The 72089-nt window shown below is 39.4% G+C and overlaps 1 protein-coding gene across 2 annotated transcripts; it reads right to left on the minus strand.

Annotated features, from left to right (window-relative positions):
- Positions 1 to 13404: 13404 nt before the first annotated feature.
- lmo4b (LIM domain only 4b) lies at positions 13405 to 52076 on the minus strand. Of its 2 annotated transcripts, none has more exons than XM_064936161.1 (5): positions 51530 to 52076; positions 47226 to 47466; positions 28165 to 28261; positions 26933 to 27088; positions 13405 to 14596 (listed from the first exon to the last, which is right to left on the minus strand). In XM_064936161.1, the coding sequence occupies exons 2-5, from the start codon at positions 47459 to 47461 to the stop codon at positions 14588 to 14590; spliced, it is 498 nt and encodes a 165-aa protein (XP_064792233.1). In that variant the 5' UTR covers positions 47462 to 47466; positions 51530 to 52076; the 3' UTR covers positions 13405 to 14587. The 2 variants fall into 2 exon arrangements, with proteins under 2 accessions (XP_064792233.1, XP_064792234.1); XM_064936162.1 differs by having other exon boundaries at positions 52037 to 52064.
- Positions 52077 to 72089: the final 20013 nt, after the last annotated feature.

The following is a 72089-nucleotide window of genomic DNA, read 5'->3' on the forward strand; positions in this document are numbered from 1 at the left end:
ATATATTAACTGTGTTGTATCTATATATATTAACTGTTTTTTATCTATATATATATATATACATATATTAACTGTGTTTTTTCTATATATATTAACTGTGTTTTATCTGTATATATTAACTGTGTTTTATCTATATATATTAACTGTGTTTTATCTATATATATTAACTGTGTTTTATCTATATATATTAACTGTGTTCTATCTATATCCCCACACTATGAGGTTTAACTGTGTTTTATCTATATATATTAACTGTGTTTTATCTATATATATTAACTGTGTTGTATCTATATATATTAACTGTGTTCAATCTATATCCCCACACTAATAGGTTTAACTGTGTTTTATCTATATATATTAACTGTGTTTTATCTATATATATTAACTGTGTTTTATCTTTATATTCACACTGAGGTTAAACTGTGTTTTATCTATATATATTAACTGTGTTTTTTCTATATATATTAACTGTGTTTTATCTACATATATTAACTGTGTTTTATCTATATATATATTAACTGTGTTTTATCTATATATATTAACTGTGTTTTATCTATATATATTAACTGTGTTTTATCTCTATATATTAACTGTGTTTTATCTATATATATTAACTGTGTCCTATCTATATATATTAACTGTGTTTTATCTATATATATTAACTGTGTTCTATCTATATATATTAACTGTGTTTTATCTATATATATTAACTGTGTTTTATCTATATATTAACTGTGTTTTATCTATATATATTAACTGTGTTTTATCTGTATCTCCACACAATGAGTTTAAACTGTGTTTTATATATATCCCCACACTATGATGTTTAATTGTGTTTAATCTATATATATTATCTGTGTTTTATCTATATATATTAAATGTGTTTTATCTATATCTCCACACTATGAGGTTTAACTGTGTTTTATCTATATCTCCACACTAAGAGGTTTAACTGTGTTTTATCTATATATATTAAGGGTGTTTTATCTTTATCTCCACACTATGAGGTTTAACTGTGTTTTATCTATATATATATATATTAACTGTGTTGTATCTATATATATTAACTGTGTTTTATCTATATATATATATACATATATTAACTGTGTTTTTTCTATATATATTAACTGTGTTTTATCTATTTCTCCACACTATGAGATTTAACTGTGTTTTATCTGTATATATTAACTGTGTTTTATCTATATATATTAACTCTGTTTTATATATATATATTAACTGTGTTTTATCTATATATATTAACTGTGTTTTATCTATATATATTAACTGTGTTCTATCTATATCCCCACACTATGAGGTTTAACTGTGTTTTATCTATATATATATATTAACTGTGTTTTATCTATATATATTAACTGTGTTTTATCTATATATATATATATATATATATATCTACATATATTAACTGTGTTTTATCTATATATATTAACTGTTTAATCTATATATATAAATTAACTGTGTTTTATCTATATATATTAACTGTGTTTTATCTATATATATACATATATTAACTGTGTTTGATCTATATATATTAACTGTGTTTTATCTACAGCTACACACTATGAAGTTTAACTGTGTTTTATCTATATATATATATTAACTGTGTTTTAACTATATATATTAACTGTGTTTAATCTATATATATTAACTGTGTTTTATCTGTATCTCCACACTATGAGGTTAAACTGTGTTTTATCTATATATATTAACTGTATTTTATCTATATATATTAACTGTGTTCTATCTATATCTCCACACCATGAGGTTTAACTGTGTTTTATCTATATATATTAACTGTGTTTAATCTATTTATATTAACTGTGTTTTATCTATATATATTAAATGTGTTTTATCTATATCTCCACACGATGAGGTTTAACTGTGTTTTATCTATATATATTAACTGTTTAATCTATATATATATATATTAACTGTGTTTTATCTATATATATCAACTGTGTTTTATCTATATATATATATATATACATATATTAACTGTGTTTTTTCTATATGTATTAACTGTGTTTTATCTACATATATTAACTGTGTTTTATCTATATATATTAACTGTTTAATCTATAAATATAAATTAACTGTGTTTTATCTATATATATTAACTGTGTTTTATCTATATATATACATATATTAACTGTGTTTTATCTATATATATTAACTGTGTTTTATCTACAGCTCCACACTATGAGGTTTAACTGTGTTTTATCTATATATATATTAACTGTGTTTTAACTATATATATTAACTGTGTTTTATCTATATATATTAACTGTGTTTTATCTGTATCTCCACACTATGAGGTTAAACTGTGTTTTATCTATATATATTAACTGTGTTTTATCTATATATATTAACTGTGTTTTATCTATATCCCCACACTATGAGGTTTAACTGTGTTTTATCCATATCTCCACACTAAGAGGTTTAACTGCGTTTTATCTATATATATTAACGGTGTTGTATCTATATCTCCACACTATGAGGTTTAACTGTGTTTTATCTATATATATTAACTGTGTTTTATCTATATATATATATATATATATTAACTGTGTTTAATCTATTTATATTAACTGTGTTTTATCTATATCTCCACACGATGAGGTTTAACTGTGTTTTATCTATATATATTAACTGTGTTTTATCTATATATATATATATCTACGTATATTAACTGTGTTTTATCTATATATATTAACTGTTTAATCTATATATATAAATTAACTGTGTTTTATCTATATATATTAACTGTGTTTTATCTACAGCTACACACTATGAGGTTTAACTGTGTTTTATCTATATATATATTAACTGTGTTTTAACTATATATATTAACTGTGTTTTATCTATATATATTAACTGTGTTTTATCTGTATCTCCACACTATGAGGTTAAACTGTGTTTTATCTATATATATTAACTGTGTTTTATCTATATATATTAACTGTGTTTTATCTATATATATATATTTACTGTGTTTTTTTCTATATATATTAACTGTGTTTTATCTACATCTCCACACTATGAGGTTCAACTGTGTTTTATGTATATATATTAAATGTGTTTTATTTTTTTCCATTTTTTTTTACCTTTTATTTTACCTTTTATTTTACAAGGCAAGTCAGTTAAGAACAAATTCTTATTTTCAATGACGGCCTAGGAACAGTGGGTTAACTGCCTGTTCAGGTGTACCATGTACCATGGTACCATGTCAGCTCTGGGATTCGAACTTGCAAACTTACGGTTACTAGTCCAACGCTCTAGCCGATAGGCTACCCTGCCGCCCCACTATGAGCTTTAACTGTGTTTTATCTATAGCTCCACAATATGAGGTTTAACTGTGTTTTATCTATATATATATTAACTGTGTTTTAACTATATATATTAACTGTGTTTTATCTATATATATTAACTGTGTTTTATCTATATATATTAACTGTGTTTTATCTATATATATTAACTGTGTTTTATCTATATATATTAACTGTGTTTTATCTATATCCCCACACTATGATGTTTAACTGTGTTTTATCTATATATATTAGCGGTGTTGTATCTATATCTCCACACTATGAGGTTTAACTGTGTTTTATCTATATATATTAACTGTGTTTTATCTAAATATATATTAACTGTGTTTTTTTCTATTTATATATTAACTGTGTTTTATCTACATATATTAACTGTGTTTTATCTATATCTCCACACTATGAGGTTTAACTGTGTTTTATCTATATCTCCACACTAAGAGGATTAACTGTGTTTTATCTATTTATATTAACAGTGTTTTGTCTATTTCTCCAATCTATGAGGTTTAACTGTGTTTTATCTATATATATTAACCTTTTAATCTATATATATATATTAACTGTGTTTTATCTACATATATTAACTTTGTTTTATCTATATATATATTAACTGTTTAATCTATATATATATATTAACTGTGTTTTATCTATATATATTAACTGTGTTTTATCTATATATATATATACATATATTAACTGTGTTTAATCTATATATATTAACTGTGTTTTAACTATATATATTTACTGTGTTTTATCTATATATATTAACTGTGTTTTATCTATATATATTAACTGTGTTTTATCTGTTTCTCCACACTATGAGGTTAAACTGTGTTTTATCTATATATATTAACTGTGTTTTATCTATATATATTAACTGTGTTTTTTTCTATATCTCCACACTAAGAGGATTAACTGTGTTTTTTCTATATATATTAACTGTGTTTTATCTACATATATTACCTGTGCTTTATATATATATCCACACTGAAGTTTAACTGTGTTTAATCTATATATATTAACTGTGTTTTATCTTTATATATTAACTGTGTTTTATCTATATATATTAAATGTGTTTTATCTATATCTCCACACTATGAGGTTTAACTGTGTTTTATCTATATATATTAACGGTGTTTTATCTATGTATATTAACTGTGTTTTTTCTATATATATTAACTGTGTTTTATCTATATCCCCACACTATGAGGTTTAACTGAGTTTTATCTATATATATTAGATGTGTTTTAGCTATATCTCCACACTATGAGGTTTAACTGTGTTTTATCTATATATCCACACTGATATTTAAATGTGTTTTATCTATATATATATTAACTGTGTTTTATCTATATATATTAACTGTGTTTTATCTATATCCCCACACTATGAGGTTTAACTGTGTTTTATCTATATATATTAACTGTGTTTTATCTATATATATATTAACTGTGTTTTAGCTATTTCTCCACACTATGAGGTTTAACTGTGTTTAATCTATATATCCACACTGATGTTTAAATGTGTTTTATCTATATATATTATCTGTGTTTTATAAATGTATTTGGCTATAAATGTATTAAGCTATATGTAAACTTCCTACTTCAACAGTAAGAGCAATGTCAACTTACCAACATTACGACCAGGAATACAACTTTTTTGAGAACAAGGCTACCATTTGAGAACAAGGCTACCATAAAATTTACCAACATATTGATTGCTCTACGCACATGGGCAATACCCTCGACCACTGCTACTCTAACTTCCGCGATGCATACAAAACCCTTCCCCGCCCTCCCGTAGGCAAATCCGACCACGATGCCATTTTGCTCCTACCGTCTTATAGACAAAAACTCAAACAGGAGGTACCAGTGACGAGAGCCCTTCAATGCTGGTCCGACCAATCGGAAGCCACACTTCAAGATTGATTTGATCACGTGGACTGGAATATGTTCCGGTCAGCCTCAGAGAACAAAATCGACCTATAAGCTGACTCGGTGAGTGCGTTTATAGAGAAGTGCATTGGAGATGTTGTACCCACTGTGAATATTAAAACCTACCTTAACCAGAAACCATGGATGTATGGCGGCATTTGTGCAAAACTGAAAGCACAATCCATCGCATTTAACCATGAAAAGAGGTCTGGGAATATGACTGAATATAAACAGTGTAATTATTCCCTCCACAAGGCAATCAAACCAGCAAAATGCCGGTATAGGGACAAGGTGGAGTCGCAATTCAACAGCTCAGACACAAGACGTATGTGGCAGGGTCTGCAGGAAATCACGGACTACAAAAATAAATCCTGCCACGTCACGGACACAGACGTCATGCTTCCAGACAAACTAAACACCTTCTTTGCCCGCTTCGAGGACAATACAGTGCCACCATCGCAGCCCGCTAACAAGGACTGCCCCCCCTTCTCCTTGGCTGACATGACTAAAACATTTAAACGTGTTATCCCTCGGAAGACTGCTGACCCTAGCCGTGTCCTCAGATAATGTGCAGAGCAGCTGGCTGGTGTGTTTACGGATATATTCAATCACTCCCTATCCCAGTCTGTTGTCCCTACACGCTTCAAGATGGCTACCATTGTTCCTGTACCCAAGAAGGCAAAGAAAACTGAACTAAATTACTACCGCCCAGTAGCACTCACTTCTGTCATCATGAAGTGCTTTGAGAGACAAGGATCATATCACCTCCACCTTACCAGCCACCCTAGACCCACTTCAGTTTTCATACCTCCCCAACAGGTCCACAGACGACACAATCGCCATAACATTGCACGCTGACCTATCTCATCTGGACAAGAGGAATACCTATGTCAGAATGCTGTTCATTCCCTACAGCTCAGCATTCAACATCATAGCACCCTTCCAAGCTCATCATCAAGCTGGAGGCCCTGGGTCTCAACCCCGCTCTATGCAATTGGGTCCTGGACCTTCGGACGGGCCGCCCCCAGGTGGTGAAGGTAGGAAACAACATCTCCACTTTGCTGACCTTCAACTTTGGGGGCACACAATGGTGCGTGCTCAGCCCCCTCCTCTACTCCCGGTTCACCCACAACTGCATGGCCATGCATGCCTCTAAGTCAATCATCAAGTTTGCAGACAACACAACAGTAGTGTGCTTGATTACCAACAAGAACAAGACAGCCTACAGCGAGGAGGTGAGGGCACTTGGAGTGTGGTGTCAGGAAAACAACCTCTCATTCAACATCAACAAAACAAAGGAGATGATCGTGGACTTCAGGAAACAGCAGAGGGAGCACCCCCCTATTCACATCGAAGAGAGAGGAGTGGAGTAGGTGGAAAGTTTTAAGTTCCTTGGCATACACATCACAGACAAACTGAAATGGTCCACCCACACAGACAGTGAGGTGAAAAAGGCACAACAGCACCTCATCAACCTCAAGGAGGCTGATCTGGTCTGGTGTGGTGTGGTGTGGTCTGGTGTGATCTGGTGTGGTCTGGTCTGGTGTGGTCTGGTCTGGTCTGGTCTGGTCTGGTGTGGTCTGGTCTGGTGTGGTCTGGACTGGTCTGGTGTGGTCAGGTGTGGTGTGGTCTGGTCTGGTCTGGTCTGGTGTGGTCTGGTCTGGTGTGGTCTGGTCTGGTCTGGTCTGGTCTGGTCTGGTGTGGTCTGGTCTGGTCTGGTGTGGTCTGGTCTGGTGTGGTGTGGTGTGGTGTGGTCTGGTCTGGTGTGGTGTGGTCTGGTCTGGTCTGGTGTGTTCTGGTGTGTTGGTGTGGTCTGGTCTGGTCTGGTCTGGTGTGGTGTGGTCTGGTCTGGTCTGGTGTGGTCTGGTCTGGTCTGGTGTGTTCTGGTGTGTTGGTGTGGTCTGGTCTGGTCTGGTGTGTTGGTGTGGTCTGGTCTGGTCTGGTGTGTTCTGGTGTGGTCTGGTGTGGTCTGGTCTGGTCTGGTGTGGTCTGGTGTCTGGTCTGGTGTGGCGTGGTTTGGTCTGGTGTGGTCTGGTCTGGTGTGTTGTGGTGTGGTCTGGTCTGGTCTGGTCTGGTGTGTCTGGTCTCGTCTGGTGTGGTCTGGTCTGGTCTGGTGTGGTCTGGTCTGTTCTGGTGTGGTGTGGTCTGGTGTGATCTGGTCTGGTGTGGTGTGGTGTGGTGTGGTCTGCAGACAGACTTATGTGTTAAACGCGGTTTAAGGAGGTGGACGAAAAGTCCATCTTTAACCAGTTTAATTATTGATTGTTGTGTAAATAATAGATGGATATATTACGGGCAGCGGTTTCTAAAGTAAGTGGAGGAAGCAATACTTTCCAAAGGCCTTTTATTTGTTTACTTCAGTAGGCTCAGTTAACGTACCATAGACCATTCTAGCCAGCTGGTTTTCAGCGTATTAATGGCAGCACACGGTTTATTTGCCCTTGGCTTGTGGTAATGGTACTCTGTACTATCCGTAATGGTACTCTGTACTAGCCGTAATGGTACTCTGTACTAGCCGTAATGGTACTCTGTACTAGACGTAATGGTACTCTGTACTAGCCGTAATGGTAAATGCATGTCACGTTGGGGATTAGCGGAGCCTGGGGAGCCGACTGGGAAAAGATCATCATTTCTGGGGGGGGAAAACGGCTTTGTGAGGACTGGTCTCTCCATCTGATGCTCTTTGTTGAATTGACTTGTAGATCTATCAGTTTCCTTACCATGTTATTTTACACAGTTTTAAAAAGTACAGTATCTTTTGGACTTATATCATTAACACTCTAAATAACTATAATAACAGAGGCACGTTCTGAAATGTCGAGCTGTGACTTGACATGAGGTGAAAACAATAACAAACTAACTTACACCATCACCCTGGTTCGACCTTTTCAACACACCATCGTTTATCCCTTTATCCCTCACTAAACAGAGAACATCCCTGGTCCTCCCTACTGCCTCTGATCTGGAGGACTCACTATACAGAGAACATCCCTGGTCCTCCCTACTGCCTCTGATCTGGAGGACTCACTAAACAGAGAACATCCCTGGTCATCCCTACTGCCTCTGATTAGGAGGACTCACTAAACAGAGAACATCCCTGGTCATCCCTACTGTCTGATCTGGAGGACTCACTAAACAGAGAACATCGCTGGTCATCCCTACTGCCTCTGATCTGGAGGACTCACTAAACAGAGAACATCGCTGGTCATCCCTACTGCCTCTGATCTGGAGGACTCACTAAACAGAGAACATCCCTGGTCATCCCTACTGCCTCTGATCTGGTGGACTCACTAAACAGAGAACATCCCTGGTCATCCCTACAGCCTCTGATCTGGTGGACTCACTAAACAGAGAACATCCCTGGTCATCCCTACAGCCTCTGATCTGGTGGACTCACTAAACAGAGAACATCCCTGGTCATCCCTACTGCCTCTGATCTGGAGGACTCACTAAACAGAGAACATCCCTGGTCCTCCCTACTGCCTCTGATCTGGAGGACTCACAAAACAGAGAACACCACTGGTCCTCTCTACTGCCTCTGATCTGGAGGACTCACTAAACAGAGAACATCCCTGCTCCTCCCTACTGCCTCTGATCTGGAGAACTCACTAAACAGAGAACATCCCTGGTCCTCCCTACTGCCTCTGATCTGGAGGTCTCACTAAACAGAGAACATCCCTGGACCTCCCTACTGCCTCTGATCTGGTGGACTCACTAAACAGAGAACATCCCTGGTCATCCCTACTGCCTCTGATCTGGTGGACTCACTAAACAGAGAACATCCCTGGTCATCCCTACAGCCTCTGATCTGGTGGACTCACTAAACAGAGAACATCCCTGGTCATCCTTACTGCCTCTGATCTGGAGGACTCACTAAACAGAGAACATCCCTGGTCCTCCCTACTGCCTCTGATCTGGCAGACTCACTAAGCACAAATGCTTTGTTTGTAAAATATGTCTGAGTTTTGGAGTGTGCCCCTGGCTATCCGTTAAAAGAAATATATATTAATATGGTGCGGTCTAGTTTACTTCATATAAGGAACTTCAAATGGTTTATATTTTAGCTTTTACTTTTGATACATAAGTACATTTGATCAATTCCATTTACTTTTGACACTTAAGAATATTTTAAACCAAATACTTTTGGACTTTTACTCAAGAAGTATTTTACAGGGCGACTTTCACTTTTACTTGAGTCATTTTCTATGAAGGTATCTTACCTTTTACTCAAGTATGACAATGTAATACTTTTTCCACCACTGTCCAGATATGTAAAACACAAAATACATTTTTTGCATCAATTTACAAAGCTTTATCTCGCTCAAATGACTTAGACTCACTTATTTTACCTTGTTGGCGCCAATAAAGCTTTGTATCAATCAAAAGACCTCTGCTAAATTAAGAATTCACAATATAACAGATAGAGACATTGTCTTTGTCTATAAACCACTCACTTACAGTCCTGCAGTGTACCAGTGTGCCTCCATTATCAGTGTCCCCATTGGCAGCAGAGAGAAGAGCTCAAGTTTGAGCAAATTTCCCAGCGGTAAGACATGCCATTCAAGTGTATTCTATTGTTGTGTGTGAGATGCATTAGGCTTCTCCCTGGTACATCAGAGCTCTGTCCCGGCGTATGGATTACGTGCACATGAATGACTCTGAAAAAAAACTCACATTGGAGAGAGGGTTGGAATTTAACACATGGTCCAGAGTGCCATCGTTACATGTGTTTAGATGAATGACCTGTTGTGAACAGTGATTCATTAGGTCAGAATATTACAGTACAGTAGACCTCCATAACACAGGGACAGCCTTTACATTCCAACGCAGACAGACTTACTGTGTGTCTCGTACCATCATTTGATTGTGATCATGACTAGAGAAAATTATTTATTTGAAATGCATTAAACTATCATTTAAAACAACAATAAAAAAACGTTGAGAAGATAAATACAGCAGGTTAAATGATTGATAACCCTTGAATCACCCTTGTGTACATACAACAGGTTGATTTGGAGTAAATTGAGGAATAACCCGACAGTTTTAATTGGGAAGCCATGACCAGTTCGTGACCTTTCCGTCTAGGTTCACAGTGTATAACTGCTCCGTCTGCTCAGCCAGTATATGAGAGGCTCCATTCACACTTAAAGGGTTGTGTTCATTTCTGCCTACCGTCCAACAAAATGTCCAACAACTACCGTCCTCGGGTCAAAGACTGGCGTTCCTTTAAAAAAAAATGTTTTATTACAATTGAATGTCCAGGCTTTCTGTTTTAACACATTTGTCCGAGAGAGCTTGAAACAAGGGATGATTTAGATTCCCAATGCTTTTCAGTGAGAACATTGCTACACCTGTCCAGACAGCATATTTTATTCAGTCTTAACGATGACGAGAAGGCAAAGAAAGATTGTCGTAGCGTTTGGCTGTAAGAGGGTAGATCGTTCTGTGTGCTATAGGTGAGTTCCTTGTCTCTCTCATTTTTGTGTCTTTCAGGACTTCATTTACATTTTTGCAACATGGAGAGAGAGGAACAGAGAGATACCCCCCCAAATAAAACGATATATAAAAAAAGAGTTGAATCTCCAAACGTAGTAAATTTATTTACAGTGGGGCAAATAAGTATACTTATTTTCCACCATAATTTGCAAATAAATTCATTAAAAATACTACAATGTGATTTTCTGGATTTTTTTTTCTTATTTTGTCTGTCATAGTTGAAGTGTAGTACCTATGATGAAAATTACAGGCCTCTCTCATCTTTTTAAGTGGGAGAACTTGCACAATTGGTGGCTGACTAAATACCTTTTTGCCCCAGTGTACACGGAGTATATGAAACATTGAGATCCTTCAATGACAGACTGACCATGTGAATCCAGGTGAAAAGCTATGATCCCTTATTGATGTCACTTGTTAAATCAAATAATCAGTGTAGATGAAGTGGAGGAGATGGGTTAAAGATGAAGGGGAGGAGCCAGGTTAAAGATGAAGGGGAGGAGCCAGGTTAAAGATGAAGGGGAGGGGCCAGGTTAAAGATGAAGGGAGGAGCCAGGTTAAAGATGAAGTGTAGGAGACGGGTTAAAGATGAAGGGGAGGAGCCAGGTTAAAGATGAAGGGGAGGAGCCAGGTTAAAGATGTAGGGGAGGAGCCAGGTTAAAGATGAAGTGTAGGAGACGGGTTAAAGATGAAGGGCAGGAGACAGGTTAAAGATGAAGGGGAGGAGCCAGGTTAAAGATGAAGGGGAGGAGCCAGGTTAAAGATGAAGGGGAGGAGCCAGGTTAAAGATGAAGGAGAGGAGATAGGTTAAAGATAAAGGGGAGGAGTCGGGTTAAAGAAGGATTTTTAAGCTTTGAGACAATTGAGACATGTGTATGTGTATGTGTGCCATTCAGAGGGTGAATAGGCAATACAAAATAATTAAGTGCCTTTGAACGGGGTACGGAATCAAGTAGGTGCCAGGCGCACCGGTTTGTGTCAAGAACAGCAACGCTGCTGGGTTTTTCACATTCAACAGTTTCCGTGTGTATCAAGAATGGTCCACCACCCAATGGACATGCAGCCAATTTGACACAACATTGAGGAAAAAATCAACATGGACCTGCATCCCTGTGGATCACTTTCGACACCTTGTAGATTCCATGCCCCGAAGACGTGTGCTGAAAAGATACACATTTTACCAAAGCCCTATGGGCCCTGGTCAAAAGTAGTGCACTATATATGAACAGGGTGTAATTTGGGAATCACTTAGCCATTGTGGATAAGCATGGCAGCATAGTAGCCATTACCAGTGTCCTCACAACTATTAGGTCTACAACCTCTTCAAAGACATATGTTCTACAAATAGCCCATTCAATTTGTGCCTGCTATGGAGACACCTTTCTCTCTCTCTCTCTCTCTCTCTCTCTCTCTCTCTCTTTCTCCACCCTCTCTCTCTCTACCCTCTCTGTCTGTCTTCTCTCTCAATTCAATTCATGGGGCTTTACTCTCTCTCTCCACCCGCTCTCTCTCTCTACCCCTCTCTCTCTCTCTACCCGCTCTGTCTGTCTTCTCTCACTCTCTACCTTCTCTCTCTCGGCGGTAATTGAATCTTCAAAGATATATGTTCCACTACTTCTACCAGAGAATTAGGGTTGATGATCTAACAGAGTATTATAGTTGATGACCTAACAGAGTATTAGAGTTGATGACCTAACAGAGTATTAGGGTTGATGACCTAACAGACTATTAGAGTTGATGACCTAACAGAGAATTAGAGTTGATGACCTAACAAAGTATTAGAGTTGATGACCTAACAGAATATTAGAGTTGATGACCTAACAGAGAATTAGAGTTGATGACCTAACAAAGTATTAGAGTTGATGACCTAACAGAGAATTAGAAGAGTTGATGACCTAACAGAGTATTAGAGTTGATGACCTCACAGAGAATTAGAGTTGATGACCTAACAGAGAATTAGAGTTGATGACTTCACAGAGAATTAGAGTTGATGACCTAACAGAGTATTAGAGTTGATGACCTAACAGAGAATTAGAGTTGATGACCTAACAGAGAATTAGAAGAGTTGATGACCTAACAGAGAATTAGAGTTGATGACCTAACAGAGTATTCGGGTTGATAAATGGAAAATGTTCATTTGATCAGGAAAGAGAGAAAAAACATGTTTATCCATTTTCAGTTGAGTTAGATGCTCCTCCTCATCAGAACTGATAACGGCTGTGCAGAAATCATCTTTTTCTATATTCGTAATGTGAGTAGTTTCATAATGAAGGCCTATCATTAAAAAGAGAGGAGTGTCTGAACAATGAATGAGAGTAAATGCAGTTATTATCTCGTTCCGTTTGGGCTAAAACAGGTCTGTTGGAAATAAATTAGCTACGGAAATGTAATGAAAAACAAACCAGGATGACCATACGGTAAATTACAGTCAAATAAGAACTGAAATCCCTCAAGACCTATAGTAAATGTAGTATAAGACACAGAACTAATAAAGTATATGATATGTAGCCTACCCAAATTCAAGGCAACTTCTGTCATTTTCATCACTGGCAGACTGCCAAGTGTAAAATTGAATAAATGATGGAATATGTAGGGTAAAATAATGTGTAGAACTGCCAGCAGTAAATTGAGGAAGCTTTTCTGTATCATAATTATTTTTATTAATCAAATACACCATACTGGAGCAAATGTCTCTGAAAATATCACAAATAGATTTTTCTTTCATTCATGAATTTATAGGGTTGGTGAAAATCTCTACATTAGTGACTCTGAACATCTTTCTTTTGTTAAGCCATGGGTTCAGGTTTAGGTTCAGGTTTAGGTTCAGGTTGCGAGGAGAGGAGTCGGGGTCAAGGACAGGAAAGACCAACACCAACATTGGCTGTGTGCAGTAGATCATCTGCTAGGTGTCGATGAGCGGTGGTGATTCAACATGTAGAATCGTCGGTAAATGAACAGAAAGTGACGGCCGTGGTTTGTGGTCAGAGGCGATAGGACAGACACCTGCTGCACACGGCCCACATTCGCTATGGTCTGTATGGTCCATTAGGCTGTGCAGGAGCAGAATGTACTGTGAGCCACGTCAGGACAAAAACATTTACATGCATACATACATGGTAGTTTTACAAATACACCAAGAGAATGCTCATCATAATGGTATTACGTTTCCACAAAAAAGCCACGGATACTTTTTAACCTAGTCTTGTTTTATATACCACCAAAATAGAAACACAGTCTCTTCACAACACTTCAAAATAATGAACAAGCGAATATCAGGTTGGAAGGCAAGTAGGAGGTAAAAAGAAGAGGGATACATTAAAAGGAGACAGTCGTTTCTTTCCCCGATACTAAAAACAAAAACAAATGTACAACTGTGTGCAGATTTGAAAAACAACCGCAACTTGATTAGCTTCATTTTGTATTTTTCTCTCTTTCTTTGTCTCGTTCTGTCCATCCTCAAATCGGTTCCTCTTCCTCTCTTTCTCAGTGTCCCTCCAGTTCTGATCAAGTCTCCTTTTAGTCCAGTGTCAGAATCATGGAGTCCTCAGAATCACATCTCAGGCGTATCATAAGCGTGGGGGGGTATGTCCTCCCGTAAAAGGGAGTTAGGGTGGGGACGAGGGCGGGTGTTGTACAGAGAGAAGCGGGGGTCTTGGTAGATTGAGGAGGCTGCCTGGGGGCTCAGGTAAGAGTCTGGGTGCCTGGAGAGCAGGGGGGAGGGGCTGGGGGCAGGGGGGATGGTACAGGGATCCAGAAAGTAGTGGGTGACAATAAGGGTTAAAATGAAGGCACGCATCCTGCTTCTTGCACACCTTGCTCCTAACACACCTGAGAGACAAAGGGAAGAAAAGTTAGAAGTTGCAGAATGTTGAGAAATTTAGAAAAAAAGGTCATAATAAGTTTAACTGGAAATTCAAGCGACAAAAAAGATACATGAAAACAACAATAATTAACAATCTTCACTTCCCCGGGTCTTACTGATATTTTGTATTTAGTATTTATTAGGATCCCCAATTAGCTGTCGCCAAGGCTACGCTTCCTGGGGTCCAAACAGGAAACAAAACACAGCAAATAAAATAGATAATAAAGATAAATAGACATAGCACTACATTTACATTACAATTTAGTAATTCAGCAGACGTTGCCAGCGACCAACAGCTCGTGCATTCATCTAAAGATAACCACATGTCACAGTCGTATCACAACCAAGTATCACATATCACTACATAATACAATACAAAATATAATACAAAATGCATACAACTGTCTGTGTGTCTCTTCACATTCCCCGTCATACCGTAAGGTATTTTTTAAATCTGTTTTTTTAAATCTGGTTTTATGGGTAGCTTGAGTTACCAGGGGTGGCAGAGAGTTCCATGTAGTCATGGCTCTATTATAACTGTGTGTTTCCCAGCCTCTGTTCTGGACCTGGGGACCGTGAAGAGACCTCTGGTTGCATGTCTTGTGTTCCATCCTACTTTCCTTGTGTTGTACCGATGAGTGTCCGAACTGTGTGTCAACTACTTGAACAGACAGTTCGGTATCATCAACACATCAATACATCGCACAAAGACCAATGGTGATGCGGGTTAATCTCTTTGAGCCAGGAGAGATTGACATGCATGTCATTGACATTCGTCCTCCGTATACAACTAAGTGCAATACGTGCTGCTCTGTTATGGACCAACTGCAATTTGCCTACGTCCTTCTTTGCGTCACCTGACCACCCAACTGGACGGTAAGTCCATGTGCGACAAAACTAGGGTCTGTCTGGTTTAACGGGGATATCGTGAAACACCTTAGGATGGAAAGACCACTTCCCACTTGAGTATCCATTTAGTCTATATGTTTTGACCATGATAGGGGTCCTGTGTGGCTCAGTCGGTAGAGCATGGCGCTTGCAACGCCAAGCGTCGTGGGTTCGATTCCCGCTGAGGCCACCCATATGTAAAAGTAGTGGCCCCAGCCGACTTGTAAGTCGCTTTGGACAAAAGCGTCTGCTAAATGGGATATATATGATAGCTTGATATCAAAGAGGACACCAAGCAGTTTAGTCTCAAGTCTCTCAATAGACACTTTATTCAATAATAGATCCATATGATCCATAAGATCCATTTAGGGTTGAGAGAGTGATTTGTCCCAAGAAATATGCTTTTAGTTTTCAGATATTTATCACCAGCCTATAGCTAGTTACCCATTCTAAAATGACTAGAGCGCTATGTCAAGGGTGTCAGCTACTTATTTTACTGTTGTAGCTGACGTGTATACTGCTGAGTTATCAGCATACATGGACACACAGGCTTGATTCAAGGTCAGTGGAAGGTCATTAGTAAACACAGAAAACATTAATGGTCCAAGCCGGCTACCCTGCGGTACACCACACTTAACCAAATTTGCATTTGAGAGGCTTCCATTAAAGAAAACCCTCTGTGTTCTAATAGCTATGTAACTGTCCATCCATGATAAGGCAGAGGATGCTATATTTTCAAGCAATATGTTATGAACAACGATATCAATGATATCAATTGTTTACATGTCATTCCTGTTTGCTAATCATGTCTACAAAAAACGTTATTAAAGTGGTTGGCAATATCAAAGGGTTTTGTTATGAACAAGCCATCAGCCTCAATGAAGGATGGAACTGAGTTAGCTTTTCTACCTAGAATTTCATTTAATGTATTCAAGAGGATTTTTTACTATCATTCTTTTTATAATTTATCTTTGTTCCGTGGTATAGTTTCTTCTTCTTTTTTGTTTAACTTAGTTACGTGATTTCTCAATTCACTGTATGTTTTCCAATCTCATAAGGTGACATTCTTATTTGCCATTCCCCTTGTCATTCCCTTAGCCTCCGCCTTCTCAGTCATACAGAATCAATGTTTCAAAATGGCCTCTATATTTCTTGTGTCTGTCTTATGAAGATTCTACTCACTTTTGTCAGTTCCTTTTAAAGCCTGCACTTAATTTATTGATCAGTGAGGCTTTGTGAGCCATCTGCTGCCCTATTTCCTCTGCATTAACTTTAAAGCACATTTATAAAGTGAGTATGTTTTCTCATAACTATAACAATGCTCTAACAAACACAATCCCAAGAGTATTGACAAAGTTCTTTATGAAGTAGAAAAATAAAGAGGAACAAAGACAATTAGAATGTGTCTGAGGAACCATTCTATTCTGCTGTCAGAACAGTCAGAAGTTTTTTTCTCTCCATATTTCTCTTTTTTTGTTTTTAAGATTCTAGGGGGCAATTTACATCCCCTGTTCTTCAATTCGCTGCAACCACTGAGAAGGCTTTAGTCTATTAGTAATTGCGAAGCCCCACTTTGGGGCTAATTAGAGTGCTGTAGCTGACTGGGACGGTCTGGTTCCCCAGAGTTCAGGCACTGGATGAGAAAGAAAGGTTATTTGTCTGTCCTGAACAAAGTGATTAGGGTGAAGCCGGGAAGCTACTTAATAAATGAGCATCAAATGTCCTGCGCTGCAGCCGCCGACACTGCCGTGTTGCCGTCGCCACCGACAACACCAATTATGTCACCGAGAAAAATCACACAATGTTTTGTGCTGTTGAGACTGCTGGAAGTGTTACAACCACTCTGTATTTGCTAAAGTACTGTTCTTTAAAACTGAATAGGAGGAGGAAGGCCACACACAATTAGGGGTCCTATACTCCTGAATCCATCTTGGATCCATCCCAATACGGGAAAATAATATTCTCCTGAATGCATCCTGGATCCATCCCAATACGGGAAAATAATATTCTCCTGAATGCATCCTGGATCCATCCCAATACGGGAAAATAATATTCTCCTGAATGCATCTTGGATCCATCCCAATACGGGAAAATAATATTCTCCTGAATGCATCCTGGATGCATCCCAATACGGGAAAATAATATTCTCCTGAATGCATCCTGGATGCATCCCAATACGGGAACATAATATTCTCCTGAATGCATCCTGGATCCATCCCAATACGGGAAAATAATATTCTCCTGAATGCATCTTGGATCCATCCCAATACGGGAACATAATATTCTCCTGAATGCATCCTGGATCCATCCCAATACGGGAAAATAATATTCTCCTGAATGCATCCTGGATCCATCCCAATACGGGAACATAATATTCTCCTGAATGCATCCTGGATGCATCCCAATACGGGAAAATAATATTCTCCTGAATGCATCCTGGATGCATCCCAATACGGGAACATAATATTCTCCTGAATGCATCCTGGATCCATCCCAATACGGGAAAATAATATTCTCCTGAATGCATCCTGGATCCATCCCAATACGGGAAAATAATATTCTCCTGAATGCATCTTGGATCCATCCCAATACGGGAAAATAATATTCTCCTGAATGCATCCTGGATGCATCCCAATACGGGAAAATAATATTCTCCTGAATGCATCCCAATACGGGAAAATAATATTCTCCTGAATGCATCTTGGATCCATCCCAATACGGGAAAATAATATTCTCCTGAATGCATCTTGGATCCATCCCAATACGGGAAAATAATATTCACCTGAATGCATCTTGGATCCATCCCAATACGGGAACATAACATACATTCAATAAAGTGCCTCCTCAGCAAGATCATTTTAAGTGTGTGTGTGTGTGTGTGTGTTTAATAATTCTCTCTCTCGCTCCTATAATTAAAGCACCGGAGCCAATATTCAGATTGCATTTTAGCATTAATAATTCAGCTGGTTTCACTGCAATTGATGTTGAAGCATCAATAAACAATGAGTCCTCATATTTACTGCAGCCTGCGTGGTGAGAGAGACGTGGTGGTGGAGGGGTGAGCGTGAGGCTTAAACAGACATTTAAAATTAAGCCAGATAATGCAAAGGCTTTCAATTTGAATGTGAGCTGCTCTTAGTGCTGATTTGTAAAAAAAAAAAAAAAAAAAAGTGACGAGGCCCTAAAAGGCCTGGTGATGGAGGGAGGGAGAGGAGGAGGGCTTAATGGAGGGAGGGAGCTCCCTCGCAGCTCCACTCAAGGTAATAAATGTATGGTCCTACTCCCAACAATATCACTCCTCTCTTTCAGTAAGACTCAGATGTTCTCAGAGCACAGCTCTTCCCCTTACTGAACACACACACACACACACACACACACACACACACACACACACACACATACACACACACACACACACACACACACACACACACACACACACACACACACACACACACACACACACACACGCTCACACAACTCACACAACGTGGCGGACCCCCCCCCCCCACACACACACACACACACACTATGAACAAAGGGACGCACACAGTCAACTCACGCAACGGGACGGACCCACACACACACACACAAAATGTCCTCTGATACACCCAGATGAAGCACTAATAAAACTGTGTTATGACCCAACGATATGAGCACCTACTGGCACGACAGACAGAAAGAGGGGAATGAACTAATGTTATACTAACGTCATTATATACCATTAAACTAATGTTATCATGTTTGTAGAGTAAATGGGTGGTCTGGCTGGAGGGGGGGGGGAATAAAAACCCTAAACCAAGACAAGCCCCAAATAGCAGAACTAATAGCTGGAGCTTTGGTAGCATCTCTATGACTAGCCTGTTCATGATGCATTAGAAGTTCATTTATAACGTTATGTTGTGTGTTATAGTGCATTTTATGAAACGCCAAATATTCATATAGTATGTTACACAAACGTTTTACTCATCACTATGGCATTTAAAGCTCTATAACTTGTTATAAGCATATGTTGAACCTTTTTATCATTTCGTTACAAAAAAAAAAAAACTTTTCGTCATCGACAAAACAGCATGAGATCTGTGAGGAACCCGCAGGCCTGCACCGTCCCGTCTCAGACCTGGTACTGGATGTAATAAACCGACGCGGGCCCCACTGCCACTCATAATGATGGAAAAATCTATCCCCCCCCATCCAAAATTACAATTCATCTTTGGTCAATAAGATGTAATATCTGTTGCAGCGCTGCTTTCAGTAAAGAGTAAATGAATCAATGTCGTCAATACATAATCAATACATAATCAATACATAATCAAAAGAATGAAAAAGGTTGTGGGAGATAATTAGGTTTTTATAGCTGACTGCAGCCACACCCCTTGTTTCCTGGTGTCTGGCTTGGCATAGAATGTCATATTCTTTGAAGGGGATGATAGTCGCTGTAACAATTTCGCTCCCGATTGAATGACACTGCACTTTTCCTCGTCTGGCACAAGCCCTGACAGCTACAGGTAACCTGTGTGGATACAGGAAGTAACTAGAAGATCCATGGTTTTTTAACAACAAAACAAACAAACAAAAACTCCCTGATTCATGATGTCGTTGTTATTTCATTTCAAAGTTTACTAATATTATCTTTTGTATCTTGTATAAAATAAAAGGTGCCGAGTTTTGATTTTTGTTTCAGTAACACAAAACAAAAGATGAGGAAAGCTACAAGCTACAACCAGTGTTCAAGCTAGTTGTCATTCATTAGCTGACAGACAGAGGGTTACGTTAGGTAGGTTTCAAGCCTGATCGAAGACCTTTAGGTCAACATGTTACAGTCTTTCTCTCAGGATACGGGAGGGACAAGTGGCTTCCCAGTTTGAGAACAACTGGCCAATGACCTCCAGTGCTCAAGCTACAAACACAGTCATGTATTAGCTAGCTAGCATACCATATTACCACCATACTGAGGGACCTCACCATACCATATTACCACCATACCATATTATCACCATACTGAGGGACTTCACCATACCATATTACCACCATACCATATTACCACCATACTGAGGGACCTCACCATACCATATTACCACCATACCGTATTACCACCATACTGAGGGACCTCACCATACCATATTACCACCATACCATATTACCACCATACTGAGGGACCTCACCATACCATATTACCACCATACCATATTACCACCATACTGAGGGACTTCACCATACCATATTACCACCATACCATATTACCACCATACTGAGGGACCTCACCATACCATATTACCACCATACCATATTATCACCATACCATATTACGACCATACTGAGGGACCTCACCATACCATATTATCACCATACCATATTACCACCATACTGAGGGACCTCACCATACCATATTACCACCATACCATATTACCACCATACTGAGGGACCTCACCATACCATATTACCACCATACCATATTATCACCATACCATATTACCACCATACTGAGGGACCTCACCATACCATATTATCACCATACCATATTACCACCATACTGAGAAACCTCACCATACCATAATACCACCATACCATATTACCACCATAATGAGGGACCTCACCATACCATATTATCAACATACCATATTACCACCATACTGAGAAACCTCACCATACCATATTATCACCATACCATATTACCACCATACCATATTATCACCATACCATATTACCACCATACTGAGGGACCTCACCATACCATATTATCACCATACCATATTACCACCATACTGAGGGACCTCACCATACCATATTACCACCATACCATATTATCACCATACTGAGGGACCTCACCATACCATATTACCACCATACTGAGGGACCTCACCATACCATATTACCACCATACCATATTATCACCATACTGAGGGACCTCACCATACCATATTATCACCATACCATATTACCACCATACTGAGGGACCTCACCATAACATATTATCACCATACCATATTACCACCATACCATATTATCACCATACCATATTACCACCATACCATATTACCACCATACCATATTATCACCATACCATATTATCACCATACCATATTATCACCATACTGAGGGTCCTCACCATACCATATTATCACCATACCATATTACCACCATACCATATTACCACCATACTGAGGGACCTCACCATACCATATTACCACCATACCATATTATCACCATACCATATTATCACCATACTGAGAAACCTCACCATACCATATTACCACCATACCATATTACCACCATACTGAGGGACCTCACCATACCATATTACCACCATACCATATTATCACCATACCATATTATCACCATACTGAGAAACCTCACCATACCATATTATCACCATACCATATTATCACCATACTGAGGGACCTCACCATACCATATTATCACCATACTGAGGGACCCCACCATACCATATTACCACCATACCATATTACCACCATACTGGCAGACCTCACCATACCATATTATCACCATACTGAGAGACCTCACCATACCATATTATCACCATACTGAGAGACCTCACCATACCATATTATCACCATACTGGCAGACCTCACCATACCATATTATCACCATACCATATTACCACCATACCATATTATCACCATACTGGCAGACCTCACCATACCATATTACCACCATACCATATTATCACCATACTATGTTACCACCATACCATATTATCACCATACTGAGGGACCTCACCATACCATATTACCACCATACCATATTACCACCATACTATATTACCACCATACCATATTATCACCATACTGAGGGACCTCACCATACCATATTACCACCATAATATATTATCACCATACTATATTATCACCATACCATATTATCACCATACTGAGGGAACCCACCATACCATATTATCACCATACCATATTATCACCATACCATATTATCACCATACTGAGGGACCTCACCATACCATATTACCACCATACCATATTACCACCATACTGGCAGACCTCACCATACCATATTATCACCATACTGAGAGACCTCACCATACCATATTATCACCATACTGAGAGACCTCACCATACCATATTATCACCATACTGGCAGACCTCACCATACCATATTACCACCATAATATATTATCACCATACTATATTATCACCATACCATATTATCACCATACTGAGGGAACCCACCATACCATATTATCACCATACCATATTATCACCATACTGAGGGACCTCACCATACCATATTACCACCATACCATATTACCACCATACTGGCAGACCTCACCATACCATATTATCACCATACTGAGAGACCTCACCATACCATATTATCACCATACTGAGAGACCTCACCATACCATATTATCACCATACTGGCAGACCTCACCATACCATATTACCACCATACCATATTATCACCATACTGGCAGACCTCACCATACCATATTACCACCATACCATATTATCACCATACTATATTACCACCATTCCATATTATCACCTTCCTGAGGGACCTCACCATACCATATTATCACCATACTGAGAGACCTCACCATACCATATTATCACCATACTGGCAGACCTCACCATACCATATTACCACCATAATATATTATCACCATACTATATTATCACCATACCATATTATCACCATACTGAGGGAACCCACCATACCATATTATCACCATACCATATTATCACCATACTGAGGGACCTCACCATACCATATTACCACCATACCATATTACCACCATACTGGCAGACCTCACCATACCATATTATCACCATACTGAGAGACCTCACCATACCATATTATCACCATACTGAGAGACCTCACCATACCATATTATCACCATACTGGCAGACCTCACCATACCATATTACCACCATACCATATTACCACCATACCATATTACCACCATACTGGCAGACCTCACCATACCATATTATCACCATACTGAGAGACCTCACCATACCATATTATCACCATACTGAGAGACCTCACCATACCATATTATCACCATACTGGCAGACCTCACCATACCATATTACCACCATACCATATTATCACCATACTGGCAGACCTCACCATACCATATTACCACCATACCATATTATCACCATACTATATTACCACCATTCCATATTATCACCATACTGAGAGACCTCACCATACCATATTATCACCATACTGAGAGACCTCACCATACCATATTATCACCATACTGGCAGACCTCACCATACCATATTACCACCATAATATATTATCACCATACTATATTATCACCATACCATATTATCACCATACTGAGGGAACCCACCATACCATATTATCACCATACCATATTATCACCATACTGAGGGACCTCACCATACCATATTACCACCATACCATATTACCACCATACTGGCAGACCTCACCATACCATATTATCACCATACTGAGAGACCTCACCATACCATATTATCACCATACTGAGAGACCTCACCATACCATATTATCACCATACTGGCAGACCTCACCATACCATATTACCACCATACCATATTATCACCATACTGGCAGACCTCACCATACCATATTACCACCATACCATATTATCACCATACTATATTACCACCATTCCATATTATCACCTTCCTGAGGGACCTCACCATACCATATTATCACCATACCATATTACCACCATAATATATTATCACCATACTATATTATCACCATACCATATTATCACCATACTGAGGGACCCCACCATACCATATTATCACCATACCATATTATCACCATACCATATTATCACCATACTGAGGGACCTCACCATACCATATTACCACCATACCATATTACCACCATACTGGCAGACCTCACCATACCATATTATCACCATACTGAGAGACCTCACCATACCATATTACCAGCATAATATATTATCAACATACTATATTACCACCATACCATATTATCACCATACTGAGGGACCTCACCATACCATATTACCACCATACCATATTATCACCATACTGAGGGACCTCACCATACCGTATTACCACCATACCATATTATCACCATACCAAATTACCACCATACCAAATTACCACCATACTTAGGTGCTGATACAGTATGTATTGTGATTCTCACAATTCTACATGTACAGTGTAGCCCAATACAGTGGCTTGCGAAAGTATTCAACCCCTTGGCATTTTTCCTATTTTGTTGCCTTACAACCTGGAATTAAATATTTTTTTTCGTGGTTTGCATCATTTGATTTACACAACATACTTAGAAGATGCTAAATATTTTTCATTGTGAAAAAAGCAAGAAATAAGACAAAAAAATAACTATTCACCCCCCCCCCCAAAAAAAAAGTCAATACTTTGTAAAGCCACCTTTTGCAGCAATTACAGCTGCAGGTCTCTTGGGGTACATCTCTATAAGCTTGGCATATCTAGCCACTGGGATTTTTGCCCATTCCTCAAGGCAAAACTGCTCCAGCTCCTTCAAGTTGGATGGGTTCCGCTGGTGTACAGCAGTCTTTAAGTCATACCACAGATTCTCAATTGGATTGAGGCCTGGGTGAACCTCTGTCCCAGTTGAAGCTCGCATCCGCTACAAGACCATGGTGCTTGCCTACGGAGCTGTGAGGGGAACGGCACCGCAGTACCTCCAGGCTCTGATCAGGCCCTACACCCAAACAAGGACACTGCGTTCATCCACCTCTGGCCTGCTCGCCTCCCTACCACTGAGGAAGTACAGTTCCCTCTCAGCCCAGTCAAAACTGTTCGCTGCTCTGGCCCCCCAATGGTGGATCAAACTCCCTCACGACGCCAGGACAGCGGAGTCAATCACCACCTTCCGGAGACACCTGAAACCCCACCTCTTTAAGGAATACCTAGGATAGGATAAAGTAATCCTTCTCACCCCCCCCCTTAAATGATTTAGATGCACTATTGTAAAGTGGCTGTTCCACTGGATGTCATAAGGTGAATTCACCAATTTGTAAGTCGCTCTGGATAAGAGCGTCTGCCAGATGACTTAAATGTAAATGTCTCAAATCTCTGGAAGACTGAAACATGTTTCCCACAATAATTTCCCTGTATTTAGCGCCATCCATCATTCCTTCAATTCCGACCAGTTTCCCTGTCCCTGCCGATGAAAAACATCCCCACAGCATGATGCTGCCACCACCATGCTTCACCGTAGGGATGCTGCCACCACCATGCTTCACCGTAGGGATGGGGTTCTCGGAGTGATGAAAGGTGTTGCGTGTGCACCAGACATAGTGTTTATCTTGATGGCCAAAAAGCTAAATTTTAGTCTCATCTGACCAGAGTACTTTCTTCCATATGTTTGGGGAGTCTCCCACATGCCTTTAGGAGAACACTTTTAAGCAATGGCTTTTTTTCTGGCCACTCTTCTGTAAAGCCCAGCTCTGTGGAGTGTACGGCTTAACATGGTCCTATGGACAGATACTCCAATCTCCGCTGTGGAGCTTTGCAGCTCCTTCAGAGTTATCTTTGGTCTCTTTGTTGCCTCTCTGATTAATGCCATCCTTGCCTGGTCTGTGAGTTTTGGTGGGCGGCCCTCTCTTGACAGGTTTGTTGTGAAGCCATATTCTTTCCATTTTTTAATAATGGATTTAATGGTGCTCCGTGGGATGTTCAAAGTTTCGGATATTTATTTATAACCCTTCCCTGATCTGTACTGACCTCCACAATGTTGTCCCTGACCTGTTTGGAGAGCTCCTTGGTCTTCATGGTGCCGCTTGCTTGGTGGTGCCCCCTGCTTAGTGGTGTTGCAGACTCTTGGGCATTTCAGAGCAGGTGTATATATACTGAGATCATGTGACACTTAGATTGCACACAGGTGGACTTTATTTAACTAATTATGTGACTTCTGAAGGTAATTGGTTGCACCAAATGATCAGTCATGGAAATAAAAATGCTGAAAACATGTTGGAAGATGCTCAGTCACTTCACCCCTACCTATATGTACAAATGACCTCTAACCTGTCCTCCCCTCCCCCGCACACTGACTCGGTACCGGTACACCCTGTATATGGCCTCGTTATTGTCTTACTTTCTAATTATTTTTTTTACTTTAGTTTATTTGGTAAATATTTTCTTGAACTACACTGTTGATTAAGGGCTTGTAAGTGAGCATTTCACTGTAAAGTCTACACTTGTTGTATTTGGCATGTGACAAATAAAGTTTGATTTGATTTGATGGACAAATAGCTGAGTTTTGGCGCAGGACTAGCTCAAACATAATATAGCAATATTGTCAAAAATACAATAATAAATCCCGATACATAACTGTATACATCGCTATCAGACAAAGGACTAGGTTAGGTACGTAGTGTGTTTCCTACAGTGTGTGTTTCCGACAGTACATACCTTCTGGTCGGGCAGTAGTGGGTTTGTCTGCAGTGAACTCAAATGTCCATTGATGAGTGCTGTGGGTCTGTCGTGTTCACAGAACAGACTGCCGTTGATGTAGTGGAACCTGTCCCCTGGGACCAGCCGGTTCCGGCAGGTAGAACACGTGAAACACTACGGGGGAGAGAGAAAAAGAGAGAGAGAATTTTAAACAGTGTGAGAGGGTGAGAGATAGAAAGAATGTGAAAACACTGTGCTTATTGCGAGAGAGACAGAGAGAGACAGAGAGAGAGAGAGACAGAGAGAGACAGAGACAGAGAGAGACAGAGAGAGAGAGAGAGACAGAGAGAGACAGAGACAGACAGAGAGACAGAGAGACAGACAGAGAGAGAGAGACAGACAGAGAGAGAGAGAGAGAGAATCTATCACAAACTGCACACCTCCACTCAATCCCTACCACCAACCAAGCAATACGGTCAAGCCTGCACATGCACACACTAATGCATAAAAACATTAGCAACTAAGCACATGCTAACACACACACATGCACACACCAATGCATAAAAACATTAGCAACTAAGCACATGCTAACACACACACACACACACACACACACACACACACACACACACACACACACACACACACACACACACACACACACACACACACACACACACACACACACACACACACACACACACACAGCAATTTAACCTAATGTACAAGGGAAAGTAATTATAGTAAAGCTCATTCCACTTTATATCTATAAATAACTCATGATGATTAATTCACGAAAGGGTGTCTTAACTAACCAAAACGGTGGTCGTGCAACACAACTAAAGGCCATGTGATAAAAAGCTTCTAAAATGTTTTAAAACACATTCCTATAGGCTCTCTTATACCTCCTAACCCAGTAGGCTTACACAAATGGTTCACTTATGAATAAGCCCCTAAAGTTACCTATTACCAAGTGACTAGAAGTAGGTTTACACTTTTAAAACGCTAAAGCTGATAGTGGGTACATTTTACTGCTGTGGGATTTCTATCAGGTTTATCTGAGGTCGGAGGTCAGGGGTCATTAGACATCAAAGACAACGTGTGTGGATTTCTCCAATAAGATATGATCTATTTTTTTCTTGTTTTCCCCCGTTGTATAATGCTTTAAAATGTTTTGCATGTCCTAAAGAACATGACCTAGGTTAGGTGTTAAAGGAGGTCAGAGGTTAGAGGTCAGAGAGAGGGCTCACCTTGAGATGGTACACATTGCCTTGTGCCCTCATGACCAGTTCACTGGCTGGAATGGACTGGCCACAAGCACTGCATGCCCCACTGTTCCCAAATAACCTAGAGGAGGAGAGAAGACACAGAGATACAACCATTAACATCATGTTTACCTGTAAATTCAAGTGTACATTTACCTGTAAATTCACCTGCACATTCACCTGTACATTCAACTGTAAATTCACCTGTAAATGAATCTGTAAATTCACCTGTAAATTCATGTGTACATTTACAGTTCACCTGTATATTCAACTGTAAATTCACCTGTACATTCACCTATAAATTCACCTGTAAATTCACCTGTACAATCAACTGTAAATTCACCTGTACATTCACCTGTACATTCACCTGTACATTCAACTGTAAATTCATCTGAAATTTAATCTGTAAATTCACTTGTACATTCACCTGTAAATTCACCTGTAATTTAATCTGTAAATTCACCTGTACATTCACCTGTAAATTCATCTGTAATTTAATCTGTAATTTCACCTGTACATTCACCTGTAAATTCACCTGTAAATTCACCTGTAATTTCATCTGTAAATTCACCTGTACATTCACCTGTAAATTCATCTGTAATTTAATCTGTAATTTCACCTGTACATTCACCTGTAAATTCACCTGTAAATTCACCTGTAATTTCATCTGTAAATTCACCTGTACATTCAAATCCATTTGTCTCCATAGATGGAAGGCCCTACTGAACTGGGGAAAGTTGAAAGGAAGCAGTGTAAAACTCCCATATAAAATGCAATAATAATAAAAAATAATGTTTTGGCTGTAATCTGATGTAGATATTAACAGAGTACCATGTTGCAAAAAATCTATTCAGATTTCTGATATGTTTTCCTGTGTGATATTTATTCCCACTATGCCAGGATTTAAATGACTTCAAGCCTCATGGAAAAGGCAATGAAGGACACACACACCCAACAAAATTGATATTTATGTAATAAAAAAAACCATAGGAATACTGGGAAACCAAATAAAACCTCCTGCTACTCTGCCCGCCTGTTCTCCAAAAGCTTCTAGCGACTCTAACTATGTATTACCTTTCGCGGGGCATTTTTCTTGCTTCCTGATAATAACTAGGAACATAAGCAATCAGGGCCTAAGAGGATTTGATTGTACATCTAGGCGGAGACATAGTGCTTTTGCCATTAGGACTTGGGTAGAATGCTCTGTCAGTAGCCGAGTTTCCATTAGAAACCTGCAGCTACTGGGGTTGATATATAATGTGCATGGGTTAACCTTTTCAATCATAGTGTCAACACTTTGGATTTGCTTCTGCTCATCTCTTTCGTCCCTAACCTCGCCACTCTTTCTCTCGCTCGCTCTCTCTCTCTCTCTCTCTCCCTGTCTGTCACTCTCTTTCCCTCTCCCTCTCTCGCTCCTCTCTCTCTCTCTCCCTCTGTCTCTCTCTCTCTCCCTCTCTCTCTCTCGCTCCTCTCTCCCTTTCTCCCTCTCTCTCTGTCTGTCTGTCTCTCCCTCTCCCTCTCTTGCTCCTTCACTCTCTCTCTCTCTCTCTTGCTCCTTCTCTCTCTCTCTTCTCATCTCTCTCTCCCTCTCTTGATAATGAAATGCTTGCTCCAACTTCCCTTCTATCTGCCTTCTGAGTCCACAATTTAGATTACTTCATCTCGCCGAGCAACAAACTGAATGAAATTTCGATTTGAGCAGAAAGTAATTTACTGGGATCTGGCCCCATTTGTCATCATATCTCACCGGGTGTTTGCTCTATCACTGCACTTATGCAATCAAATAAGACCACAGCATCTGACATGCTCAGGAGAGAGAGGAGGGGGGGGAGGGGAGGGGAGAGAGGGGGGAGGGGGGGAGGGTGGATAGAGAGAGAGGGATAGAGAGAGTGGTTAACATTCGTGTATGTGGATCCGAAGATTAATGTTCAGCCTAAATCGCAGATGAGGAATATATTTGTGATCGTTTATTCTTGAACTCCTAAAATGATTCTAAAATTAAACGAGATGAATGGTGTTATGCATTAGGCATATTCTGAGCAATATTCTTGTAGGAGTCTGTACCTATTTTGCCCACAAACAAATGAATTAAATAGAGGACAAATGACACCAAGTACTGTAGGAGAGATAGCCTGGTCACAAACCTGGTTCAGTTGTTCCCTCTCTGACTGACTGGTGTTGTTAAATGTATTGACATAGAGTGACAGAGACTTCATTGGAAAGGGAACCACTAAAATGGTTTTCAATAGGAAGCTGAAGAAACACATTTTGTCTTGGCATCGATTGAAAGGGCTCAATCAAAACTCCATTTCAAAAAAGGAATTAGCTGGACGACTGTTGTGACAACACTGCCGCCATTTCAGGGCCTTAGCTGGGGTACACATAATGTGTGTGTGTGTGTGTGTGTGTGTGTGTGTGTGTGTGTGTGTGTGTGTGTGTGTGTGTGTGTGTGTGTGTGTGTGTGTGTGTGTGTGTGTGCGTGTGTGTGTGTGTGCGTGTGTGTGTGAAGAGGAGAGGGATGTCTTTGCTTTAACACCACAGAAAAGCATCACAATATTATCTCTTATATTATCTACGCTGTAGACGTGAGTCATTAGGTTTGTGTATAGACAAAACACAATCAATTAAATTTAAAAAATGTGGGATACTGTAAATCTTACAGGGAGACATTTCACCAACAGGAAGTGCTGTTGTCAAAACCATACACAACACATAAAACACTCCCAAGTTATAGAAAATGGTCCTATTTGATTGGATGTAAGAAAAGGGCAGAGGTGGTCCACAAACACTCGGTGAGATAGAAACAGGAATGCATCGGTCATGAAAATTACACTTGGTTCTGTTTGTTTCTACAGCTGTGTGCAAATACTGTGTGTTAACAGCTTGTTTGACACTACCCCCTCTCATTCACTCTGACCCTGAACGCATAGAAAAACATTGTGTACTGCAGCACAGCTCTTCTCATCTATATATATCCCAGTATAACAACATTTAGCCAGTGGTCATGTCTTAAACAAAGGAAATAAATACTTTTCTGCCCTCCATCCAGTCTTCCTTTTCATTTCGTCTCCCCGTCGCTGGGCCTCTATATGGGTTCATCATCAGGCAGGGATCGCTGTTGATAGTATTTCATTTAAAGGGCTGCTCAATGAAGTTGATATCAGTCTGGACTTGGACTCTAATGGTCTCTGTTTTCCATCGAGCTGCTGTATTGGGGTGGAGGTTATAGAGGAGATGAGGGGATGACGGGAGAGGAAAGGTTGAGATGAGGGGATGATGGGAGAGGACAGGAGGAGATGAGGGGATGACGGGAGAGGACAGGTTGAGAGAAGGGGATGATGGGAGAGGACAGGGGGAGAGAAGGGGATGACGGGAGAGGACAGGGGGAGAGAAGGGGATGACGGGAGAGGACAGGAGGAGAGAAGGGGATGACGGGAGAGGACAGGTGGAGAGAAGGGGATGACGGGAGAGGACAGGGGGAGAGAAGGGGATGACGGGAGAGGACAGCGGGAGAGAAGGGGATGACGGGAGAGGAGAGGGAAGAGAAGGGGATGACGGGAGAGACGAGGGGATGACGGGAGAGGACAGGGGGGAGATGAGGGGATGACGGGAGAGGACAGAGGTAGAGAAGGGGATGACGGGAGAGGACAGGGGGAGAGAAGGGGATGATGGGAGAGGACAGGGGGAGAGAAGGGGATGACAGGAGAGGACAAGGGGAGAGAAGGGGATGATGGGAGAGGACAGATTGAGGGGATGACGGGAGAGGACAGGGGGAGAGAAGGGGATGAGGAAGCCCCAGGTCAGTATAATTAAGGGGGAATCTTTAGCAACATGACTGGTTTTCAGTTAATTTCCCTCCAAATCAGAGGTTCTCAATGGGTTCCTTTGTTGTTTTTCAAACCCTTTGCCTGAACAATCAATCACATGACATGGGAGGATGGTTTTGTCAACCAACATGGGGGGGGGGCTACGTGGTGATTTTGTTTGTGTACCCCTCCCTGTTCCCTTCCCACGCAAGTGATCTGAATAAGAGACACTACGAAGATACCCTATGTCTTTCATTAAAATATAATTTGGTGCTGTCTACTGTCTGTCTACGAGAGACACCCGGATTTCAGCTCTGACTGAGTGTGCCAGGTGATTTGAAATATAGCATCGCAGCTTGTTGTGTTGTTAGGATGTCTGGCAAATACAGAGCCTCGTTCCGCCGCTCGCTGAGGATTTTGAAGTGGTGGTGAAATAGCCACACAACAATGATTTCCGCGTCACAGTCCATTAAAAAAAATGCCTCTCTCTACATCGTCAGCCAAAGCACCTTAAAAGCACTAAGGCCATATTGATACTTAAAACAGGGCTTTACATAATGACAAGAGCTGTATTAGAGTGAGAGAGGTTGTGGAGGAGGGAGGTGTTGAGAGGAGAGGGGAGGAGGGAGGAGGTAGGGGAGAGGAGAGAAGGGAGGTGGTGACGGGGGTGGGGGGGGGGGGGGAATCAGCCAATTACACTTGGTTAATTTAGAGTAACAGATCTGGCCCCTGGTGAATTGAAGGCCTTGAATTAATTCTGTTATGACAAATCAAGATAAACGTTTTGCCTAAATTGCATGCGATTTAATTAATTTCTGAAATCCCAGTTCTTTCCCTTTCCCTAATACTTCACATGTTCCTGTTGCTGTCATAGTGCTGCAGACTTCAAAGTGATATTAAAGAACCAACTATTACATTTACCTAGCAGCACATTCTACTAGAAAAGTGCCATTTAATTACCTTGTCTCTATTCAATTAAAGGGACAGTGTTCATTTTACGTCCAAATCCAGCCGACACACGATTGCTACGCTAGATAAATGAATTATTTCTCTCTCTCTTCACTCAAATGATAGCACCTCTGATTTAAACACAACAGTTAAGTAAAGCCAGTGAAAGCTGTATTGGGAGGGTTCTTTTACACAGACAGAGACACACGGGTACCTTAAAGGTACCTTATTCCCTATATATACACAGCACTACTTTTGACCAGAGCCCTATGGGAAAGAAGAGGTCTATGGGTAATGTAGTGTACTACATAGAGAATAGGGCATGGGTGTTCAACTCTTACCTTACGAGTTCCGGAACCTGATGGTGTTCTGTTCTACCTGATAATTAATTGCACACACCTGGCATCCCAGATCTAAATCAGTCCCTGATTAAAGGGGGAACAATGTAAAAAAAACAAAAAAACAAAGTGCAGTGGAACTGTCTTGGAGGTCCACAGTTGAGTTTGAGGGGAATAGGGTGTCATGGGCCCTGGCCATAAGTAGTGCACTATACAGGGGATAGGTTGCAATTTGCAATGTACCCAGACAGCCCTACAGAGTGACAGCGTTTGGCCCTATACACAGTGTTTGTGGTGTGTCTTCCTGTGTGATGGATGGTGGATGGGTATCATCTCAGGTCAGTCACGTCTCCCATTAGAAGTAATGTGATGCATTTTCACTCATGCGTCACGATCAATGTGGAGCGGTTTTCACATCAGCTTTATTAATAAAAGTAAGAGATATAACTCCATTATTTATACTGCAGGAGCAATTTAATAATCCATTACAAGATGAGACCCAGAAAAAAACGGAGACCCAGAAAAAAACTGGCCTTCACAATAATCCCCCCTTTTCTCTCTCTCTTTCGTTCTACCCCTTTCTCTCTCTCTCCATCTCTCTCTCACTCTCTCAAAAAGCCAATTTGGTTAATTAAATGTTTTGTTTGTTAGATGTGTGGACACGTCATTGGAAGTAGAGAGGAGGGAGGAAGGAGAGGAGGGAGAGGGAGAGGAGGGAGTAGAGAGGAGGGAGTAGAGAGAAGGGAGAGGAGGGAGTAGAGGAGGGAATAGAGAGGAGGGAGTAGAGAGGAGGGAGAGGAGGGAGTAGAGAGAAGGGAGAGGAGGGAGTAGAGAGGAGGGAGTAGTAAGGAGAGAGAGGAGGGAGAGGGGAGGAGGGAGAAGAGGGAGTAGAGAGGATGGAGAGGAGGGAGAGGGGAGGAGGGAGAGGAGGGAGTAGAGAGGATGGAGAGGAGGGAGAGGGGAGGAGGGAGTAGAGAGGATGGAGAGGAGGGAGAGGGGAGGAGGGAGAAGAGGGAGTAGAGAGGAGGAAGAGGGGAGGAGAGGAGCGGAAGAGGGGAGGAGAGGAGAGGAGGGGGAGGGGAGGAGGGACTAGAGAGGAGAGGAGAGGAGAGGAGAGGAGAGGAGAGGAGAGGAGAGGAGAGGAGAGGAGAGGAGAGGAGAGGAGAGGAGACTGAGAGCAGATCTCATTAGATAAAACCCATCAGGACTAAAGCTAAATGAAGGGGGACTCTAATTAAAGACTTTAATTGTGTGGACTTACTGTCAGATGTTTTTTTCTAACCTGCTTTCCTTTCCTTATCTCACAGGCTAGTCTAGTGCAGAGACAGGCAGGGATCTGTCCCAATGGCACTCTATTCCCTTTATAGTGCTCTGGTCAAAAGTAGTGCACTATAAAGGGAAGAGAGTGCTGTTTGGGAAGTAGCCTGTGTTTCAGCTCCTCTCCCCTCTACCACCTAGCTCTCATTACATTACAAGTGGCAAAGTGTGTCCTCATTTCCATCCATCCCTTCCTCTCTATTTAAATTATGTTGTAGTGCCATTATGAATGGAGTGACCCATTGACTTGATCCTTGTTGATGAGGAGCTGGGTGGGGAGAGGAGAGACACAGGTCCTCATCATCCCCAGAGGTCTGTTTACGGTGTATAGAAAGGTGTATTAAAGTATAGTGTATTATAGTAGGGTGTATTATAGTATGGTGTATTATAGAACGGTGTATTATAGTATGGTGTATTATAGTAGGGTGTATTATAGTATGGTGTATTATAGTATGGTGTATTATAGTATGGTGTATTAAAGTATAGTGTATTATAGTATGGTGTATTATAGAACGGTGTATTATAGTATGGTGTATTATAGAAGGGTGTATTATAGTATGGTGTATTATCGTATGGTGTATTATAGTATGGTGTATTATAGTATGGTGTATTAAAGTATAGTGTATTATAGTAGGGTGTATTATAGTATGGTGTATTAAAGTATAGTGTATTATAGTATGGTGTATTATAGAACGGTGTATTATAGTATGGTGTATTATAGTAGGGTGTATTATAGTATGGTGTATTATAGAACGGTGTATTATAGTATGGTGTATTATAGTAGGGTGTATTATAGTATAGTGTATTATAGTATGGTGTATTATAGAACGGTGTATTATGGTATGGTGTATTATAGTATGGTGTATTAAAGTATAGTGTATTATAGTATGGTGTATTATAGAACGGTGTATTAAAGTATGGTGTATTATAGTAGGGTGTATTATAGTATTGTGTATTAAAGTATAGTGTATTATAGTATGGTGTATTATAGAACGGTGTATTATAGTATGGTGTATTATAGTAGGGTGTATTATAGTATGGTGTATTAAAGTATAGTGTATTATAGTAGGGTGTATTATAGTATGGTGTATTAAAGTATAGTGTATTATAGAACGGTGTATTATAGTATGGCGTATTATAGTATGGTGTATTATAGTATGGTGTATTATAGTATGGTGTATTATAGTATGGTGTATTATAGAACGGTGTATTATAGTATGGTGTATTATAGTATGGTGTATTATAGTATGGTGTATTAAAGTATAGTGTATTATAGTATGGTGTATTATAGAACGGTGTATTACAGTATGGTGTATTATAGTAGGGTGTATTATAGTATGGTGTATTAAAGTATAGTGTATTATAGTATGGTGTATTATAGTATGGTGTATTAAAGTATAGTGTATTATAGTATGGTGTATTAAAGAACGGTGTATTATAGTAGGGTGTATTATAGTAGGGTGTATTATAGTATGGTGTATTATAGTATGGTGTATTATAGTATGGTGTATTATAGTATGGTGTATTATAGTATGGTGTATTATAGAACGGTGTATTATAGTATGGTGTATTATAGTAGGGTGTATTATAGTATGGTGTATTATAGTATGGTGTATTAAAGTATAGTGTATTATAGTAGGGTGTATGATAGTATGGTGTATTAAAGTATAGTGTATTATAGTAGGGTGTATTATAGTATGGTGTATTAAAGTATAGTGTATTATAGTATGGTGTATTATAGAACGGTGTATTATAGTATGGTGTATTATAGTAGGGTGTATTATAGTATGGTGTATTATAGAACGGTGTATTATAGTATGGTGTATTATAGTAGGGTGTATTATAGAACGGTGTATTATAGTATGGTGTATTATAGTAGGGTGTATTATAGTATGGTGTATTAAAGTATAGTGTATTATAGTAGGGTGTATTATAGTATGGTGTATTAAAGTATAGTGTATTATAGTATGGTGTATTAAAGAACGGTGTACTATAGTAGGGTGTATTATAGTAGGGTGTATTATAGTATGGTGTATTATAGTATGGTGTATTATAGTATGGTGTATTATAGTATGGTGTATTATAGAACGGTGTATTATAGTATGGTGTATTATAGTAGGGTGTATTATAGTATGGTGTATTATAGTATGGTGTATTAAAGTATAGTGTATTATAGTAGGGTGTATTATAGTATGGTGTATTAAAGTATAGTGTATTATAGTAGGGTGTATTATAGTATGGTGTATTAAAGTATAGTGTATTATAGTATGGTGTATTATAGAACAGTGTATTATAGTATGGTGTATTATAGTAGGGTGTATTATAGTATGGTGTATTATAGAACGGTGTATTATAGTATGGTGTATTATAGTAGGGTGTATTATAGAACGGTGTATTAGAGTATGGTGTACTATAGTAGGGTGTATTATAGTATGGTGTATTAAAGTATAGTGTATTATAGTAGGGTGTATTATAGTATGGTGTATTAAAGTATAGTGTATTATAGTATGGTGTATTATAGAACGGTGTATTATAGTATGGTGTATTATAGTAGGGTGTATTATAGTATGGTGTATTATAGTATGGTGTATTATAGTATAGTGTATTATAGTATGGTGTATTATAGAACGGTGTATTATGGTATGGTGTATTATAGTATGGTGTATTAAAGTATAGTGTATTATAGTATGGTGTATTATAGAACGGTGTATTATAGTAGGGTGTACTATAGTATGGTGTATTAAAGTATAGTGTATTATAGTATGGTGTATTATAGAACGGTGTATTATAGTATGGTGTATTATAGTAGGGTGTATTATAGTATGGTGTATTAAAGTATAGTGTATTATAGTAGGGTGTATTATAGTATGGTGTATTAAAGTATAGTGTATTATAGAACGGTATATTATAGTATGGCGTATTATAGTATGGTGTATTATAGTATGGTGTATTATAGTATGGTGTATTATAGAAAGGTGTATTATAGTATGGTGTACTATAGTATGGTGTATTATAGTATAGTGTATTATAGTATGGTGTATTATAGAACGGTGTATTACAGTATGGTGTATTATAGTAGGGTGTATTATAGTATGGTGTATTATAGTATGGTGTATTATAGTATGGTGTATTATAGTATGGTGTATTAAAGTAAGGTGTATTATAGTAGGGTGTATTATAGTATGGTGTATTAAAGTATAGTGTATTATAGTATGGAGTATTATAGAACGGTGTATTATAGTATGGTGTATTATAGTAGGGTGTATTATAGTATGGTGTATTAAAGTATAGTGTATTATAGTAGGGTGTATTATAGTATGGTGTATTAAAGTATAGTGTATTATAGTATGGTGTATTAAAGAACGGTGTATTATAGTAGGGTGTATTATAGTAGGGTGTATTATAGTAGGGTGTATTATAGTATGGTGTATTATAGTATGGTGTATTATAGTATGGTGTATTATAGTAGGGTGTATTATAGTATGGTGTATTATAGTATGGTGTATTATAGTATGGTGTATTACAGTATGGTGTATTAAAGTATAGTGTATTATAGTAGGGTGTATTATAGTATGGTGTATTAAAGTATAGTGTATTATAGTATGGTGAATTATAGAACGGTGTATTATAGTATGGTGTATTATAGTATGGTGTATTATAGTATGGTGTATTAAAGTATAGTGTATTATAGTATGGTGTATTATAGAACGGTGTATTATAGTATGGTGTATTATAGTATGGTGTATTAAAGTATAGTGTATTATAGTATGGTGTATTATAGAACGGTGTATTATAGTATGGTGAATTATAGTAGGGTGTATTATAGTATGGTGTATTATAGTATGGTGTATTATAGTATGGTGTATTATAGTATGGTGTATTATAGTATGGTGTATTAAAGTATAGTGTATTATGGTAGGGTGTATTATAGTATGGTGTATTAAAGTATAGTGTATTATAGTATGGTGTATTATAGAACGCTGTATTATAGTATGGTGTATTATAGTATGGTGTATTATAGTATGGTGTATTAAAGTATAGTGTATTATAGTAGGGTGTATTATAGTATGGTGTATTAAAGTATAGTGTATTATAGTATGGTGTATTATAGAACGGTGTATTATAGTGTGGTGTATTATAATAGGGTGTATTATAGTATGGTGTATTATAGAACGGTGTATTATAGTATGGTGTATTATAGTAGGGTGTATTATAGTATGGTTTATTATAGTATGGTGTACTATAGTATGGTGTATTATAGTATGGTGAATTATAGTATGGTGTATTATAGTATGATGTATTAAAGTATAGTGTATTATAGTAGGGTGTATTATAGTATGGTGTATTAAAGTATAGTGTATTATAGAATGGTGTATTATAGAATGGCGTATTATAGTATGCTGTTTTATAGTTCGGTGTATTATAGTATGGTGTATTATAGTATGGTGTATTATAGTATGGTGTATTATAGTATAGTGTATTATAGTATGGTGTATTATAGTATGGTGTATTATAGTATGGTGTATTATAGTATGGTGTTTTATAGTATGGTCTATAGTATGGTGTATTATAGTATGGTGTATTATAGTATGGTGTATTATAGTATGGTGTATTATAGTATGGTGTATTATAGTATGGTGTATTATAGTATGCTGTTTTATAGTATGGTCTATAGTATGGTGTATTATAGTATGGTGTATTATAGTACAGGGTATTATAGCATGGTGTATTATTGAATGCGTATTATAGTATGGTGTAGTATAGTATGGTCTATAGTATGGTGTATTATAGTATGGTGTATTATAGTAGGGTGTATTATAGTATGGTGTATTAAAGTATAGTGTATTATAGTATGGTGTATTATAGAACGGTGTATTATAGTATGGTGTATTATAGTAGGGTGTATTATAGTATGGTGTATTAAAGTATAGTGTATTATAGTAGGGTGTATTATAGTATGGTGTATTAAAGTATAGTGTATTATAGAACGGTGTATTATAGTATGGCGTATTATAGTATGGTGTATTATAGTATGGTGTATTATAGTATGGTGTATTATAGTATGGTGTATTATTGAACGGTGTATTATAGTATGGTGTATTATAGTATGGTGTATTAAAGTATAGTGTATTATAGTATGGTGTATTATAGAACGGTGTATTACAGTATGGTGTATTATAGTAGGGTGTATTATAGTATGGTGTATTATAGTATGGTGTATTATAGTATGGTGTATTATAGTATGGTGTATTAAAGTACAGTGTATTATAGTAGGGTGTATTATAGTATGGTGTATTAAAGTATAGTGTATTATAGTATGGTGTATTATAGAACGGTGTATTATAGTATGGTGTATTATAGTAGGGTGTATTATAGTATGGTGTATTAAAGTATAGTGTATTATAGTAGGGTGTATTATAGTATGGTGTATTAAAGTATAGTGTATTATAGAACGGTATATTATAGTATGGCGTATTATAGTATGGTGTATTAAAGAACGGTGTATTATAGTAGGGTGTATTATAGTAGGGTGTATTATAGTATGGTGTATTATAGTATGGTGTATTATAGTATAGTGTATTATAGTATGGTGTATTATAGTATGGTGTATTATAGAACGGTGTATTATAGTATGGTGTATTATAGTAGGGTGTATTATAGTATGGTGTATTATAGTATGGTGTATTATAGTATGGTGTATTACAGTATGGTGTATTAAAGTATAGTGTATTACAGTATAGTGTATTATAGTAGGGTGTATTATAGTATGGTGTATTAAAGTATAGTGTATTATAGTATGGTGAATTATAGAACGGTGTATTATAGTATGGTGTATTATAGTATGGTGTATTATAGTATGGTGTATTAAAGTATAGTGTATTATAGTATGGTGTATTATAGAACGGTGTATTATAGTATGGTGTATTATAGTAGGGTGTATTATAGTATGGTGTATTATAGTATGGTGTATTATAGTATGGTGTATTATAGTATGGTGTATTATAGTATGGTGTTTTATAGTATGGTGTTTTATAGTATGGTGTATTATAGTATAGTGTACTATAGTATGGTGTATTATAGTATGGTCTGTAGTATGTTGTATTCTAGTATGGTATTTTATAGTATGGTGTATTATAGTATGGTGTATTATAGTATGGTGTTTTATAGTATGGTGTATTATAGTATGCTGTTTTATAGTATGGTCTATAGTATGGTGTATTATAGTATGGTGTATTATAGTACAGGGTATTATAGCATGGTGTATTATAGAATGCGTATTATAGTATGGTGTAGTATAGTATGGTCTATAGTATGGTGTATTATAGTATGGTGTATTATAGTAGGGTGTATTATAGTATGGTGTATTAAAGTATAGTGTATTATAGTATGGTGTATTATAGAACGGTGTATTATAGTATGGTGTATTATAGTAGGGTGTATTATAGTATGGTGTATTAAAGTATAGTGTATTATAGTAGGGTGTATTATAGTATGGTGTATTAAAGTATAGTGTATTATAGAACGGTGTATTATAGTATGGCGTATTATAGTATGGTGTATTATAGTATGGTGTATTATCGTATGGTGTATTATAGTATGGTGTATTATTGAACGGTGTATTATAGTATGGTGTATTATAGTATGGTGTATTAAAGTATAGTGTATTATAGTATGGTGTATTATAGAACGGTGTATTACAGTATGGTGTATTATAGTAGGGTGTATTATAGTATGGTGTATTATAGTATGGTGTATTATAGTATGGTGTATTATAGTATGGTGTATTAAAGTATAGTGTATTATAGTAGGGTGTATTATAGTATGGTGTATTAAAGTATAGTGTATTATAGTATGGTGTATTATAGAACGGTGTATTATAGTATGGTGTATTATAGTAGGGTGTATTATAGTATGGTGTATTAAAGTATAGTGTATTATAGTAGGGTGTATTATAGTATGGTGTATTAAAGTATAGTGTATTATAGAACGGTATATTATAGTATGGCGTATTATAGTATGGTGTATTAAAGAACGGTGTATTATAGTAGGGTGTATTATAGTAGGGTGTATTATAGTATGGTGTATTATAGTATGGTGTATTATAGTATAGTGTATTATAGTATGGTGTATTATAGTATGGTGTATTATAGAACGGTGTATTATAGTATGGTGTATTATAGTAGGGTGTATTATAGTATGGTGTATTATAGTATGGTGTATTATAGTATGGTGTATTACAGTATGGTGTATTAAAGTATAGTGTATTACAGTATAGTGTATTATAGTAGGGTGTATTATAGTATGGTGTATTAAAGTATAGTGTATTATAGTATGGTGAATTATAGAACGGTGTATTATAGTATGGTGTATTATAGTATGGTGTATTATAGTATGGTGTATTAAAGTATAGTGTATTATAGTATGGTGTATTATAGAACGGTGTATTATAGTATGGTGTATTATAGTAGGGTGTATTATAGTATGGTGTATTATAGTATGGTGTATTATAGTATGGTGTATTATAGTATGGTGTATTATAGTATGGTGTTTTATAGTATGGTGTTTTATAGTATGGTGTATTATAGTATAGTGTACTATAGTATGGTGTATTATAGTATGGTCTGTAGTATGTTGTATTCTAGTATGGTATTTTATAGTATGGTGTATTATAGTATGGTGTATTATAGTATGGTGTTTTATAGTATGGTGTATTATAGTATGGTGTACTATAGTATGGTGTTTTATAGTATGGTGTTTTATAGTATGGTGTATTATAGTATGGTGTATTATAGTATGGTGTTTTATAGTATGGTATTTTATAGTATGGTGTATTATAGTATAGTGTACTATAGTATGGTGTATTATAGTATAGTGTATTATAGTATGGTCTGTAGTATGTTGTATTCTAGTATGGTATTTTATAGTATGGTGTATTATAGTATAGTGTATTATAGTATGGTGTATTATAGTATGGTGGATTATAGTATAGTGTATTATAGTATGGTGTATTATAGTATGGTGCATTATAGTATAGTGTATTATAGTATGGTGTATTATAGTATGGTGTTTTATAATATGGTGTTTTATAGTATAGTGTATTATAGTACAGTGTATTATATTACTACCCGATGTCACAGGAAGGCCAAAAAGATCATCAAGGACAACAATCACCCGAGCCACTGCCTTTTCATCCCGCTATCATCCAGAAGGCGAGGTCAGTATAGGTGCATCAAAGCAGGGACCCGAGAGACTGAAAAACAGCTTCTATCTCAAGGCCATCAGACTGTTAAACAGCCACCACTAGCATTGAGTGGCTGCTGCCAACATACTGACTCAAATCTTTAGTCACTTTGATAATTAAAAATTGGATGTATTAAATGTATCACTCGTCTCTTTAAACAATGCCACTTTATATAATGTTCACATACCCTATATTACTCATCTCATATGTATATACTGTATTCTATACTATCTACTGGATCTTGCCTATGCCGTTCGGCCATCGCTCATCCATATATTTATATGCACATATTCTTATTCATTCCTTTACACTTGTGTATAAGGTAGTTGTTGTGAAATTGTTAGATTACTTGTTAGATATTGATGCACTGTCGGAACTGGAAGCACAAGCATTTCGCTACACTCGCATTTACATCTGCTAACCATGTGTATGTGACCAAACAAATTTGATCTGATTTATTACAGTGTGGTCTATTATAATACAGTGTATTATATTATGGTGTATAGTATGGTGTGTTATAGTATGATATATAGTATGGTATTTAGTATAGTGTATATTACTGTGTATTATAGTACAGTGTATTAGAGTATTGTGTATAGTAGTGTATTATAGTATATGTATATTACATGGTATTATAGTACATTGTACATTATGGAGTATTATAATATAGTGTATAGTACGGTGTATTATAGTATGGTGTAAGGTGTAGTATAGTACATTGTACAGTACACTGTATTATAGTATGGTGTATAGTACGGCGTATAGTAAGTGTATTATAGTATATTACAGTACGGTGTTTAGTACAGTGTATGGTGTTTTATAGTATGGTGTATTATAGTATGGTGTTTTATAGTATGGTGTTTTATAGTATGGTGTTTTATAGTATTGTGTATTATAGTATGGTGTATTAAAGTATGGTGTATTATAGTATAGTGTATTATAGTATGGTGTATTATAGTATGGTGTTTTATAGTATGGTGTTTTATAGTACGGTGTATTATAGTATGGTGTATTATAATATGGTGTATTATAGTATGGTGTATTAAAGTATGGTGTATTATAGTATGGTGTATTATAGTATGGTGTATTATAGTATGGTGTATTATAGTATGGTGTTTTAAAGTATGGTGTATTATAGTATGGTGTATTATAGTATGGTCTATAGTATGGTGTATTATAGTATGGTCTATAGTATGATGTATTATAGTATGGTGTATTATAGTATGGTGTATTAAAGTATGGTGTATTATAGTATGGTGTATTATAGTAAGGTGTATTAAAGTATGGTGTATTATAGTACGGTGTATTATAGTATGGTGTATTATAGTATGGTGCATTATAGTATGGTGTATTATAGTATGGTGTATTATAGTATGGTGTATTATAGTACGGTGTATTATAGTATGGTGTATTATAGTATGGTGTATTAAAGTATGGTGTATTATAGTATGGTGTATTATAGTATGGTGTATTAAAGTATGGTGTATTATAGTATGGTGTATTATAGTATGGTGTATTAAAGTATAGTGTATTATAGTATGGTGTATTATAGTATGGTGTATTATAGTATGGTGTATTATAGTATGGTCTATAGTATGATGTATTATAGTATGGTGTATTATAGTATGGTGTATTAAAGTATGGTGTATTATAGTATGGTGTATTATAGTAAGGTGTATTAAAGTATGGTGTATTATAGTACGGTGTATTATAGTATGGTGTATTATAGTATGGTGTATTATAGTATGGTGTATTATAGTATGGTGTTTTATAGTATGGTGTATTATAGTATGGTGTATTATAGTATGGTGTATTAAAGTATGGTGTATTATAGTATGGTGTATTATAGTATGGTGTATTATAGTATGGTGTATTATAGTATGGTGTATTATAGTATGGTGTATTATAGTATGGTGTATTATAGTATTGTGTATAGTACAGTGTAATACAGTACGTGTATAGGATGGTCTATAGTGTGTATAGTACAGTGTAATACAGTATGTGTATAGGATGGTCTATAGTGTGTATAGTACAGTGTAATACAGTATGTGTATAGGATGGTCTATAGTGTGTATAGTACAGTGTAATACAGTACGTGTATAGGATGGTCTATAGTGTGTATAGTACAGTGTAATACAGTACGTGTATAGGATGGTCTATAGTGTGTATAGTACAGTGTAATACAGTACGTGTATAGGATGGTCTATAGTGTGTATAGTACAGTGTAATACAGTACGTGTATAGGATGGTCTATAGTGTGTATAGTACAGTGTAATACAGTACGTGTATAGGATGGTCTATAGTGTGTATAGTACAGTGTAATACAGTACGTGTATAGGATGGTCTATAGTGTGTATAGTACAGTGTAATACAGTACGTGTACAGTACAGTACAGTACAGTACAGTACAGTACAGTACAGTACAGTACAGTACAGTACAGTACAGTACAGTACAGAGCGTTCAGATTATAGGCATATATGATCACTGCAAAACAAAATGCTCGCACATTTAACTGTCCATTTCTGTAAAACAAACAATATGAGAAAATACCTCTTATTACAATAAATATTTATCAAAATAAAAATAAATAACAAACTATGTTTACTGTTTGGCAATAGTCTGTAATATATATATATATATATATATATATATATATATATATATATATATATATATATATATATATATTATTATTTTTTTTTTTTAAGTGGTGTGACACAGTCTAAAGCTAAAAGTATTTGCTAAGAAAAATCTACTTAATCAACTCTTGTTATTATATTGTGGTCTATTATGAAAATTGTTCTCCTGATCCTTGCATTACACTGTGTCTCTACCCACTGAGTGGTTTGGCTCGTCTTCGCAAGGTCAAATTGTTGAACGATCAGGCTGTCAAATCAGGCCATTCCGCATTAGCAGAATGAGACCGCCTGCCGTCATCAAGAGCTAGCTGGTTAAGTGTTCCACACACTTTATATAAATATTTAAAAAGACCCTCTTTGTTAATTAAATTATCTCTTTTCTGATACACAAACGTGCCAAACAGGATGAGAAACCCTTTTAAATTCCCCCAGTGCTAAAAGGTGCCTGTCCTGTATAGTCTCTCCTTGCATCTCGTAAAGCAAATACAAACCCTGGGGAACAGCCCTTAGCCAGGCTCCCACCTTTTGCTGCTTGATGAAAAATGGCACGATGAACAAACAGACGTGCAGATGTTCTATTAGAAAAACACTGTTTTTCGTCTTGTTCTCTGTCAGACATGCCAGCAGTCAGTTTGACCTCTTCTTAAGAATAGTACGGAGAGAATTCAACGAGGAGGGACTTTTAAACAAGGCCCGACGTCGGGTGAATTTGAGACACGTGTTCTCAATATTCTGATTGGAAAATACATTCCGTGCTTCCGTACATCGTTATATAGCCTGTAACGTATGTCAACAACTCCTTCATTTCATATCCATGACTTAATTAATTCTACATCTTGATAGAAGAATACATAAGGTGCACTTTTCCTAACTAGCAACAAAATGTTCTCCTTTCTTTTCTATTGTCCCAGAAACCAAGGCGTCCCCTTTAAACCAGGGCGTCCCCTTTAAACCAGGGCGTCCCCTTTAAACCAGGGCGTACCCTTTAAACCAGGGTGTCCCATTTAAACCAAGGTGTACCGTTTAAACCAAGGCGTGACATTTAAACCAAGGCGTCCCATTTAAACCATGGCGTCCCCTTTATACCAAGGCGTCCCATTTAAACCAAGGCGTCCCATTTAAACCAAGGTGTCCCCTTTAAACCAGGGCGTCCCATTTAAACCAGGGCGTCCCCTTTAAACCAGGGCGTCCCCTTTAAGCCAAGGCGTCCCCTTTAAACCAGGGCGTCCCATTTAAACCAGGGCGTCCCCTTTAAACCAAGGCGTCCCCTTTAAACCAAGGCGTCCCATTTAAACCAGGGCATCCCCTTTAAACCAGGCCATCCCCTTTAAACCAAGGCGTCCCATTTAAACCAAGGCGTCCCATTTAAACCAGGGTGTCACCTTTATTTTTCTTGACAGTAACATTTTTTGTCAGGAAATGAATGTGGGACATAGATCCATCGATACAAGTTGCCATTCCAGAATAGAAAATTATATACAGTATGTTACGGTATCTGTACACTTGCTTGAGGGCAGATCTGTACCGCACAATACACACACGCAAACAGACCAAAGCACCCAAACAGGCAGAAACACACACACACATTACCTGTATGTACCCTCGCTGAAGGGTGATCTGCACAATTCACACACGCAACAACAAAAACACACACACACATACACACACAGCCAGCTGCGCCCGAGCCCTCAACCGATGTTAACACAAACTCACACATTCCCAGCAGGCCCCGGCGACCTGAACCCGCCAGTCTCACCTGATGTAGTCGTTTCTGCAGAGGATCATGCCGCTCTTGGTGTAACAGGAGGTGCCTATCTCCCCCAGCTGGGCCTGGCAGCAGGAGCACTTAAGGCATCGGCTGTGCCAGTAGCTGTCCATGGTATAGAGAAGGAAGCGGTCAGCGATCTTCCCCCCACAGCCCGCACACCTCTTCCAGGACAGGGACCCTGCTCCCACCGGAGGGGGCTGGCTGCTACCTCCAGGATTCACCATGGTCCCTAGTGAAGAAATAACAAGAGACACAAACATGTTGATATCAGTATTTGTCACTGGTTAAGAAATACAGAAACGATAAGGATTCCTGCCAGTATTGATTTTGAAGCATTGTTCCTGGTTATGAAGAAAAAAAACACAAGAGATTAAGAAGGTTGTTATGAGACTGGTGGTGACTGACAGGTGGTGACTAACAGGTGGTGACTGACAGGTGGTGACTAACAGGTGGTGACTGACAGGTGGTGACTGACAGGTGGTGACTAACAGGTGGTGACTGACAGGTGGTGACTAACAGGTGGTGACTAACAGGTGGTGACTGACAGGTGGTGACTGACAGGTGGTGACTGACAGGTGGTGACTGACAGGTGGTGACTAACAGGTGGTGACTGACAGGTGGTGACTGACAGGGGGTGACTAACAGGTGGTGACTGACAGGTGGTGACTAACAGGTGGTGGCTAACAGGTGGTGACTAACGGGTGGTGACTAACGGGTGGTGACTGACAGGTGGTGACTAACGGGTGGTGACTAACGGGTGGTGACTGACAGGTGGTGACTAACAGGTGGTGACTGACAGGTGGTGACTGACAGGGGGTGACTAACAGGTGGTGACTGACAGGTGGTGACTAACAGGTGGTGGCTAACAGGTGGTGGCTAACAGGTGGTGGCTAACAGGTGGTGACTAACGGGTGGTGACTAACGGGTGGTGACTGACAGGTGGTGACTAACAGGTGGTGACTGACAGGTGGTGACTGACAGGGGGTGACTAACAGGTGGTGACTGACAGGTGGTGACTAACAGGTGGTGGCTAACAGGTGGTGACTAACGGGTGGTGACTAACGGGTGGTGACTGACGGGTGGTGACTAACGGGTGGTGACTAACAGGTGGTGACTAACGGGTGGTGACTAACGGGTGGTGACTGACAGGTGGTGACTGACAGGTGGTGACTGACAGGTGGTGACTGACAGGTGGTGACTGACAGGGGGTGACTAACGGGTGGTGACTGACGGGTGGTGACTGACGGGTGGTGACTGACGGGTGGTGACTGACGGGTGGTGACTGACGGGTGGTGACTAACGGGTGGTGACTGACGGGTGGTGACTGACGGGTGGTGACTGACGGGTGGTGACTAACGGGTGGTGACTGACGGGTGGTGACTGACGGGTGGTGACACCTGAAACATATTAAGACAAGAAAAAGGTTGCTGACCGAAACAACAAAACAATAAACATTGCAGAGGTTATAGGTTATATCTTGTGTGCAGGAATTCACTTTTCTACAACCTGTAAGGCAGCACTCAGATGTTTCTAATGGTTTTTTCAGGGATTGTTAACTAAAATATTGTTGTCTGACACAGTGCACTTTGTGGTTTATGGAAACTCTTTGAGACATTGCGGTTTATGGCAGCTCATATTGAAACATTGCGGTTTATGGCAGCTCATATTGAAACATTGCGGTTTATGGCAGCTCATATTGAAACATTGCGGTTTGTGGCAGCTCATATTGAATCATTGCGGTTTATGGCAGCTCATATTGAAACATTGCGGTTTATGGCAGCTCATATTGAAACATTGCGGTTTATTGCAGCTCATATTGAAACATTGCGGTTTATGGCAGCTCATATTGAAACATTGCGGTTTATGGAAACTCATATTGAAACTACAAGTATTCTGCATTCTACATTAATTTTACATTTCAAACAAAAGTGTGATTATTATTGAGATAAGACTTACATTTATTTTAAATACACTTATAGCAAAAGTTTTATAATGGCCAATTTACAACGCAGTTGCTACTTAATTTTTGGTCCAAAGCAGCATTTTGGCAGCCAAGCTACAAAAATAGGCCTATACATGTGAAGTTGAACCAACTGAATTTTCAATTAGCCTACATTTGAATTCCTGGTCGACAGAGAGGCCAGTGTTGTAACAAGGTAATTAAAGTGGTGTTAAATGACACTGTTTTCTCGGGGTCACGTGATCAGCCACATGTAAACCACACCTCATCCTCACCAACGAGGCAACCCAGGCAGGCTGAAAAAGCTCTAGTCTGACACAGACAGTGTCTGTAGTGTCTGTTGGTTGTTTGTGGGAGAAAAAAAAGCTCCAGTTTGCGTCCGATAGCGTCGGTAATGTTGTCTGTAGTCTGTAAAAGCTTTATGTTGACTGTGTGTCTGTAGGTCGTCTGTAGTACAAACAACTGACAGACCATATAGACCTATACCTACAGAGTGCTATTCCAGGCAAACTGTCACTGTCAAAAAGCTTCCCAATGTGGCATCCATAAGTTATTAGCCTGTTATAGTCAGATTAAGTATTCGCAAAGCTGTAAAAGGACTGCAGACTGTAATAATTGTATTTATAAACAACAGTAGAACTCATCTGTCCCTTCTTCAGTGATTCTGTTCCAGAGTTACAGAGGAGAGGGGCTACAACTCATTTACTGTACTAAATCTGCACTTGATCTTTCCGACTCTCTCTCTCTTGTCTCTATCTCTCTCTCTCTCTCTCTCTCTCTCTCTCTCTCTCTCTCTCTAAATATATATATATATATATATATATATATATATATATATATATATATATATATATCTCCCCACATACACACATACACACACACACTGTCTCTCTCCTCTCATCTAAATGCTGTTTTTACTCCATCCATTCTGTGGTTGTGGTGTGATGTGAAGAATGTGTGTTCACTGATAACACCAAGAGCCAGAAGAACAATTAGAGCAGAGCTGCACGGGGGCCTTGCCTTTTGTTGGGCTCTTAATGACTTTAGAACAGAACATTACTCTATACCACGCTGTTCTGCACACCTGTCAATGTTCTCTTTCTATGGATGGCAGAAGGGGACAAAAAGGTGGTCTGCATCGGCTTGTTTCTAACGGAGGGAAGTCTGGGTGAACACAGGAGTGCTATTAATTGAAAAACCATAAAAGTTGTATGAGACTTTGCCTAACTGTCTGCAGGGTGACGGACCCTATCAATGTTTAGCATGTGTCACCTTTAAAGAGGAACTCAAATCTACTGATATCACGGGCTACTATGGATTAACGTATTACATAGACTATTACTATCCTACTATCCTATTTGTGATAATCTATTTACGCAATGCAAAAACACTTTTTGTTCAAACTGATCTGAAACTAATATATTTGAATTCTAATCCTTCCCCAATGTTCAGCATGCAGGGCAGACTTCATGGCTCGCTGAGACAAATCTTTGTTGAAAGGTAATTAGAGGAGAAGGGCAGGGGGAGAAAACGCTGCACTGAGAAAAGCATTCACTAACCCCATTAGCAGAGGCTCTTAGGGACAAGCTATACCTTAGTGCTGATTAAATCTAAAAGGAGATGAATCAAAAAGCTGGCCCGAAAGTGACTCCCTGGATAAATAAGATGGGCCATGTCAAGTTTCATTCCGGGTTGGGGAAGAGAGGACATTTGAGGGGGTAAAGCTTTTAACTTAAATGGGCTAACTCAAGTAATTACACGGACAGGCAATTTAGAAGGCAGTGAGATGGAGTCGGGGAGAAATACAAAACAGATCAGGCAACCCAGACCGGCTGCAGCCCAAGGCTAAACAACCCCCATTCCCGTTCTGGCAATCTGATGGTTGCGTTTTAATGGAAAGTCAAAAGTAAACGGAATATACCACAGCAGACTACAGTAGAACACAGAACAGAAGGTGTTCCATGTATCGCCTGTGCCCGTGGCGAGAAGATTAAAACGTGGAGAACATAGAACGTAAAGAACCATGCATGGGTTACTTTTGCGAATTCCCTTATTTGAACGCAGACTCTCTATATTTACAAATATACAATAACATATTGACAGTACGTTCTAGAGGTTAGGTTCATTAATAGAATATTAACATGATATAAAAATCATACGCAAAGACGAACAATAAAAGTATAGTATTCTCCTTTTTTTTAGTGGAACCTTTCACACCCAAATGGACCTAAACCTTCATTATTGTGACGTATAACAGGCATTGTAATAAATCACGTTAAAGTGCCATGATGCGACACACTCAGATCCATAATAATAATAATAAAACACCCACCTCGCTTGTCCCTTTTGAGAGTAATGATTGAATCTGTCTGTCACGTAGGTTTCTTTAAAAAATGGTATAGCAACTAGGCTTGCATGGACTACTTTGGACCAAAGAAAAGAAAATGTACAAGGAGTCCAGAAAACTAGGCTATTGCGTAAATTACAGTGACCAGTCTATAAATCAAACGACAAAACGTGAGATTCTCCAGCGGTCCCTGTGATCGCGATTCGCGTCCTCGGAAATAGGCTGCTGTGACTGTGACTGCTGGCAATTGTAAAACGAACGAAGCAAAAGGCTAATGGAGTTTTCAGATAGTATTTCCACTGGTGCCGTCCCGTTTCTTTCGTAACCAGATGCCAGTCCAACGCTGGATGATCTGCTCTACGCATGCAATAATTAATACAGAAGACCTGGCTGGCACTAAGTTTATAATGATGCACGCACAAGAAAATGTTGCGGCAATACGCGACTCCTGTCCTCTCTATCTCTCTCTCTCTCTCTTCTGTTCAACGCTACCTTGTCCCCAATGGTCGCCTGCTCTACATTTGACAGTGACAGAACGAAAATCCCAAGTAAACCTCCTCTAGTTGGATGACGTAAACCTCTCTGCAGCCAATCTACACGCGGTCCATTCAAGCGGAATAACAAATCCACCCAATCAGAAGAACGTAGTTAACTTGGACACCAAGTAAAGGAAGAAAAATGCAGCTGAATGAGATATACTCGTTTTGTAGGCTACGCCGCGGGTCGAAGGAGGGAAACTCATCTTTGTACTGAGAACGGTTACGGTACTACTGTCCCTAATGGCGCCCCAAACAGTTTCACAGTAGGTCCCTGTGTATGACACGTTGTGTTTATGAAATTAACAACCTCCTAAAAAATTGTCAAAAAAGAACAGAAACATCTCCCCACGCAAAGTCATTACGCACAAATATCGGATCCTTACGCAAAACATTACTCACAACATTCTTGTCTGCTTGGTTATACTTTAAAATAAGTTGCTCTAATACATGTGTAGTACAGTAATCACACCAGTAACACCAGTGTAATAGCATGGGGTTACATAGTGCTTTATTAAGGGCGTTAAATGTAATTATTAACGAATATAACTTCAATGCCTTGTTAGTTTGTGTCGATCTTCATGGACTGTCAGTAGGTCTAACCACTTGAGAGTGGTTAGACCTACATAAACCCCAGCCCTACCCCTTATCTTTTACAAATAAAACAAAACAAATGTAAAGAGTTCGGCCTGTTAAAATTACAGATTGTGCCTTCTTCTTAATATCTCACGAAACAAGTTTAATTCTACCCATAGTTTATGTTTTGTACACTTTTGTAACAGGGAGAACAGCGCCATCATCTGTCAATGAAAGTAACTGCACTCCTTACAATTGACAAAATACAACAAATTGATGTTTCTGTTGTTATTAATAATGGTGTTACCATGTGGCTTCTCTTTTTTCTAGTAACATATGTGTTGTATGGTATAAACCAGAGTGTGTTATTTCATTATTATATATTTATAGCACATTGGAATACCTGCAGTGTCCTTCTATTACTAACACTGAGTGTACAGAGCATTAGGTACATCTTCCTATTATTGAGTTGCAACACCCTTTTCCCCTCAGAACAGCCACAATTCATCCGGACATGGACTACAAGATGTAAAAAGTGTTCCACATGGATGCTGGCCCATGTTAACTCCAATGCTTCACACAGTAGTGTCACGTTGGCTGGATGTCCTTTGGGTGGTGGACGATTCTTAATACACACGGGAAAATGTTGAGCGTGTCAAAAACCCAGCACGGCTGCAAGTTCTCGACACAAACCGGTGCACCTGGCAACCGCTACCATACCCCTGTTCTATGGCACTTAAATATTTTGTTGCCCATTCACCCTCTGAATGACACACAGACACAAACCATGTCTCAATTGTCTCAGGCCACTCCTGCGCTTGTCTTGGCTGTGTGCTTAGGCACGTTGTCCTGTTGGAAGGTGAACCTTTGCCCCAGTCTGAGTCCCTGAGCGCTCTGGAACAGGTTTCATCAAGGATCTCTCTGTATTTTCCTCTGTTCATCTTTCCCTCGATCCTGACTAGTCTCCCAGTCCCTGCTGAAAAACACCCCCACAGCATGATGCCGCCACCACCGTGCTTCACCGTAGGGATGGTGCCAGGTTTCCTACAGATGTGACACTTGGCATTCAGGCCATAGAGTTCGGTCTTGGTTTCATCAGAATAGAGCATCTGGTTTCTCGTGGTCTGAGAGTCCTTTATTAGATGCCTTGTGTCAAACTCCAAGCGGGCTGTCATGTGCCTTTTACTGAGGAGTGGCGTCCGTCTGGCCACTCTACTAGAAAGGCCTGATTGGTGGAGTGCTGCAGAGATGGTTGTCCTTCGGGAAGGTTCTCCCATCTCCACAGAGGAACTCTGGAAACTCCGTCAGAGTGACCATCAGCGTCTTAGTCACCTCCCTGACCAAGGCCCTTCTCCACTGATTTCTCAGTTGGGCAGGGCGGCTAGCTCTAAGCAGTGGTGTAAAGTACTGTAAAGTAATGTAAAGTACTGTAATGTACTGTAAAGTAATGTAAAGTACTGTAAAGTAATGTAAAGTACTGTAAAGTAATGTAAAGTACTACTTAAGTAGTTTTTGGGGGAATCTGTACTTTATTTTACTATTTATTATTTTTGACTACTTTTTGACTTTTACTCCACTACATTCCTGAAGAAAATAATCTACTTTTTACTCTGTAAATTCTTCCCTCGACACTCAAAAGTACTCGTTACATTTTGAATGCTTAGCAGGACAGGGAAATTGTCTAATTCACGCACTTAAAGAGAAAATCTCTGGTCATCCCTATTGCCTCTGATCTGGAGGACTCACTAAAAAGAAAACATCCCTGGTCAACCCTACTGCCTCTGATCTGGAGGACTCAGTAAATACTAATGTTTTTTGTTTTTTAAGATGTCTGAGTGTTGGATTGTGCCTCTGGCTATCCGTAAATTTAAAAACAAGAAAATCGTGCTGTCTGGTTTGATTAATATAAGGAATTGGAAATTATTTATATATTTCCTGAAGGATATTTTTCCAATTATATTTACTTTTGATACTTGAGTATATTTCAAACCAAATACTTAAAAAAAAAAAACTTTTTCTCAAGTAGGATTTTACCTCTACTTGAGTAATTTTCTATTAGGGTATCTTTACTTTTACTCAAGTAAGACTTTGGGTAATTTTTCCACCACTGGCTCAAGGAAGAGTCTTGGTGATTCCAAACTTCTTCCATTTAAGAATGATGGAGGCCACTGTGTTCTTGGGGACCTTCAATGCTGTAGACATTTTTTTGTACCCCTCTCCAGATCTGTGCCTCGACAGAATGCTGTCTCTGAGCTCTACAGACTATTCCTTCGACCGTTTGGCTTGGTTTTTGCTCTGACATGCACTGTCAACTGTGGGACCTTATATAGACCGGTGTGTGCCTTTCCAAATCATGTCCAATCAATTGAATTTACCACAGATTGACTCCAATTATGTCGTAGAAACTTCTCAAGGATGATCAATGGAAACAGGATGCACCTGAGCTCAATTTAGAGTCTGATAGCAAAGGGTCTGAATACTGATGTAAAAAAGGTATTTCTGTTATTTTTGTTTAATACATTTGCAAAAATGTATTAAAACCTTTGTCGCATTGTCATTATGTGGTATTGTGTGTAGATTGATGGAAAAAAAATCTATTTTAGAATAAGTAAATTGTAAGTAAGCTGTAAGGTTGAAAAATGTGGAAATGGGAAAGGGGTCTAAATACTGGCGGCAGGAAGTCAGGCGCAGGAGAGCGAAAACTGGGTTAATACAGAAAACAACCGGCATCCAGAACAAACAATAACTGGGTACAAAACCCGTCGCAGATTAACGTGCACATGCACTTACAATAAACAATTCTGGACAAGGACATGGGGGGGGGCAGAGGGTTAAATACACGAAATGTAATGAGGGAATTGAAACCAGGTGTGTGGGAAGACAAGACACACCAACATATGGAAAATGAAAAGTGGATCGAGGATTGCTAGAAGACCGGTGACGCCGACCGCTGATCGCCGCCCGAACAAGGAGAGGAACCGACTTCGGCGGAAGTCGTGACAATACTTTCTAAATGCACTGTGACATATATAAATATATATATATACATATATACAGTACCAGTCAAAAGTTTGGACACACCTACTCATTAAAGGGTATTTAATTTTTAAGCTATTTTCTACATTGTAGAATTGTACCTTGTACATTGTGTAATAATAGTGAAGACATCAAAACTATGAAATAACACATATGGAATCATGTACTAACCCAAAAAAGTGTTAAAATATATATTTGAGATTCTTAAAAGTAGCCACCATTTGCTTGATGACAGCTTTGCACACTCTTGGCATTCTCTCAACCAGCTTCATGAGGTAGTCACCTGGAATTGCTTTCAATTGTGTTGTGACAAGGTAATGTAGGGATGGTATACAGAAGATGGCCCTTTTTGGAAAAAGACCAAGTCTATATTATGGCAAGAACAGCTAGAATAAGCAAAGAGAAATGACAGTCCATCATTACTTTAAGACATGAAGGTCAGTCAACCCGGAACCATTTCAAGAACTTTTAAAGTTTCTTCAAGTGCAGTCGCAAAAACCATCAAGCACTATGATGGAACTGGCTCTCATGAAGACCGCCACAGGAAAGGTAGACCCAGAGTTACCTCTGCTGCAATATGTTCAGCCACAGAAGTTGCAGCCCAAATAAATGCTTCACAAAGTTCAAGTAACAGACACATCTCAACATCAACTGTTCAGAGGAGACTGCGTAAATCAGGCCTTCATGGTTGAATTCTTGCAAATTAACCATTACTAAAGGACACCAATAATAAGAAGAGGCTTGCTTGGGCCAGAAACACGAGCAATAGACATTAAACCGGTGGGAATCTGTCCTTTGGTCTGGTGAGTCCAAATTTGAGATTTTTGGTTCCAACCACCGTGTCTCTGTGAGATGCAGGGTAGGTGAACGGATGATCTCTTCTTGTGTGGTTCCCACCGTGAAGCATGGAGGAGGTGTGATGGTGTGGGGGTGCTTTGCTGGTGACACTGTCAGTGATTTATTTAGAATTCAAGGCACACTTATCCAGCATGGCTACCACAGCATTCTGCAGCGATACGCCATCCCATCTGGTTTGCGCTCAGTGGGACTTGAATTTGTTCTTCAACAGGACAGTGACCCAACACACCTCCAGGCAGGGTAAGGGCTATTTGACCAAGAAGGAGTGTGATGGAGTGCTGCATCACATGACCTGGCCTCCACAATCACCCGACCTCAACCCAATTGAGATTGTTTGGGATGAGTTGGACCGCAGAGTGAAGGAAAAGCAGCCGACAAGTGCTCAGCATATGTGGGAACTCCTTGAAGACTGTTGGAAAAGCATTCTAGGTGAAGCTGGTTGAGAGAATGCCAAGAGTGTGCAAAGTTGTCAAGGCAAATGATGGCTACTTTAAAGAATCTCAAATATAAAATATATTTTGATTTGTTGACATTTCTTGAGGTTATTACATGATTAAATGTGTAATTTCATAGTTTGATGTCTTCACTATTATTCAACAGTGTAGAAAATAATAAAGATAAAGAAAAACCCTTGAATAATGAGTAGGCGTCCAAACTTTTGACTGGTACTGTACATCGATTATGTATATATATATATAAAACTATGTTATTTTTGACTGGTACTTTATATATAAAGTGCCTTCGGAAAGTCTTTCCACCTCTTAACTTTTTCCACATTTTGTTATGTTATTATACGTCTTTTATTCTAAAATGGATAAAAAAATATACACACACTGCTCAAAAAATAAAGGGAACACTAAAACAACACAATGTAACTCCAAGTCAATCACACTTCTGTGAAATCAAACTGTCCTCTTAGGAAGCAACACTGATTGACAATAAATTTCACATGCTGTTGTGCAAATGGAATAGACAACAGGTGGAAATTATAGGCAATTAGCAAGACACCCCCAATAAAGGAGTGGTTCTGCAGGTGGTGACCACAGACCACTCCTCAGTTCCTATGCTTCCTGGCTGATGTTTTGGTCACTTTTGAATGCTGGCGGTGCTTTCACTCTAGTGGTAGCATGAGACGGAGTCTACAATCCACACAAGTGGCTCAGGTAGTGCAGCTCATCCAGGAGGGCACATCAATGCGAGCTGTGGCAAGAAGGTTTGCTGTGTCTGTCAGCGTAGTGTCCAGAGCATGGAGGCGCTACCAGGAGACAGGCCAGTACATCAGGAGATGTGGAGGAGGCTGTAGGAGGGCAACAAACCCAGCAGCAGGACCGCTACCTCCGCCTTTGTGCAAGGAGGAGCAAGAGGAGCACTGCCAGAGCCCTGCAAAATGACCTCCAGCAGGCCACAAATGTGCATGTGTCTGCTCAAACGGTCAGAAACAGACTCCATGAGGGTGGTATGAGGGCCCGACGTCCACAGGTGGGGGTTGTACTTACAGCCCAACACCGTGTAGGACGTTTGGCATTTGCCAGAGAACACCAAGATTGGCAAATTTGCCACTGGCGCCCTGTGCTCTTCACAGATGAAAGCAGGTTCACACTGAGCACATGTGACAGACGTGACCGAGTCTGGAGACGCCATGGAGAACGTTCTGCTGCCTGCAACATCCTCCAGCATGACCGGTTTGGTAGTAGGTCAGTCATGGTGTGGGGTGGCATTTCTTTGGGGGGCCGCACAGCCCTCCATGTGCTCGCCAGAGGTAGCCTGACTGCCATTAGGTACCGAGATTTTTATTTTTTTAATTTACCTTTATTTTATGAGATGAGATCCTCAGACCCCTTGTGAGTCCATATGCTGGTGCGGTTGGCCCTGGGTTCCTCCTAATGCAAGACAATGCTAGACCTCATGTGGCTGGAGTGTGTCAGCAGTTCCTGCAAGGGGAAGGCATTGATGCTATGGACTGGCCCGCCCGTTCCCTAGACCTGAATCCAATTGAGCACATCTGGGACATCATGTCTCGCTCCATCCACCAACACCACGTTGCACCACAGACTGCCTTAGTCCAGGTCTGGGAGGAGATCCCTCAGGAGACCACCCGCCACCTCATCAGGAGCATGCCCAGGCATTGTAGAGAGGTCATACAGGCACGTGGAGGCCACACACACTACTGAGCCTCATTTTGACTTGTTTTAAGGACATTACATCAAAGTTGGATCAGCCTGTAGTGTGGTTTTCCACTTTAATTTTGAGTGTCTCCAAATCCAGACCTCCATGGGTTGATACATTTGATTTCCATTTATAATTTTGGTGTGATTTTGTTGTCAGCACATTCAACTATGTAAAGAAAAAAGTATTTAATAAGAATATTTCATTTATTCAGATCTAGGATGTGTTATTTTAGTGTTCCCTTTATTCTTTTGAGCAGTGTATATAATATATCTCATCAATCTTGACACAATACTCCATAATGACAAAGCAAAATAAGTTTTAAATACATTTTTTGCAAATGTATTAAAAACCAAAAAACATATCCTAATGTTTTGTACACTTCAGCTTTCATAAAACTTCAAGATATGAAGACAAAAGTTGCTTGACATTCAACTTGAGCTTCTCCTTTACAAGACACAATCTATTAGACATCCAGGCCCTGGCTTCATTAACCAGACATCAGATGTGTAAAGGCTCAATATTATTACACTTAAATCATGTAATTGTCCAGGATCCAAGGAGATTGGTACAACATCAGGCTGATTTCCCATCAGTACAGACAGACGATGCTATTCCACCTCTAGAGGTTTGAGTCCCATTCTCCTTGCCATTCTCATAATACCACCTCTCACTCACTAGAACAAAACGACAGGAACAGTCTGAGTGAATACCTTTTCCACCAAGGAATTATTAGTTTATTAAAACAGGGATGAAATTATGAAATTAGTTTGAATGGAAGAGTAGGGCCTCATAGGAACATCTTTGTTTGTTCTATAGCTCTGCTTTTTAATGAGTGTTTCACAACTGCAAGAAAACATTTGTTCTTTCTTTTTTCGTCTTCAGTCTCTTGCAGTAAGATTGGCTTAGTGGAGGGGTGGGGGGTTGGATGGGGGTGGGGGAATTGCTCCCCCCTCTGAAATTGCTCTCTCTCTCTCTCTCTCTCTCTCTCTCTCTCTCTCTCTCTCAATTCAATTAAATCTTTTCTCTCTCTCTCATCTCCCTTTCTCACTCCCCTCTCCTCCTTCTCTCCCCTCTCTCTCTCTCTCTCTCTCTCTCTCTCAATTCAATTAAATCTTTTCTCCCTCTCTCTCTCATATCCCTTTCTCCCTCCCCTCTCCACCTTCTCTCCCCTCTCTCTCTCTCTGTCTCTCTCTTCCTGTCTCCTCTCCGCCTCTCTGTCTCCTCTGAGACCCCTCCTCTGTCCAATAGCAGTTTCCCATCAACCACAGCATTATTATTTCAAACATACTGGATGAAAGAGGGACAACAATAAGAAGCAACACTATTTAAATGTTTAAACAGAGACAAGAGAGAGAGAGAGAGAGAAAGAGACTTGTCTGGCAGTATGGACACCCCCCGGTGGGTTGCTATACACAAGAACAACTCTTCTATAATGAAGTTTGCAGCCCCGTGGGGGAAGGAAGAGATAAAATGTTGATAAAAGACCCTATTCACTATATAGTGGGCTACTTTTGACCAGGGCCCCTTTTGTGCACTATAAATGTAGGACCGGTGTGCCATTTTGGAAGCGACCATATTGAGCATGATGGTTGTGGGAGAAGCGATATGAGACAGAGCTGCTAAAAGACGCTCCCCGGCACGAAGAAACTCACACTTCATTATATTATATTATCATGACCTAGTCTCAAGTGGCACCCCTATTCCCTATACAATGCATCACTTTTGATCATGAGCCCCGGTCAAAACTAGTGCACTATAAAGGTAATAGGGTGCCGTTTGTGACGAACAAAAGTGCAGAGAAGCTTTTTTTTTCCCTTCTTCTTGAGTTGAGCTAAAGTTTCATTCGTACATCATTAGATCTTTGAAGTGGTTGTGTTTGTGTTGTCGATCGTCACGGTCAATGTCTGTGTCACAGAGGAGCCTGTGGTAATAGTTCAGTGTGTTGGGCCATTTGCTCAACATCCAGGAAACAGAGAAACGTACACCATCCTGACTGAGTGAGCGTCAAACGATGGAACAGGCTTTTCACACAGAGAGGAGAAAGTCACGCACAATTCAGAGGTGTGTGTGTGTGTGTGTGTGTGTGTGTGTGTGTGTGTGTGTGTTGTCTTTTGGAGGGAATGAGAGAGATTGGGTTCGCTGGGCTGACTGACTGCCTACCAGTCACAACCCCACCACATACAGTGAATTCAGAAAAGTTTTCTGACCACTTGATTTTTCCCACACTTTGTTACATTACATAACATTTTTCTGAAAATTGATTACATTTATAATAATACACACAATACCCCATAATGACAACAGGTTTTTCATTTTTTTTGCAAATGTATTACAAATAAACAACAGAAATACCTTAAATGGAAGAAGTTTGGAACCATCATGACTCTTCCTATAGCTGGCAGCCCAGCCAATCTGAGCAATCATGGGAGAAGGGCCTTTGTCAGGAAGGTTGACAAGGAACCCGATGGTCACTCTGACAGAGCTCCAAAGTTCCTCTGTGGAGATGGGAGAACCTTCCAGAAGAACAATCATATCTGCAGCACTCCACCAATTGCCAGATGGAAGCCACTCCTCAGTAAAAGGCACATGACAGCCCGCTTAGATTTTTGCCTGCTCCAGAGCGCTCAGGACCTCAGACTGGGGTGAAGGTTCACCTTCCAACAGGATAACAACCCTAAGCACACAGCCAAGACAACGCAGGAGTGCCTTCGGGACAAGTCTCTGAATGTCCTTGAGTGGCCTGGCCAGAGTCTGGACTTGAACCCTATTGAACATCACTGGAGAGACCTGAAAATAGCTGTGCAGCAACGCTCCCCATCCAACCTGACAGAGCCTGAGAGGATCTGCAGAGAAGAATGGGAGAAACTCTCTAAATATAGTGGTGCCAAGCTTGTAGCGTCATACCCAAGAAGACTCGAGGCTGTAATCGCTGACAAAGGTGCTTCAGCAAAGTACTGAGTAAAGGTCAGAATACTTATGTAAATGTGATATTTCAGTATTTTATTGTTAATAAATGAGCAACACTTTCTAAAAACCTGTTTGTTTCTTGTCATTATGGGGTATTGTGATGTCATTATGGGGTATTGTGATGTCATTATGGGGTATTGTGATGTCATTATGGGATATTGTGATGTCATTACGAGGTATTGCGTGTGAATTGATGAGGGGGAAAAAATAATTTCATCCGTTTTAGAATAAGACTGAACCGTAAAAAAATGTGAAAAAAGTCAAAGGGTCTGAATGCTTGCGGAATACACTATACAATACAGAATCACCTGCTACCACATACAATACAGAATCACCTGCTACCACATACAATACAGAATCACCTGCTACCACATACAATACAGAATAATCCTGCTACCACATACAATACAGAATCACCTGCTACCACATACAATACAGAATCACCTGCTACCACATACAATACAGAATCACCTGCTACCACATACAATACAGCATCACCTGCTACCACATACAATACAGAATCACCTGTTTCCACATACAATACAGAATCACCTGCTACCACATACAATACAGAATCACCTGCTACCACATACAATACAGAATCACCTGCTACCACATACAATACAGAATCACCTGTTTCCACATACAATACAGAATCACCTGCTACCACATACAATACAGAATCACCTGCTACCACATACAATACAGAATCACCTGCTACCACATACAATACAGAATCACCTGCTACCACGTACAATACAGAATAACCTGCTACCACATACAATACAGAATCACCTGCTACCACATACAATACAGAATCACCTGCTACCACATACAATACAGAACCATATGTTACCACATACAATACAGAATCACTTGCTACCACATACAATACAGAACCACCAGCTACCACATACAATACAGAATCACCTGTTTCCACATACAATACAGAACCACCTGCTACCACATTCAAGACAGAATCATCTGCTACCACATACAATACAGAATCACCTGCTACCACATACAATACAGAATCACCTCCTCCACTATACAATACAGAATCACCTGCTACCACATATAATACAGAATCACCTCCTACACTATACAATACAGAATCACCTGCTACCACATACAATACAGAACCACTTGCTACCACATACAATACAGAATCACCTGTTTCCACATACAATACAGAACCACCTGCTACCACATACAATAGATAATCATATGCTACCACATACAATACAGAATCACCTGCTACCACATACAATACAGAATCACCTGCTACCACATACAATACAGAACCACCTGCTACCACATACAATACAGAATCACCTGTTTCCACATACAATACAGAACCACCTGCTACCACATACAATACAGAATCATCTGCTACCACATACAATACAGAATCACCTGCTACCACATACAATACAGAATCACCTGCTACCACATACAATACAGAATCACCTGCTACCACATACAATACAGAATCACCTGCTACCACATATAATACAGAATCACCTGCTACCACATACAATACAGAATCACCTCCTACACTATACAATACAGAATCACCTGCTACCACATATAATACAGAATCACCTCCTACACTATACAATACAGAATCACCTGCTACCACATACAATACAGAATCACCTGCTACCACATACAATACAAAATCACCTGCTACCACATACAATATCACCTGCTACCACATACAATACAGAACCACCTGCTACCACATACAATACAGAATCACCTGCTACCACATACAATACAGAATCACCTGCTACCACATACAATATCACCTGCTGCCACATACAATACAGAACCACCTGCTACCACATACAATACAGAATCACCTGCTACCACATACAATACAGAACCACCTGCTACCACATACAATACAGAATCACCTGTTTCCACATACAATACAGAACCACCTGCTACCACATACAATACATAATCATCTGCTACCACATACAATACAGAATCACCTGCTACCACATACAATACAGAATCACCTGCTACCACATACAATAAAGAATCACCTGCTACCACATACAATACAGAATCACCTGTTTCCACATACAGTACAGAACCACCTGCTACCACATACAATACAGAATCATCTGCTACCACATACAATACAGAATCACCTGCTACCACATACAATACAGAATCACCTGCTACCACATACAATACAGAATCACCTGCTACCACATACAATACAGAATCACCTGCTACCACATATAATACAGAATCACCTGCTACCACATACAATACAGAATCATCTGCTACCACATACAATACAGAATCACCTGCTACCACATACAATACAGAATCACCTGCTACCACATATAATACAGAATCACCTGCTACCACATACAATATCACCTGCTACCACATACAATACAGAACCACCTGCTACCACATACAATACAGAATCACCTGCTACCACATACAATACAGAATCACCTGCTACCACATACAATATCACCTGCTACCACATACAATACAGAACCACCTGCTACCACATACAATACAGAATCACCTGCTACCACATACAATACAGAACCACCTGCTACCACATACAATACAGAATCACCTGCTACCACATATAATACAGAATCACCTGCTACCACATACAATACAGAATCACCTGCTACCACATACAATACAGAATCACCTGCTACCACATACAATACAGAATCATCTGCTACCACATACAATACAGAATCACCTGCTACCACATACAATACAGAATCACCTGCTACCACATATAATACAGAATCACCTGCTACCACATACAATACAGAATCATCTGCTACCACATACAATACAGAATCATCTGCTACCACATACAATACAGAATCACCTGCTACCACATACAATACAGAATCACCTGCTACCACATATAATACAGAATCACCTGCTACCACATACAATACAGAATCATCTGCTACCACATACAATACAGAATCAACTGCTACCACATACAATACAGAATCACCTGCTACCACATACAATACAGAATCACCTGCTACCACATACAATACAGAATCACCTATCACACTGCAGCTGCACCTGTTACTACATAAAACACAGCATCACCTGTTACTACACACCATTCAGCATCACCTATCACACTACAGCATCACCTGTTACAACATACAATAAAGCCTCACTTGTCACAATACACTATCACCTGTTACAAAACAGCATCACTTGTTACAATACAGCATAATCTGTTAATACATACAATACAGCATCACCTGTTACTATACAGCATCACCTGATACTATATACAATACAGTATCACGTGTTACCACATAAAACACAGTATGACCTGTTACAATACAGCATCACCTGATACTACATACAATACAGCATCATCTGTTACAATACAGCATCACCTGATACTACATACGATACAGCATCACCTGTTACAATACGGCATCACCTGATACTACATACAATACAGCATCACCTGTTACCACATAAAACACAGCATCACCTGTTACAATACAGCATCACCTGTTACCACATAAAACACAGCATCGCCTGTTACAATACAGCATCACCTGTTACAATACAGCATCACCTGATACTACATACAATACAGCATCACCTGATACTACATACATTAAAACATCACCTGTTACAATACAGCATCACCTGATACTACATACGATGCAGCATCACCAGTTACAATACAGCATCACCTGTTACCACATAAAACACAGCATCACCTGTTACAATACAGCATCACCTGATACTACATACAATACAACATCACCTGTTACAATACAGCATCACCTGTTACCACATAAAACACAGCATCACCTGTTACAATACAGCATCACCTGTTACCACATAAAACACAGCATCACCTGTTACAATACAGCATCACCTGTTACCACATAAAACACAGCATCGCCTGTTACAATACAGCATCACCTGATACTACATACGATACAGCATCACCTGATACTACATACAATACAGCATCACCTGTTACAATACAGCATCACCTGATACAACATACAATACAGCATCACCTGTTACAATACAGCATCACCTGGTACTACATACGATGCAGCATCACCTGTTACCACATAAAACACAGCATCACCTGTTACAATACAGCATCACCTGATACTACATACAATACAGCATCACCTGTTACCACATAAAACACAGCATCACCTGGTACTACATACGATGCAGCATCACCTGTTACCACATAAAACACAGCATCACCTGTTACAATACAGCATCACCTGGTACTACATACGATGCAGCATCACCTGTTACAATACAGCATCACCTGTTACCACATAAAACACAGCATCACCTGTTACAATACAGCATCACCTGAAACTACATACAATACATCATCACCTGTTACAATACAGCATCACCTGATACTACATACGATGCAGCATCACCAGTTACAATACAGCATCACCTGTTACCACATAAAACACAGCATCACCTGTTACAATACAGCATCACCTGATACTACATACGATGCAGCATCACCTGTTACAATACAGCATCACCTGTTACCACATAAAACACAGCATCACCTGTTACAATACAGCATCACCTGATACTACATACAATACAGCATCACCTGTTACCACATAAAACACAGCATCACCTGTTACAATACAGCATCACCTGTTACCACATAAAACACAGCATCGCCTGTTACAATACAGCATCACCTGTTTGGGCAATGGCCATATGGGAGAATGATTCGCAATGCTGAATGCTGCGCACTCGTTTCCTTTCAGAGAAACAGGATGTAATCCCCTGAGATCAGGATGGCCCAACGAGGCTTATACGGGAGACAACATGAAAATGCAACTCTGAAATGCCACCAAACTCGTCTGAGGACGAGGTTCAACAAAGTGAAAATCGAATGGAAAATGGTGTCAGTGTATGGCAGCGTTTTACAATTTCCCCTTATTAAAATGTCCTATATACTTTCCTGGGGATAATTTTTGGATGTGTGTGAATTAATTCCTTGATCTAAGGGTTCACGGTCATTACTTTTTGCAAATTGTGTTTCTGTGGACTTTCTCCTTTCCCTGTCCCATGTGGTAGAGAAATTACTATTGTTTCTGGTCAGGTCGTGACACCACGACTTCGTCCCAAATAACAACCGATTCCCTATATTGTGCACTACTTTTGACCAGGGCTCTGTATAGTGAATAGGGGGACAGGGTGCCTTTTGGAACGGATTCCATTAAAAGGTAAGCGTAGTATATGATTCTGAGATAGATTGGTTGTTTCCTACTTCTTCCCCTTCTCAAACGGCAGCGGTTGACTTTGGTTATATGAGATGCTTTCCAAATGGCACCCTATTCCTTTTATAGTGCACTACGTTAGACGAGAGCCCCCATACAACCCTGGTTAACAGTAGGGCACTATAGAGGGAATAGGGTGCCATGTGTTCTATTATTGATCTCGTTGATCAATGTTGTGTCATTCACAACGAGCAAATAAGTGAGTTTAATTAAATGCAAATCAATAGTTAGCAACTTGGAGTTGGTAGAGAACCGACACGACAAGGGTACATGTTACAGACAGCTCAATAAGACTGGAACGGAAAGCATTGTGGCAACTGGAGTTGGAAACAGGTTTTTGATGTGCAAATGGGGACATTTCTTTTACAAACAAATAAACTTAAACTGATAAAGTATGTCAGTCAAGTAATTACTGGCAATGTTTCAAAAAAACCTACTTAAATAAAAAAGTTCCACATACACTCCACACCCATGCATAAACATTGATTGATTGATTCCCGATTGCCATTATCAATAGGATGTATCTATTTGTCCTGCTACTGGTCACTAAATCTCTTGTTTACATGTATATGCAGTATTACCGTTAGTATATATTACCGGAAGTATATCACCGTTAATATATTACCGGAAGTATTCATATATTCCTGCTACCAGTCACTTTTCAATCCTGTTTGTGTGCGCAGCATATCCACCTATCACGCCTACACAATGGGTCCCTCACTCATCACTGTACTCTCTATATTAGACTGGGCTGGTCTTGTAACGGTTGCCGTTGGTAGGAGAAGAGGACCATAGTGCAGTGTGGTATGTATCCACAATACTTTTAATCCAGAAGGAACACGAACAAAAACAACAAAACAATAAACGAACAGTTCTGACAGGTGCAACAAACACTAACCAGAAAATAACTACCCACAACAAACAGTGGGAAAACATGCTACCTAAGTACGGTTCTCAATCAGAGACAACGATTGACAGCTGCCTATGATTGGGAACCATACCAGGCCAAACAGAAATTGTAACGGAAGATTTCCTCCTCTTCATCTGAAGAGGAGGTGTAGCAGGGACCAAAACGCAGCATGGTAAGTGTCCATATAGTTTATTATAAAACATAAACTGAACACTAAGGGGATAGATTCAGTCCAACAGTATAGAGTGGAACTAGATTCAGTCCAACAGTATAGAATGGGGATAGATTCAGTCCAACAGTATGGAGTGGGGATAGATTCAGTCCAACAGTATAGAGTGGGGCTAGATTCAGTCCAAAAGTATATAGTGGGGATAGATTCAGTCCAACAGTATAGAGTGGGGATAGATTCAGTCCTACCATATAGATTGGGACTCGATTCAGTACTCCAGTATAGAATGGGGCTAGATTCAGTCCATCAGTATAGATTGGGGCTAGAGAAACCAAGGGTGTTGAGTCTGCCGATGAGGATGTGGTGATTGACAGAGTCGAAAGCCTTGGCCAGGTCAATGAATGTGGCTGCACAGTATTGTTTCTTATCGATGGTGGATAAGATATAGTTTAGGACCTTGAGCGTGGCTGAGGTGCACCCATGACCAGCACTGAAACCAGATTGCATAGCGGAGAAGGTACGGTGGGATTCGAAATGTTCGGTGATCTGTTTGTTAACTTGCCTTTTGTTTGTTAACTTGTTTGTTAACTTGGCAGTTTACGGCTTAGGGGTTGTACCTGGTAGGTTCATTGATCATTTGTGTGAGATTGAGGGCATCAAGCTTAGATTGTAGGATGGCCGGGGTGTTAAAGCATGTCACAGTTTCGGTCACCTAGCAGCACGAGCTCTGAAGATAGATGTGGGGCAATCAGTTTACATATGGTGTCCAGAGCACAGCTGCGGTAGAGGGTGGTCTATAGCAAGCGACAACGGTGAGAGACTTGTTTTTAGAGAGGTAGATTTTTAAAAGTAGAAGTTCAAATTGTTTGTGCACAGACCTGAATAGTTGGACAGAACTCTGCAGGCTATCTCTGCAGTAGATTGCAACACCGCCCCCTTTGGCCGCTCTATCTTGTCTGAAAATGTTGTCGTTAGGAATGGAGATTTCAGAGTTATTGGTGGTCTTCCTAAGCCAGGATTCAGACAAGGCTAAGACATCCGTGTTAGCAGAGTGTGCCAAAGCAGTGAATAAAACAAACTTAGGGAGGAGGCTTCTAATGTTAACATGCATGAAACCAAGGCTTTTACGATTACAGCAGTCATCAAAAGAGACGCCTGGGGAATAGGAGAGGAGCTAAGCACTGCTGGGCCTGGATTCACCTCTACATCGCCAGAGGAGGAGTAGGATAAGGGTACGGCTAAAAGCCATGAGAATTGGTTGTCTAGTACGTAGGGAACAGAGAGTAAAAGGTGCAAGTTTCTGGGGGCGATAAAATAGATTCAAGATATAGTGTACAGACAAAGGTATGGTAGGATGTGAATACAGTGGAGGTAAACCTAGGCATTGTGTGATGAACATGAACGAGAACCAAACCGAAACAGTCCCGTGTGGTGACAAACACAGACACGGAAACAAATACCCACAAACCAACAGTGAAACCCAGGCAACCTAAGTTTGATTCTCAATCAGAGACAACTAACGACACCTGCCTCTGATTGAGAACCATACTAGGCCGAAACAGAAACCTAAACCTAGAACAAAAACATAGACTGCCCACCCCAACTCAAGCCCTGACCAACCTAACACAGAGACATAAAAAAGCAACTAAAGTCAGGACGTGACAAGTCTTCCTTAGCTCTGCGGAGATTAAATCATGTGTACGGTTTTATTTCAAAACATCCTATTGAGACAGCTCCTATTTTACCTGTGTAACTACATTGTCCAGCAGACAAACGAAAACGAATCGCCCCGCGCAAACATGACTGTGTTTTGTTGATTGTGCCGAAGGCCGGTACAGAGCTAGTGGGGGGGAGGGGGGGGGGGGGGATAAATAAAAAGCTTCCGATTGAAACAAGCTTCAAAGGGTCCTGAAATTAAAGCTAGGTTAAACACTATGATGGAAAATGAAGTAGGGGGGCTGTCAATGTTTTGACCTCTAACCCCGCACTACACTTCCCCAAACCATCTTGCTGTTCAATGTGTAAATTGATGTTTTTTTAAAGTGTTTGTGTGCAGCTATTTTGGCCAGATCTCTCTTGGAAAAAAAGAGATTGTTAATCTCAATGAGACTAACTTGTTAAAATTGAGGTCAACTAAATTAAAATACACTGACACTCCCTTACACACACACACACTCTCACACACACACGCCCTCACACACAGACGCCCTCACACACACACACTCTCACACACACACGCCCTCACACACACGCTCTCACACACACACTCTCACACATAAACACACAGCCTCACATACACGCTGTCACACACACGCTGTCACATACACGCTGTCACACTCCCTCTCATACACCCAAACACAGGCCCTCACACACACCATTTCATACACACACCCTCTCATACACACACCCTCACACACACACTCTCACACACACACTCTCTTACAAACAAACACACTCTCTCACACACACACACACTCTCACACACACACTCTCACACACACACTCTCACACACAAACACACGGCCTCACACACACGCTGTCACACACACGCTCTCACACACACAAACACAGGCCCTCATACACACACGCTGTCACACACACGCTGTCACACACACGCTGTCACACACACGCTCCCACACACACCATTTCATACACACACACACCCTCACACACACGCTCTCACACACACTCTCTCATACACACGCACACACGCCCTCACACACAAACTCACACACACACTCTCTCACACACAAACACACTCTCTCACACACACACACACACACACACACACACCCTCTCATACACACACACACACGCTCTCACATACACGCTCTCACACACACAAACACAGGCCCTCACACGGATGCTGTCACACACACGCTCTCACACACACGCTCTCACACACACAAACACAGGCCCTCACACACACGCTGTCACACACACGCTCTCATGCACACGTTCTCACGCACACGCTCTCATGCACACGCTCTCACACACACGGTCTCACACACACCCTCTCATACACACGCCCTAACACACATGCTCTCACACACGCTCTCACACACACACTCTCACACATAAACAAACACTCTCACATGCTCTCACACAGTCTCACACACACAAACACACTGTCTCACACGCACAAACACACGCACACATATATACAGTGCCTTGCGAAAGTATTCGGCCCCCTTGAACTTTGCGACCTTTTGCCACATTTCAGGCTTCAAACATAAAGATATAAAACTGTATTTTTTTGTGAAGAATCAACAACAAGTGGGACACAATCATGAAGTGGAACGACATTTATTGGATATTTTTAACAAATCAAAAACTGAAAAATTGGGCATGCAAAATTATTCAGCCCCTTTACTTTCAGTGCAGCAAACTCTCTCCAGAAGTTCAGTGAGGATCTCTGAATGAGCCAATGTTGACCTAAATGACTAATGATGATAAATACAATCCACCTGTGTGTAATCAAGTCTCCGTATAAATGCACCTGCACTGTGATAGTGTCAGAGGTCCGTTAAAAGCGCAGAGAGCATCATGAAGAACAAGGAACATATATATGGATATATGTATATATGGATATATGATCTCTGTTGTAACTGTTCACTGAGGATAACTCTGATGATGTCTATATGGATGTATGATCTCTGTTGTAACTGTTCACCGAGGATAACTCTGATGATGTCTATATGGATGTATGATCTCTGTGGTAACTTGTATCTGTACAGGGAGAACTCTGAAAATCAAATCAAATCAAATTTTATTTGTCACATACACATGGTTAGCAGATGTTAATGCGAGTGTAGCGAAATGCTTGTGCTTCTAGTTCCGACAATGCAGTAATAACCAACAAGTAATCTAACTAACAATTCCTAAACTAATGTCTTATACGCAGTGTAAGGGGATAAAGAAAATGTACATAAGGATATATGAATGAGTGATGGTACAGAGCAGCATAGGCAAGATACAGTCTGCTAAATGACTTAAATGTAAT

Source organism: Oncorhynchus masou, chromosome 24, assembly GCF_036934945.1.
Source record: "Oncorhynchus masou masou isolate Uvic2021 chromosome 24, UVic_Omas_1.1, whole genome shotgun sequence".
In the NCBI taxonomy this organism is placed as follows: domain Eukaryota; kingdom Metazoa; phylum Chordata; class Actinopteri; order Salmoniformes; family Salmonidae; genus Oncorhynchus; species Oncorhynchus masou.

What these genes read in the sequence shown, in the direction of transcription:
- lmo4b (XM_064936161.1), bottom strand. Translation starts at nt 47,461, where the DNA reads ATGGTGAATCCTGGAGGTAGCAGCCAGCCCCCTCCGGTGGGAGCAGGG. An exon ending in TGCAGAAACGACTACATCAG is followed by an intron (nt 28,262 to 47,225) that starts GTGAGACTGGCG and finishes CTCCTCCTCTAG; the next exon opens with GTTATTTGGGAACAGTGGGG. An exon ending in GCAATGTGTACCATCTCAAG is followed by an intron (nt 27,089 to 28,164) that starts GTGAGCCCTCTC and finishes TCTCCCCCGTAG; the next exon opens with TGTTTCACGTGTTCTACCTG.